This window comes from Narcine bancroftii, chromosome 12 (genome assembly GCF_036971445.1).
Source record: "Narcine bancroftii isolate sNarBan1 chromosome 12, sNarBan1.hap1, whole genome shotgun sequence".
In the NCBI taxonomy this organism is placed as follows: domain Eukaryota; kingdom Metazoa; phylum Chordata; class Chondrichthyes; order Torpediniformes; family Narcinidae; genus Narcine; species Narcine bancroftii.
Genome location: NC_091480.1, coordinates 95467203 through 95539291, shown reverse-complemented (window position 1 = coordinate 95539291; position 72089 = coordinate 95467203). Strand labels below are relative to the sequence as shown.

Genomic DNA, 72089 nt, shown 5'->3' with positions numbered 1-72089 from the left:
AGAAGATCATTCCACACAGCTACCACTCTCTGAGTAAAGAAGTTCCCCCTCATGTTACCTCTAAACCTCTGCCCCTTAATTCTTAACTCATGTCCTCTTGTTTTAATCTTTCCTCCTCTTAACGGCAATAGTCTATCCACATCCATTCTGTCTATCCCTTTCATAATCTTAAATACTTCTATCAAATCCCCTCTCAACCTTCTACGCTCCAAAGAATAAAGACCCAATCTGTTCAATCTCTCCCCATACTCCAGATGCTTAAACCCAGGCAACATTCTGGTAAACCTTCTCTGCACTCTCTCCACTCTGTTTATATCCTTCCTATAATTAGGCGACCAGAACTGCACACAGAACTCCAAATTAGGCCGCACCAACGTCTTATACAATCTCAACATCACCTCCCAACTCCTATATTCCATGCAATGATTGATAAAGGCCAGCATACTAAAAGCCTTCTTCACCACCCTATTCACGTGAGTTTCTACCTTCAGGGAACGATGTACCGTTACTCCTAAATCTTTCTGCTCTTCTGTATTCCTCAATGCTCTCCCATTTACCACATATGTCCTATTCTGATTCTTCTTACCAAAATGAAGCACCTCACACTTATCAGCATTAAATTCCATCTGCCATTTTTCAGCCCACTTTTCTAAGCAGCCCAAATCCCTCTGCAATCCTTGAAAACCTTCTTCATTATCCACTATTCCACCTATCTTAGTATCGTCTGCATATTTACTAATCCAATTCACCACCCCATCATCTAGATCATTAATGTATATAACGAACAACAATGGGCCCATTACAGATCCGTGAGGCACACCACTGGTCACCGGCCTCCAACCTGACAGACAATTATCCACTACCACTCTCTGGCCTCTCCCTTTCAGCCAATGTTCAATCCATTTGACTATCTTAAAATTTATACCTAAAGACTGCACCTTCCTAACTAACCTTCCATGTGGTACCTTATCGAAGGCCTTACTGAAGTCCATATAGACAACATCCACTGCGCTACCCTCATCCACATTCCTAGTCACCTCTTCAAAAAATTCAATCAGATTGGTCAAACATGACCTTCCTCCCACAAATCCATGTTGAGTGCTCCTGATCAGACCCTGTCTATCCAGATGTTTATAAGTACTATCTCTAAGAATTTTCTCCATTAATTTACCTACCACAGACGTCAAACTTACAGGCCGATAGTTGCCAGGCTTCCTCCTTGAACCCTTTTTAAATAACGGAACCACATGCGCAATGCGCCAATCCTCCGGCACTATCCCCATATCTAATGACATTTGGAAAATTACCGCCAGAGCCTCTGCTATTTCCTCCTTCACTTCTCTCAATGTCCTGGGGAAGATCCCGTCTGGTCCCGGAGACTTATCCACCTTTATATTCTTCAAAAGCCTTAAAACTACACCTTTTACATTCAATTAGAGCAGTAATCGAAAACTTGCTTGCAGAGAGATTCAGGCGGCCATACCTAAATCACGTCTGAAGGCCACCACATTTAATCACAGACAAGAGAAGTCTGTCACAGAACATGCATTTGTGTGGTTTTATTTTTTTTTCCAGTTCTGATGTTCGGATCTAATGCCAATTCTTTCCACAGACAGTTTTCTGTTTTGATTTTGTATCTGCATCCTTCTGCGTCTTCAGAATAAATCGACATCGATTCTCTTTGTGTAAAACACAGTACACTATCACTGCTGCATTTATGTTTTTTACACCTTAATTTCATTTTTTTTTTAAAGCCGTTTAAGAAATGGACATTTCTATATGGCAACTACCAACAACTTTGGAAGGATAAGGGTAGATTTTGTAGAAGAGTAATTTTTTGTCTTTTTCAATTAACCATTTTATATTTAAGTGCGCAATTTTTTTTGTTTTTCTTTTCGTACTTTGTTTATGTATTATAGTTTTTCTACATATAATTATTTCACCTGTATATTCCCTTTTCTGTGCTTACTCAGCCTTTCCTTGTTTATCTTTATTCAAAATGTAATTAAAAAAATATTGAAATAGAAATCTAGTATCGACTTCATGAGGATTTTATTACCAACTATAAAATATCCACTGTTTTACCAATTAGGGGCCAGAAAGATCACCACTTATGCATCAGGTTGCTGGTGGAGTTTCACAGATTACGACAGCATGATTGAAATAAAAATTGAAAATGCTGGAGAAACTCAGCAGGTCAGAGTACTTCATCAAGGTAGCTTGATGAAGGGATCAAGCCCGAAACGTCAATTATTTATCTTTGCTATATAAAGTACACAGTTTGACCTGCTGAGTTTCTCCAGCTTTGTGTTTTTAAAACAGATTAATACAGAACAGCCACAGCGAAAAGTCAGATCCGAACGGCAAGAACTAAACCTCACTGGTTGACGACTTGATAAAGAGATAACCTGTTAGATAGGATGGGCTAAATTACTTGGAGAAGAGGCTGGATATTCTGAAAATAAAGTAGAAAATGGTTGGAGAATTGAAACAGTAACGAACAATAACTTGTCAAATGATTTATACAATAAATCCTGCAGGGGTAAATTTCAAAACTACAGGCTGAATTTCTTTTCACGCTCTGCTTCAAGCTATTCTTAAACTCCTCTTTACTGACCATCAATTAACACAATGGCATCTCGCGGATACGTGCTTAGCGACCCGCTCTAGTCTCTACTCTTGATTCATGACTACACAGCAAAACTGAGCTTGATGGCAATCAATAGTCACGTTCTTGGCTGAATAATGCGAAATGATAGAGCCACAGGACATTTCAGTACAGAAAACAGCCCATTTGGCCTTCTAGTCTGTGCCGAACTATTATTCTGTCTAGTCCCACTGATAGCCCTCCCATCCATGTACCTGTCCAAAATTTTCTTAAATGTTAAAATTGAGCCCACACTCACCATTTCAGGTGGCAGCTCATTCCACATTCCCTCTGTGTTAAGAAGATCCCCCTAATGTTCCCCTAAACTTATCCCCTTTCACCCTTATCTTACCTTACCTCAGTGGAAAAAGCCTGGTTGCATTTATTCTGTCGATACCCCTCTTAATTTTGAATGCTATCAAACCTCCCCTCATTCTTCTATGCTCCAGTGAATAAAACCCTAACCCTGTGACTCAGGTCCTGAAATCCTGGCAACATCTAGTAAATTTTCTCTGCAATCTTTTAATGATGAGTAGGAATATGGGATGAAGATTGAGTATCTGGTTGAACCTCCACGTACTCTAAACATAAACTTCTCTGACACAACAAAAAGGGCCAATCTGCGCCATTGAAACACTACACTTTTTCCAGCAACTACTGTAATTACAAATAATTATGATCTATTCTTTATATTTATTATCTCTTTCCATAAGGTAAATTAATGCATCCTGTTTGAGTTTTTTTTAAAAACAAAATATCTGATTGTCTACAGCAAATAAGAATTTCAGGCATATGTACATTGTACTAATGTGTACACAATGAATTCATTATCGTTGTATCCTTTTTAAAAGAACAAGTCGAATTTTCAACCGGGCCCTGCATAGCTGTAGAAAAAGGCCACTCACTGTTAAATTCTAGCCCACTAGTTATAAACGCCAAGCCACACAATATTTCTTCTCCTGACACTTCTGTGATCTGTCCTTAACATTGCCCACACCGTGTAGAAAATTCAAATCCAAATTTCTTTGTTCTAAAACAGATGATTTTATAGTTATCTCCACTGAACTGCATCTAAAACTTTTTGGCCTCTCATTTAATCTATAATCTACCATTTATATTGGGGTCTTTCTTCTTTGGCTTGGCTTCACGAATGAATATTTATGGAGGGGTAATGTCCACGTCAGCTGCAGGCTCGTTGGTGGCTGACAAGTCCGATGCGGGACAGGCAGACACGCTTGCAGCGGTTGCAGGGGAAAATTGGTGGGTTGGGGTTGGGTGTTGGGTTTTTCCTCCTTTGTCTTTTGTCAGTGAGGTGGGCTCTGCGGTCTTCTTCAAAGGAGGTTGCTGCCCGCCGAACTGTGAGGCGCCAAGATGCACGGTTTGAGGCGATATCAGCCAACACTAATCTTAGTGACATTGACAAACAAGTGCATTTGACTAATTATCCAACCCATTTATAATAAAAGTAAATTAATGAGAATCCATCATGGTTCCTGCAGAATGCTTCTTGTTATTCATTTCAAAATTTTGTATTCATTTTTATTCAGTGCTGGGTAACTACACTATCGAAAGCAAGTACAATGTGCTCCATGAAGCAATTGATATTAGACTCTCAGGCGGTGTGTGACTTACTACAAAAAAAAAATCAGCCTGTGAACCGCTCTTGTAGCTAAAGTATTACTGATCCAGTAGATTTTTTTGGATGATTGAATAAAACAAAATGAAATACTTCAATCAAAGGGTGATCGACACATTCATGTTTGTGAAGTGTATCGTCTCCATCCATTCTTTCAGAAATGCCAAGCAAACTTAATTGTTGTGCTTCTCAGTTCCTCAAGGTGGCGATGTTTCATTAACACCAAAGCTTAGGAATTAATTGAATAAAAAAATAATTAATTCCATTTGATTTCCTTTTTCAATCAAATTAGTCTCTTACATTTAGTCAAAGTAAACTCAAGCACTGCAAGGTCATTATGGAATCCACATGGAAGTGAAAAATTAGAAAAATCTCTTCCTCTTGTATAATGGAGACAAGAAAGAATTTTGAACCAGGTTCGAAAAGGTGTGGTTGGTCTTTTCCTTTGGTTGGAAGAAAGGAGCATTTTGTACTTTGAAAATGCCTTGAACAATGTTTTTATTTATTGATACACCTTTAAATGTTTGTAAGATATTATTGAATTTTTTTAGTCCAAGTTTTCATATTTTCCACACATTTCTAATACTAAGAGTCTTGATCTGCTTTTTACCATATAATTTTATTTTCATGGTGGATTAACAGCATGTATTTATAATAATTTACTGAAATTCAGTCCCAATAGCTGGGATCAAAAGAGATTGGGAAAGAGACTTAAATATAATATTTTCAGATGAAGACTGATAATGGTTCCTCATTTTGTGCAAGTCATTGCGTATAACAATTTGTGGTGCACAGAATTCTAAGTCCAAACTTAAATTATCCTGTTTCTTTGCATCCAAATATTGATTATTTTTGTGAGAAATGTAGCTTCTCTGATTCCCAGAGTAAAAACAAGGCATGAGAAACTCTTAAGTGGACTTAAAATAGCTAAAATTATTAAAAATATTCTCCACATGACTCACTCACTGTTTTATCTTCAGACTCTAAAATCTGTTAGATGTGATGTAACTGCAATTCTTTGGTGATTCTTTTTTTGTTGGTTCCTATAAATGTCTTTTAATTGGCTTGAAACGTATTCTATGTTCAGTAAACAATGAGTTGCCATCTGATGAAACAGTGTTTTCCGGTCCTCGTACAAAACACGCAGACATACAATCAGACATTACACACATACATAGACAAACAATACACATACAGGACGAGATTTAATATATACAAATAAATAAATGCATGGACAGATAGATACTTCCGTGCATTGTTCAACAATGAGAACACCATTCGGAGTGGTTACAGAGCTCCAGAGAGAGTTCCAACAGAACAAAGACAATGTTGTTTTGCATCCAAGCCATCCATACTGACTTCAAGAATTTGAGTACTGTTAGGTCTGCTTTGTTCATGAATGAGTGAGTCAGACACCAGACTGAGTCGAAATCAAGGTTCTTTGTTCTTTATTACCGGATTGTAACACTTGCAACTAACAGTGTTAGTTGGAGAAGGCGCATTCTGCCGTTATCAGCAAGTGGTGTTTTTTTTATACCTCAGGATACGTACTTAGTAAATTATCATACCATTACATTGTCCAATGAATAAACTGTTGCTATCCTTCTCTGCTAGCTTGCTGCACATCAATTTGTCATTACCACTCTTATCTTGAGAGTACAAGGTCACAACTGCATCTTGTTACGGCCCAGCACTGGGTGACTCCTTCTTCATTCCCAGCTCATGATGTTTTTACCTAACAGTACCCAGCGCTGGTCCTGTTCGATTAATCTCCCAGAGGCACTCTGGGGGAGAATCTCTTTCTCTGACTATAACAGGCGCTTCAGGCAATTTCTTCCAATGGCGAATTTGTCTGCCTTACAGCAGTCTGAGGCTTTGTGCATTATCCTTTGTTCTTGTTAGATTTAGCGAGGGTTTCTGCAAACTCCACAGGGAACATCTTGCCCAATTATTCTTTTTTGACCAAAATATTTCTTTAATTGGCCTCTATTCTACTGGATAATAAATCATATGTCCTCTCTGTTTGTATCCACCTTATATAAATGCACGTATCCTCACTACATTTTCTCTTGGTCTTTTTATTCGAAAGAATAAAAAGGGAGGGGGTTCAGAGAAGATCTATTAGGGGTCCAGATTTCGTGTGATTTTGCTCCTGTTTTATTACATGATAATCAAGGGATTTTGAAACGGATCAAGATTCAATGCCTGTAGAATGTCTGTGTGGTGCACGTGTAATATCAGTTACCTTTCGCAACCCCGACTCGGGGTCCCGGGCGACAGGATCAACACAACCCAACATCCCCAAAGATTAGAGAGAACCATGTCGCATGAAAAGTCTGAAACGTCCAACAATTTAATGGTCCTTAGTAAACCTCTCACCTGGATTTTCAGAGACCCCTTCAAGGACTGAAGTCTCCTGTATCGGCCGTACCGAATACAAACTACCCACCGTTTGCAATGTTAACACGGAGATTTTCTGCACCTATTCGCTTTTCAAGTGCGAGGAATTTTCCACATCAAACCGCTGTCAGTGGTGTATCCGAAGCCCAGGATTTCGCTTTGAGCCCGGTCGGGAGACTTTAAACAGCGTCGCACAGAACCAGGGAATTACCTTGACCGGTCTGGAGCAAAAGCAAAACTGTACTTGGTTCGTCATTTCTGTAAGGATAAATGTCAAAATCGCAGGTCGCTCATTTTAAACCGTGGTGATGAGATGTTCAGCAAGATTTAACAATGTTCGGATTTTCTAACAAGAGCAGAATGATGAATTCAGATTAAAAACACGGCAGCGAATGGAAATTAATAGTGACCTCCAATGCTTGAAAATATCATCCGAATCCGTTTCGTTGAAAGCCGGAAAACTTTTGCCAGTGGACACTTGTGGGGAACGACGCACTGATCCATCTGGAAATGACTCGTATCGTTGAGGAAAGCCGCCCAGGGAACGATACCCATGCAGGGCCAGTCGTCATGAACTTGACAGAACTGTGGAGTCGAATCCAAGTAGTTTAATCCAACTGCCTATCTTCCTCCTTCCATTCTTGTTGAACTAGCGTACGTATCTTTTGGTTCAAGCCAGACCTCCAGCTTCAGATGAAAATGAAAGATAAATGAAACACAAAGACGGCCGATGCTGGAAAGTTGAGCTAGACACCTACCCTTGGGTAGAAAGAATCACCGTTTCGGGTCGGCAGAAAGAGTTCCACTCCGAAAGGTTAATTTCACTTTCTATGCATGGATGTTATCTGACCAGACAAGGATGTTGGATTGCGTTCCGCATATCGCTGACTCCAATTTGACGTGGAGATGAAATGGATGGAGATGCTTGCCTTGATGTTTACAATGTGAGAACAAGGCAATCAAACTCGGATTACAAGCTGGGGTTCTTAAGTAAAATTTCCACACCACACTAACGGCATAGCACTGGGAGGGGGTTCAGAGAAGATCTATTAGGGCTGGAGAAGTGAAGGTTAGAATTTGGTCGCTTTCTTTCGAATAAAAAGACCAAGAGAAAATGTAGTGAGGATACGTGCATTTATATAAGGTGGATACAAACAGAGAGGACATATGATTTATTATCCAGTAGAACAGAGGCCAATTAAAGAAATATTTTGGTCAAAAGAGAATAGTTGGGCAAGATGTTCCCTGTGGAGTTTGCAGAAACCCTCGCTAAATCTAACAAGAACAAAGGATAATGCACAAAGCCTCAGACTGAATCCTAGGAAGTGGAAGAAATCTATATTGCAATCGTCACTCCATGACTTTGAGAATAATTTCCTTTTTTTTTCACTTTCTGTGGTCCGGATCTTTTGTACACAGAATGAGAATAGTTTTCCTGGTACAGCTATTCATTTTCAGAAAGGTCAAAGTGGAAAAATGTATTATCTGAGTGCTTTAACCACAATAAAGTAATGTCACGGAGAAATAACATGTTCTCTCTCAGGGTATAGGGATGAATTTTCTCCTAGAAGAAAAGACCACGTAAATCTTTTTTTTCAGTTATGTTATAGTAGCATGGGTTAAGTGAGCTGCTGGAAGAACTCTATGGGCCAGACATCATCTGTGGAGATAGATGGGTGATTGGCCACAGAATAAAGGTTAATGGTCAGCTCCCATGATTTCCTCACCCCTCAGGGAGAAATACGGGGATAGGTGAATGAGAATTCCTGCCTTCTACTGAACAAATCAGTGTTGGTGCCATACAAAACATGGTAACTACAACAAAAACATGGATGGCATGGTGGTTAGCACAACCCAGCTACAGCACCAGTGACCCAGGTTGGAATCCGGCGCTATTTGTAAGGAGTTGCACTTTCTCCCCATGGGTTTCCTCAGGGTGCTCTGGTTTCCTCCAACCATTCAAAATGTACAGGAGTTGTTGGTTAATTAGGGTATTTGGGAGGCATGGGTTAGTGGGCCAGAATGGCCTGTCTAAATTTAAAAAAAAAACAATGAAAATTAAAGAGCCAACAATGTAACAAGTAATGATGGAATGAAAACTAAATGCCTCAAAGTAACGAGGGGGAAAATGCCAGAATTTCAATGATGATGGGTTCAACACTAAATGATACAGGAAATTGTGGTTGGGTTTCAGCTTTCTGAATTAATGACGTTTATTTGGAGAACACAGCTGCATCCTTTTCTGTGTCCAAAAACACGTGAAAGATTGAGGAAAAAGAATTGTCTGACTGAAATGCTATTAAACACTGACTTAAAACTTGTATCAATGAAGATTCAGTGCATTATTTATATCAAGATTGAGTAAGTCAGAGTTATTTTTAAAAATGCAGGAGAGGGCAGAGATAAAATAAATTATGAAATGATTTAATGGTGACAATTTAGAGAAAATGTTTCCATTTGCCAGAAGTCAAACATCAGAAGCCATTAAATGAAAATCATTAAGTAGAAAATTAAGGAGAACTCCAGAAAGGGTTTAGAAATTTCCATTTCAATAATTGGTCATGGATTTATTCTTTTGTGTGGAATAAATCATTATTGATTTATTGATTAATCTTTCTTTTATCAATTCAGAGAGCCTGGCAAACAAGAAGGAGATGGCCTTGCTGTTTTTGTATAGTTAGGCTGTGCAGGAGGTGAGTAAATAATGAGAAAAGTGGTGAAAAAAATGTTAGAAACAACTTCATATTACACAAAGGCAGTAAAAAAAAATTAACTATTGGGTAAGGGACATGACCAATCCTAAGAAACATCTAAGGAAACAATTACTAATATGGAAAGGTCTGTTTGAATGTGCTGGGAAAACTGGAAGTTTGCCTGTATAAATATGCAACTTGTGAGCCATGCGGCAGACTCCCTTGTGGTGAGATTAGCTGCTTCTTGCAGTGATTCTTGCTGCACCGAGTTTTCAGGCTTTGCAAAGCAACAATGAAGTATGGTGAAATTTGTAATCATATTTGTGTTTGTTTGTCAATTAAACCCAGGACCACTTTCACAGAGGTAGTAATTGCAATGAAGCCTCCACACTTACTAGGCAGATGCTGCAGGATGTCTCTGGACTGATTGAGGAATAGATCTCTAATAATTGGAAGCTTTTTTTTTACTGTCTCAGTGTTTTTTTTCTTTCTTTTCAATCTTTTTATTAACATTTCATGATATACACAGCATAAGGAGAATAGAAATAACACAATTAAAATGGGATGTCCAAGTCTCCATAGTATAAGTATCATATATAAATTTCAAAGAGTGAAAATGTGACCTATTAGAAATAATTCTCCAAACAAAGAAAACAGAGATAAAGAAATAATTACAATTATAATGGCTCTCCTAGCTAATAGTGTAGAAAAAGCTTTAACTTGATCTGCAGAAGTAGGTAAACAACCTACATCTGTAATTCCAAAGAGAGCAATTAAGGGATTAGGTTATAATTGATTGAGTTTTAAAAATATCTTTCCAAACTTTTTCTAACATAGGACATGTTAGTGAATGAAGTCATATCAGTATTGTATCTATCGCAAGTAGAGTTCATATTAGGAAAGACTATGAACTATTTTAAGAGTGAGGAAGTATTAACTAGTCTAATAATTCTTCCCCATGTTTCAGGAGACAATGTTAGTTGACGTTCCGATTCCCGTGTTTGTTGAATCTTATCCATGGGGACTTATCTCAAATTTAATATAAAAGTATAAATAGTACCAATTATACCATTCTGAAAAGGGTTTAACTGGAATGAAGGGACAAATAAATCTGGTTGTTGTAATGTCAGATCATTAAACTTTACCATATTCAAGAAATTTCTAATCTGTAGATACCTGCATGTATGATAAATTATATTTGGTAGAAAGTTGTTCAAAATACACCAAACCACCATCAGTGAATAAATCTACTAAAGAGATAATTCCTTTAATCTTCCAAATAAGGAAGGCTCCGTGTTTTTTATATCACAAACTTAATGCACAAGTCATTTACCAGTCTTTCAATAGGAATTTATTTTTATTTGAATATCTTAATTCAACCTAAGCTAATCAGGATATTTTCTCATAAACACTATTTCAGCATTTCTTTGAAATGACATTACTATACGTGAATTACTAAATACGAATCCTTAATTTCTTTGCACATTGAATTAGCGTTTGATTCTAACCTGTTTTCTATTTAATTACATTTTGGTTCATTCTCCAGCCCACGTCTTGGCCTTCCATCAAACCAAAGTGTAACCATTTATATTTATAACATTCTCTTCTATAAAGCAAGTCTACAGAGCTGTGCCAAGTTGTGGTTTCTGCTCCATCTATCATTGATTTCTCCTGCACTATATTTTTCTCAGCTACTCTTTGTTGTGTTTTGGAAAACTATCCATTTTATTTGGAAAAATGCAGATGTATTTATTTGTCACATTATACTGAGTACAGGCCAACTCTAATATTCATACAGCAGGCTATAGAAGATCAAGAACTCAATAGCGAAGTACAATTAAAATTAAACAGGTAAATTTAGCCATGTTGTTTCACTTGATAAATACACCCAATCAATTTCATCTGCCTATCCTGTCTTCCCTTACATAGTCTGGCCTCCTGAATTTTGCTATTATCCTGCCCACAATCTTCTAATTCTGGTACGGTTTCCTTAAAACTGCCTTCTGTGGTATTAACCTCATTCAATTCTTTGATGTAGTCAACATAAAGATCTCAGGAATGACCCCTCACTCCACGATCACATTTGATTGTTTATTCCTAATCAGACTTATCATGCCTTTAAACATCCTCTAATATTTTGGGTATTTACTATGAATTTAAGATCCATTTTAGTCAAACGCTGTGACCTTTTGGTCTTTACACCCATTCTCATTAGCCCCTTCACACTTGCATCCCATTAAATTAGCCAGTCAGTTTCCTGGGATTGGAATGGGAATTTGGCTTTTCGCACTTGACCACTCCTAACTGGGACACTGAACACTTTCACATTTGCAAGGAGCCATCCCTGGTTTTGGACTGTTCTACCTTCTACCAGTGATGCCATGACTCATCAAGTGATGGTGAACCTTCCTTACATCCTGATCAATGTATTATGATCTTATATTTGAACAAAATTAATCATGCCTAATTAGAACATAATTAAGCTTTATGTACAGCACAGTTGTTGTGCTGGCCTATACAAACCTTTATAAAGGACTGTAGGAAAGTCCTAGCAATTTTTAAACAGCATGGGAAAGTTGGTAGTACTATCACATACAATTTATAAATACCATGGGAAAAAATGAAGGCTGACCTGCCTTCCCAAAACTCCATGTGGCAGAGAAAGGGCAGTGTGCATGACTGTATGTACAGAGCACCCATAGAGGGGTTTCTTTGCCGCACAGCATTCTGGGAAGTCAAGTCCACCATTGTTATTTTCCCACGATCTTTATAAATTGTGTGTTTTTGCGCTGCCAACTTTCCCACAATTTAAAAATTGTCCGCTATTACTATTTATTATTATTTATTCCCCCCTCCTTCTCTCTCCAGCTGCAATTTTCCCATGACAAAGTTTATACCTTAATTTTAATCTTTTCTTCCTTCATGTTCCTGCACTCACGCAAAAGCTTGGGTCATTTCAATCCCACAATGCAATTTCGTAATCTGCAACAGCGGGGATTGTACTAGGGGTCGAGGGCATCAATCCCCGGAGTGAGATGACATAATCTGAGGCCAGCGCAGAGATTTTCCTTCAACATTGGACCCTTTAAAGGCCAATTGGCCATTAATTCTTGGGACCATTTGCAAGTGTGGAAGGAGCTATTAGATTCCGGTTGAAATCTGTCTATTCACCTTTGAACATAGAATTAAACAACATAGCAGAGGAACAGGCTATTCGGCCCATGATATTTGCACAGAATATGACATCCAAATTAAAATGACTCTTTGCATGATACACATATTTCTAACCCCATATATTCATGTATCCATTTAGAAACCCTTAAATGCTATATTCATATCTGCTACATTCCAGTCCTTGTTTCACTACCATTACCCCACGAGACAACAGTTTTGTAACATTATTTGAAACATTTTTCATATAAAAGGAAACATTTTTTGAATTCTTTGTTAGGTAGCTTTGTTTTCTTTCGCATTCACCTTATTGTTGATTTTTTTCCTTGCACTGCTTTGTGCAGATGTTAGTTGTCCTACCAAGGATCAATTTTGACCACGACTTTAGCAAATGAATTAAGTTTAAAGAACCACTCTATATTTCAAAGAATAAATTGCGGATGTTTTTGTGTGATGTGATTAGTTTTCAATTGTTCAGAGATTTTTTTTAAACTGCAAAAAATGTATTTATGCAAACGTTTTCAAAGCTTTAGAACTTTCCAAAGTAAGTTTCAGTTTGGAAGATTTGTGGGAACAGTACAGTCACAATACAGAGCGAGGTTTGCAGACTGCACAAGAGTATAGATTTGTTGCCTCGTTATGGTGGAATGGAGAATGGATACTGCCTGAACCCCCGAACAAATCTTCTAATTTTCTAATTGTTTCTAGAGTTAATGCAGTTCCGTCTGCACGGATCAAATTGTATTATTTTTGTGTGATTCCCGACATTCAATGAACTATAATGAATAAATTGTTCTCTATTTAATGAGAAGAAAATCTCAAGTATTTCATAGATTCAAGCAAATTCACATTCTAAATTAAGTGGGAAGTGAATGGGTTCAAATCTAGTCAGCTCGAAATGAAATCAAATATTCCCTCAAAATATTTGTGTGGCCTATTTAATGTGCTAAAACATAAGCATGTTAAATGCGGTATCGTTGGGGTAGTGATTAGCACAACATCTTTATAATGAGAGTGATCAGGATTGGGGTTCAAATCCGGTGCTGTCTATAAGGAGTTTGTATGTTCTCCCTATGTCAGTGTGGGTTTTCTCTGGGGGCTCTGGTTTCTGCCCACCCTTCAAAATGTACCTGGGGTTAATGGGGTGTAAATTAGCGGTATGGACTCGAGGGCTGAAACGACCTGTTACCACACTGTATGTCTAAATTATTTTTTTAATCCAGGATTCTTCATGGGAATATCAAACACAATTTGACAAGGGAGATATGTTCAGGTATGTAAAAGTTGCGTCAGAATAGTGCTAAGTAGTGTTCCACGGGGAGGAGAGAAAATCAAAGATCAGACATTTAGAAGACCGAATCTCAGAGATTCTAGGTGAAAATTCATCTGCCTAGAGTGCGCAAATTTCAACACCCACAAACAGAGAAATGCCACAAAGACTTTACTAAAAAAAAATAATGTTTCAAATGAGGTCCAAGTATAAAATATTTATTTTCTGGTTTCAATATCAAACAGCTGTATTAAATAAATAGTCTCTCAGATGATACATTGTTTGCATAAGAAGTACAGAGATGCCTTGTATAATATGGTATTGAACAGTATATGTTTTGACATTATGCAGTTTATCATTTTAATATAGTGTTACAAGCCCAGAGGACCCCAAAACCCAGCAGCAATAGATATTCACCAAGACAAATTGTTAATTAAAGAAAAGTTGCTTTTAATTATCTTTAAACGTGAAAACAGGATCACACTTTAACTTATCACTATTAACTTAACTAACCTAACTTAACCCCCTTTTAATTCTAAGCGCACGTGTTTGTAATGTGTATGTAAGTTATTTGATTCCAATCTCGCTTCTCATTCTTCCAAGTTTACTGGTTGCAGGCAATTCTTATACTGTGCATAGAATTTAATATTTATGAAGTTCACCAGGCTTTGATGCTTGAAAGGTAAATGGTTACTGCTCAGGAAAGTTCTTGTCGGTTTTCAGAGAGAGATTTGTTGTTCCAGGACACCCACAACTGATAAACTTCCATCAGTCACTTCAGCGTCTTGCTGACAAAACTTGCCCCCTCAGGGTTCTCCAGATGATAACCTCTTTCTTTCAGATCATCACAGAGTTCCATTTTGTTTCTCTTATTTCAAGCCAGTCCTTTCCTCTTGTATGAACCACAAGGGCTTTGGCCAGCCTGAACCAAGCACTCACAACCAAATGGGGGTTTTCCACAAGCTTTCCAGCTTGTCCTGTTCCAGTCCCAGCTGCTGCTGCTGACTGTAACACTACAGAACTGAATTCTCTCTCTGAGAAAAATAAGTCTGTTTGGCTCTCTCTTCTTGTAAAACCACATGACCCTCTTAGAACAGCATGCTGCATTCCCAGACAGCCTGCTGCTCCAAACTACTCTTCCGAACTCTTTCATCTGTTGCTTTTCAAACAACAATCCACTAGTGAAGTCTCTTGGGCACTCCCCAAAGTTTTTGCAAAGCCCCCCCACCGGTATTTTAAATGAGATCTGTTTCAAAGTGTTTGTATGCAAGCTACTCTAAAAAAACCTAACCCAATTTATGCCCCCAAAACATATCTATAAACAATACAAACACAGCATAATTGTATCAACCAAAATTTGTTAAATATTATTAATATTTGCAATACTAGTCTGTCAGCAACAAAGTAAACATCTTCACAATAAAATAAAAATCTATTTCAAAATTTAACATTATAAAATTTATCTTAAATTAAAATTGTAAATAAATAACCATCAATCTCTTTAACTGAGTGCAACATCTTCAGTTTTCCTTGCTCATTTTCCCCACTATGCCACGAATCTGTTGAAAAGTCGACGTGACCATGGTGCGGATTATTTCCCAGGCGCAGGCACTGTATTTCTGAAAAAAAGAAATATTGAAGAAAATGAATGAGAGTGAAATTTAAATTGTATGAAATAATTCATCACCAGTACTGTGTAAGAAAACAGCAATGGTAGGTCCTACCTTTTTGAGAAACTTTTTGAGTTGCCTGAAGTATTTATGAATTGCAGACTTCTTTGCTTTCGTCACACATTTCCCCATCACTCTCAGGTGTCCATCCAGGTTGGTTCTGAAGTGTTCTACCTTTTCCAGTGGCCACGTGACGGAGTCCATGTTCATCCTGAAGATCTTGCTGATATGATGCAACGTTTGACTGATCATACTGATCTTCTCCTCGGCCTGCACACAATGCACACCCAGTGAGCTCAGCGCGGACCCCGTCGCAGGTGGAATGAAACAAGAGGGTGGCAGAGCAGCGCACAAAAAAATCAGGTCACGCCACATCCCAAGGCAGGAAAGGACCTGAACCCCGACGACAAGTGAGTTTCTCCAGCGCTGACATTAAGTATTACAGGCATAATAATGAATTTGCACACCGCCGCTCCGGTGTTCCAGCTCTGCAAGGAAACGAGGCTTTTTCCCTCTCGACCCGGCTTACGGATTCATTCAAAGTGGCACAAAACCGGTGCTTCCGCTAGAAAATGGGGCAGCATTTTCGTCATGTCATTAAACTGGGCAGGATGACATGCGAAACACTAGGGTTCGAGATGAGAGCGAGCCTGAAATACATTTATTTCTTGCTCCTGCATGCATTTGCAGAAGGCTGAACAAGGCGCAAAATTGGACACTCACCTGTTTTCCCTCCGTAAGTTTTGACAAGTTGAGAGCCTTGACTTGCAGTGATTTAATTTCTAACGAGCACCGCAGTGTCAGAGGTTTACCCTGCAAAGATAGAAACGGTCAAATCCGGCCCCAAATACATTGGTTCACACTCGCAACAAGATGACCTCCAAAAACATTGATTGCCTTTCTTGCCTGCAACTTAGTAAACTGATCGTTTAAGTTGAACCGACCCTCTTTCCTCCTCCCCCCGGGCCTCCGGAGACCTCATTGCACCTGCAGCCAGGGTTGTCCTTCCCATGCGATGCACGGCAACACAGTGTGCGGGCTCACCAAACGCTCCTTTGGGTGGCCGCTCTGTCGAAACCTCCACTCTGTCGGCAAGGACTCTTCTTCCAGCCCCCACGCTCGCACTCTCCCGCCGGACTCTCTCACTGTTCCGTCGAAGCTTCTATCTCCTCTCTGCAGCCCAGCCTTCATCGAGCTCGAGGAATTTCACTCCCATCTCTCCAATGATCGGGCATCACTCAGGGGTGCGGGGTACCACCATCAGAGGCGGTGACCGACACCAAAATGACTGTCTATCAATTTTTTGGTGGAGTGTTTCAGCAGAAATTCATTATTTTTAAATAAAAAAATCCCTGTAGTTCATTATTACCAAAAAAACCCCATAATGTATCAATACAAGGGTAAAACTCAAATACAATTAACTTTTAGAATCTTCTAATGCGCTCCGGTCTCCCGCTCAGCCCCACCCCGGACTGACAAGGAACACACGGCTGTTTCTTTTAAGCTTGGTACATTCGGTCCATGGGAGGGAGTGGGTGGGAGTGACACCTTGAGTTACCGCACTGGGGACTTATTCACAATACTCTTCCGGAGTATTCATCTTCCCTCTACACCTCCTTCAGACCCCAGCATCTGCAGACTTGTTCGTTGACCGGCTTACATGAACTGACGCCACAATTTCTGCGTCTCTCTCGTCCCCTGTTCTCAACCCTCGTGGTCTCTCCCACTTTCCCTCCCTTTTTCTCTGGAGCATGTCTCAGCTCCGAAGAGACCATGGAGCGGAGCGAGCCGTGCACCACCACCCCCGTTTCCAGTTGTTGCATGGCCTTTCCTACTCATTTCACTTCTACAATGTGGGCTCCATCAAAAATGTTTTTTTTCATAATTACTGTTGCAATTTTAAAACAAATCTCGTTCAATCTCAGTTTAACTCTATGGCCAGATTAACGCTGAAATTTGTCCTCGCCAATGTTTCTGGATCCACTCACCATTTCCTTCAGTAGAATTAGAGATTCGTCATTCATAAATTCTTGGTGGCACAGGCTGCCCAGAGCTAGAATCCCCGACCACAAATCGAGCAAAATGCATAGTCTCCAAGTGTTCAGGAAAGCCATGCTGAACCGATCAAGGAAAATCGACAGTCTGGGCAATCAGCAAAAGCGAGATCGCGGTTCAGGTCGGAGTACAATATCCCTACAAGCTGAATTGGTTCGTTCTTGGATTGAAACGAGATGCATTCTTGAGCTTTTGTCCTCATTTTAAAGATCACTTCAGGATGTTCCTTTGACGTTACAAAGTGAATTTGATTCTAACCGCAATATTTTATGGGAATCTTTAATTTGATTTCAAGCTGATGACAATTGAAACCTTTGTACTTTCTGCTCATTTCGAGAAGCTGAGGAACGAATTCCCCCCACCCCCCCCCCCCCCCCGCCCCAGATTGTGAAAGTAAATGTTCTTGTATCTCAGGTGGGATATTTTTCAGATGCCAGATTCACAACCTCAATGAGAAAAAAATCCATTTTATGGATTGGTAATGCCCTTAAATGCAGGTTTTATTTTGTATAGGGAACCATAAAGATCAGAAAGAGATTTCTTGAAGTGTCTGGCACTATGTAACACGAAAGTCTGCAGACGCTGTGATTATAGTGTTAAATAGTTATGGGCAAAATATGTCTTTAAAAGAGATAGATTGTAGGGGTTTAGTGTAGGTTATACTTCACAAACTGAGTAACCCTTCACAAAAGACATCTCATTTAAAATCCAAGAGCTTTGCTGAAGCTAGATGTTGACTTTGCAAAAGCAATGAAGAATGCTGACCTATTGTGTATGGGCAATAAAATCCAGGTTCAGAGATGCTAATAAGATCTTTCAAAGATGGGTTTGGAGCTCTGTAAGAAATTAAGTGGTTTTTAAAAGCAGAGGGAGATAAAGCAAACAAGTGATTTATCTTTTGGAGAGAGAGAGAGAAGTCAGTTCTACAGCAGTAGTTGAGGCTGCAAAATGGCAAGCCTTATTGATGAAAAACCCCATTTTGAAGATGGGTTGTGAGTTCTGAGTTCAGCCTGTTCAAATCCCTTAGTGTTTCTCCTAAAATAAGGGAAACAAGGAACTCTGTAGTGGCCTGGAAGAAGAAGTTATCATTTGGAACACCCAAGTTTCTTTGGCAAGACATTGGAGAAAATAAGTTTGTGTGTGTCCAACAAGCAACAAATCTCTCTCTGAAATCAACAAAAACCTTCCTGAGTGGTAACAATTTAACTTTAAGCACCAGAGCCTGGTGAAGACCATAAATGTTGGATTCTGTGCACAGTATGAGAATGGCCTGATACTGTTAACTTGGAGAAGTGAAAAGTGAACGATTGGACAGTCAAGCAGAGAACTTTCCTGAACATATACACATTACATATACATGTGCTTAGAATTAGAGGGGGTTAAGTTGTTAATAGTAATAAGTCAATGTTTGATCCTCTTAATATTTTTAAAGAAAATGAAAACCAGCTTTTGTTTAAGTAACAATTTTCTTGGAGAATTTCTATTCCTGCTGGGTTTTAGAGTCCTCTGGGTTTGTAACAGTAGTAAAAACAGAAATACTCTGAATGTATCCTCATTCCAGTACAAGGCAATAAAAATATATAATCTTGCAGTACAAGCTGTGTGCAATGCAACTCCACTGATTCTTCACATAATTATAATATGGTGGACAGCCATTTAAAATGGAAGTGGGTTGGAACTTTTCTCACAAAAGGTGATGAAACTCTACCCCAGAGGTTTGTGGAATTTACATCACAGGGGGTACTTAAAAGTGAAGGAGATCATTTTTTTCAAAGGTCAAGAGTATTGAAGACTCTAACATATTGTGAAACATGGGAAATTGCAAACAATTATGTATTTGAAGGGAAATAATTCATGAGAATCTAGTTAATGGGAAAATTCTGGGAAGAGAAATTACATTACACTACAAATGATGGTGAAGAAGGCAAATGTTGGCATTGAAATCTAGAGGAATAGGATATAAAAGCAGGGATGTGACATTGAGGGTTTATAAGCTACTGATGAGACCTCACTTGGAGTAGGAGGTACAGTTTTAGGCTCCTTATTTAAGAAAGGATGTGCTTGCAATGGAGAGGGTTCAGAGAATATTCATAAGAATGGTTCCTGGACTGTAGGGATTAAAATATGTGGGACATTGGACAGCTCCTGGACTGTACTCCTTAGAGTTCATATAAATGAGGAGGGGGTTGAGGTAGGGGGGGGGAAGCCTCATAGAAGCATTTCAAATGTTGAAAGGCATGAAGAAAATTGTTTCCCATGGTACATGAGTTCAGGACAAGTGGGCTCAATATGGATTTCACAATTTCAGGACACCCATTTAAAACAGAGATGAGGAGGAATTTCTTTAGCCAGATAGTGACAAACCTCTGGAATTTGTTACCACGGATGCCTGTGGAGGCCAAGTTATTGGGTGTACTTAAGACAGAGGTGATGGGGAGTGAGGCTGAATAGGAGAATGGATTGGCTCATGATGGAATGATGGAGTGGACTTGATGGGCCAAGTGGCCACTTCTGCTCCTATATCTTATGGTCTAATGCACTTCCAAAGTCATATCAGGCTCCTGCTCTGTATTGTATTTTGATGTCATGTTTTATTTCTCTATGTGAGAAAATCCACAATACAAAGATAAATGTATTGCTTATCTGAATAAAAACATGAAAATTACTTAAATACTGGCATTTTTAAATGAACACAATGTGAAAGAGCAATGGTTTTGAAAACTTTTCCTGAAACCATGAACCACATTTTTGTTGATGATAGCAGTTGATCTTTGGGACATTTCCAACAGTTTCTGTTTTAATTTCAGGTGTTTTTTTTACAAAACCCTCATCCTTTAACAGCTGTGTCTTTCTTTAATTTTTAATTTTGAGATATAGCATAATGATAGGTCCTTCCAGCTCATTAGTCCACACCATCCAAATGCACCCATGAGACCCATGAACCTGTACATCTTTGGAATGTTGGAGGAAACCAGAGCACCCAGAGGAAACCTATGTGGACATGGGGAGAAGATACAAATATCTGACTCTCAGTTCCAGTTTTGAACCTGGGTCTCTGGCACTGCAATAGAGTTGTGTTAACCACTACACTAATCATGCTTAACTTTCCAATAGTTATGTAATTCTCAATGGCAATAGCTTTTGCTGTCTCAATTGAGTTTCATCTGTTTATATAAGATATATAAACCAATGGGATGGACAAAATGGGTTGAACCTGGGTTAAAATGAACAATCTTATTGGAGGGGAATAGAAGGAATAGGAGGCAGATGATTCCTGGAAATAGGATTTGCTTCCTTTTCAAAACATAGAACAACACAAGAACCTGGGACCAAATAGGAGACACAAGGAAAGGCAGATGTTGAAACCTGGATCAAAAGGGAGCTGCCAGAGTCACCCCACTGATATCAGTCCTAAATGTTGACCATGCCTTTGTCTGCCCAGGTACTACATGACTTCTGCACTAGCTCAATTTTCACTCACAAGGAAGTATCTTAGGTCCGGGTCTCTGAGAACAGAGAGCAACCACAAATCTGAGATTTGTCTCAATGATTGAATGCTGTGCAAGGTCTGAGTGCTTGCACTTGGTCTTTCCAATTAAGAGTCTGAATAAAGACAAATACGCTTTCCACATATTGTTGATGATGCTCCTTTGATGTAAGTGACACAATGGACATGCAACACATTTGGAAGATTCAAATCTAATCACTAAGAGCTAGTGTGTCACAGATGAATGTTACAGATGTATTAGAGCTGTTTCAAAGAAGTCTTAACCAGAATAGATAAAAGGGAAATCAGTCAATGTACGTTGTTTGGGTTTCCAGAAATAATCTTCATAGATGAGGTAGTCCTCAACTTCTGGCCATGTTCTGTTCCGACTGATCAGTTGTATCTCGAAATGGACATACATTTTATTGTTTGTCAAGTACAACATGGGAACCACCAAGCCCAGCTCTCACGAGAGGTTGGCCACCCCTGCTATAGGCACTATTTTCCATAGATAAGCCCCTACTTTCACCCGTAAAAGTGTAATTTTTATATTTTTTCTTTACTTAAGAAAAAACTTGATCATATGTATGGATGGCCATAAGTCGCATAGGTTGTAAGTTAGGGGGACTACCTGTGATGAAATGGATAGAAGATTGTTTTACAGTCAGAAAGCTGCAGATAGAGATAAAGGACTCATTTTCAGGTTGGAAACATGACTATTGGATGGACAATGACTTCTGCTGGGCCACACATGTTTACAATATAACAGCTTGGAGGAAGGGAGCAAATGGATCATAGTCAAATTTGGAGACAATACAAACCTAGGTCGGGGGATAAGCAAACAGTTTGTAGCGAGGTATTCTTTGATTAAGTAAATGGGGGAGAAGTTAGCTAGTGGAATATAATATGGATAATGTGAAGTTCTTCATTTTGGTCAAAAGAACTAAAGAGCAGAGCATTATATAAATGAAAAAGATAACTGCAGAGATTAGAAGTGCCAAAGGTTTTGGAGGTTCTTGTGTATAAACACAGGAAGCTAAAAGAGTAGTACATGTAATGCTAATGGAATGTTTAAGATGAATTTAATTTTTTTTGTCACAAAGTACCTAATACAATGGGAAGGATTCTTCTGCAAAAAGACTTGCAGATTATCTCTAACATTCAAAAGGGCACAATTTACAGAGTTTCAGGTCACAATGAAAGGGAGCGTCTAGGATATTTTCGGACTTATAAGAAGATTTTAAAGAGAATTATTGGTAATGTAGAAAGTGTTTCTGTGCCGGGAGAACAGAATAAAATAGTTTTCGTAACTATGAGCTCTACAGTTTCCTTCCAAATCTCCATTAAAGATCTTGTCAGTATGCTGTTCCCTATTTCATAACAAGAGTTATTTAAATCAGCTATTCTCATACAGTGCTCCCCACCCCAGGGGTCACAGTTTATTGTAGGGAGGGGCCACAAACTGAAATCATAAAATATTTATTTTTTAATGTAGTTAGTAGGAGAGAAGCGCAGAAGAAACCAACTAATTGTCACTGCTTCACAGGGAAGGGGGCCCATAAACTTAGAACAGAGTCCTAAGGGGCCATAGCCAAAACAAAGGTTAAGAATGGCTGATTTAGATAATGAAAGCTTGTTTCTTTTTCTGTTGCTACAGAAAAGGGCAGAACAATCAAGATGCCATTAACTTCGTCGACATTGTTTTGCTGTAGCATATTAATCTGAATGAATAGATTCCTCTCTCTCAACATCTGGCTAATGCTTGTATATAAAAATTGAATAGTATATTACAACAGCCCATGCAATATTTTTCAGGCAAAAATTTTCCAAAATACTAGGTGTGCATGCATGCAACATAGAACAGTGGCAAAAGACTGAGGCAGTAAACAGATGAAAGGTTGCATTTGCATTGTCTGGTACCCTGACAGTCAGCAATAATGAGGGTGGAAGAGTGGCCTGTCTTGGTTGACTTCTGGTGCTCTCTTTGTGGACCTTACATGCTATCTTTGTGACTGTGTGAGTTTCCTCCAGGTGCTCAGGTTTCCTGCCACACACCAAAGTGTAGGCTGGTCACTAATAAATTGTCCCAAGTGTGCAGGACAGTATTATAGTCATGAAGGAGTTGAGAGGAATGTAGGGAGAATAAAATGGGAGAGGTATAAATGGGTGATTGGTGGTCAGTTTGAATATGGTGTGTGGCATCTCTAGCACATGATTCTACGATCTTTTGGGAAAACATCATTCCAGGAAATGATGTTGAGACTGTGATGTTGGGGCGGAGGCTATGGAGGGATCTAATCAAGAATTCTGATCATCTAAGCTTGAACCAACTAGGTTTATGTAAAGGTGTACTGAAGTAGAATTTCTTACTAGGAGTAGAAATGTTTTAAAAAAATTACTTCTTTGGTATATTCATTATTACAAGCAGGAACTCCCAAACCAGGATTTCATAGATCTAGACAAAGATGAGAAATAGATTTAAATATTACAATTGTTGAACGAACATGGGAGAATTTATATAGGGAATGTATGACTATTAATGTAAGATAGAGACTAGTCCAATACAATGTTTAATACTATTAATGTAAGATAGAGACTAGTCCAATACAATGTTTAATACTATTAATGTAAGATATAGACTAGTCCAATACAATGTTTAATACTATTAATGTAAGATGTAGACTAGTTCAATACAACGTTTAATACTATTAATGTAAGATATAGACTAGTCCAATACAACGTTTAATACTATTAATGTAAGATGTAGACTAGTCCAATACAACGTTTAATACTATTAATGTAAGATATACACTAGTCCAATACAATGTTTAATACTATTAATGTAAGATATAGACTAGTCCAATACAACGTTTAATACTATTAATATAAGATATAGACTAGTCCAATACAACATTTAATACTATTAATGTAAGATATAGACTAGTCCAATACAACGTTTAATACTATTAATGTAAGATATAGACTAGGTATTATTCTATTTAGTAGAATCCTAGCGAAGATTTTGCCTGCAATGGAGAGCAACGTGATTCCCCTGTAGTTTGAGCAGTCTGATTTCTCGCCTTTGTTTTTGTACAGGGTGATGATGGTGGCATCACGAAGATCCTGAGGCAGTTTACCTTGGTCTGGATGGGTCACGTCTCCAGAATGGAGGACCATCGCCTTCCCAAGATCGTATTATATGGCGAGCTCTCCACTGGCCACCGTGACAGAGGTGCACCAAAGAAAAGGTACAAGGACTGCCTAAAGAAATCTCTTGGTGCCTGCCACATTGACCACCGCCAGTGGGCTGATAACGCCTCAAACCGTGCATCTTGGCGCCTCACAGTTTGGCGGGCAGCAGCCTCCTTTGAAGAAGACCGCAGAGCCCACCTCACTGACAAAAGGCAAAGGAGGAAAAACCCAACACCCAACCCCAACCAACCAATTTTCCCTTGCAACCGCTGCAATCGTGTCTGCCTGTCCCGCATCGGACTGGTCAGCCACAAACGAGCCTGCAGCTGACGTGGACTTTTTACCCCCTCCATAAATCTTCGTCCGCGAAGCCAAGCCAAAGAAAAGATATAGACTAGTCCAATACAACGTTTTACATCAGCTATATCTTACATCACGGAAATTGAACAGATTGAAATCAGATTTATTGGATCAATGTTTTAGGTGTGTTGAAGATGCAGAGTCTTTTATACATTCAATGTGGTCTTGTCCTACATTAAGGCCTTTTTGGACAGATTTACGTAATTTTTTTGGAACAGGTTACAGGAATTGTCTTTCAACAATGCCATGATTTTTATTAGAAAATAATGAAGGTACAAGACCTAAACTAAAATTATCAATCTATCAATTGGAATTTCTTAAATGAGCATTAGCAGTAGCAAGGAAATATATTGCAATTACTTGGAAATATGATTTATCTCTGGCTAGGCCAAGCTGGCAGGCAGAAATTCAAAGTTGTATCCCTTTGGAAAAATTTGCCTATAATTTGAGGAATAAATACACTTTGTTTTTACAAATTTGGTGCCCGTACACCCAAATAAGGAGATTCAGTTTGTAATAATATTCTTCCTATGCCTCTAGGTGTGAGATTTTCTTCTTGAGTATTTATGATAGATCTGGAGACATCTTTTTCTGCAATCCAAAGACTTGCTTTGTTTTCTTTTAGTTATTTTTTATACCTATAATATTATATATTACTCTATATATTGTTTTTTTTGAGGGGGAGTTGGCAGGGAAGGGGTTTTGAGTTTTGTTTGGGTGAACGAGTGAAAAACATCATATATGTTTTTTAAAATTGTTTTCTTGATAATGTATAATTATGAAAATCACAAGTACTAAATGTTTGGAAACATTTTAAATAAAATATTTTTTAAAAAGAATCCTGATCATCACATACCCTCCCTGGCACTGTAACAAGCCCGTTTCGTGCTGAACGTGGGAATGTTGTGCAGGGAAATGTAAATTTCAACAATGCTCCCACATCGAATTAGATCCGTGGTTGAAGCTACCTCTCTTACAGACACAAGAGACTGTGAGTGTCTCATTACATACATTGAAAAATCCCACTCCCCACATTCAATGAAAATAAGACAAAAGTGATACTCAGACTGAAAGCAACTGTGAAACCTGCAGAAGATTGGGGATGTTCATCAGTAGCTTCCCTCAACAATTTCAAGAAAGAGAAACGAATACAGAGAAAGCAATAGAGGAAACAATTAGAATACTTTGCATTAAAAGTGTTAGGCTCTGGCAAACTCAAACCAATGCTTCATCCCTCCGGTTAACCTGACAAATTGATCCTGGAAGATTGCAGAAATTTTGCTTTTATTGACACCTGAGGCAGACTTTCAGGGTTAAGGATGGCTTAAGTCCACTACAGTGAAGAATGGAAGGTACAGTGCATAACTTCTTATAATTGGAGATGACTATTGCATGCCAGCAAATACACAGTCTTTGCAAAATGTGTTTTTGGTTCAATAAAAAAGAGGTAGTCAACAAACTCAGTCATAAGGCTTGGGATCTCTGGATGTGTGGATTCAGAAATGGCTTAACTGCAGAAAGCATTTGGATGTGACATCGTCTTGCCTCGTCTCTATTTTGTCCCTCATTTAAGAGAAAGTTGGAGGTGTACGTGGAGGAGAGGGGGTTGGAGGGTTATTGGCTGAGAGCGGGAGGTTTGAGCTAGTGGAGTTGTTCTAGTGAACCGGTATGGACTCGAAAGGCCAACATGGCCTGTTTCCGCTCCGTAAATGGTTATATGGTTATACCAGTGCCAACAGTGAGGGTGACCTCAAGTAGTTTATGGGCATCAGACTTGGATTTGTAGTTCCACTGAAATACATATATGGTTTATTGTTCTCAACCTTTTATTTATTCCCACTCACATACCACCTTAAGTAATCCCTTACTAACCTCATATTACCTATAGCTTAGGATGCCATAGGTGCTCTGTGGTTAGTAAGGGATTACTTAAGGTGGTATGTGAGCAAAAAGAAAAAAGGCGGAGAACCTCTGATCTATACTAATCCAATTTAGTAGAATTTAATCTGTAACTTTTTATGTCTTCATGATTCATGTGTTTAACTAGGCATATTTTAAATGCAAGAATACCTGCCTCCATCACCTCCTCAGTCGATGTATTCCAGGTTGCGATGACCCTCTGGGTAAAATTATTTTCCTTGGATCCCCCTCCCAACATCTCACATAAGCCTAGATCTTTGATTTGAGGCATTTCCAATTTGGGGGCAAGTTTCTCACTATCCGTTCTATCCAACCCCCTTAATCAGCCACCTCCATTCTCAGGATAACTATTATATCCATCCCATCTCTCCTTAAAGCTAAGTATCCAGTCAAATCTCCTCAGCGCTCAGTATTCCTATTACTGTACCTGATTACTAGAAATGCTCACAATACTTCAAATAATCTAACTTGAAGTGCCTTTTACAACATCCTCTCTTTCACCCTAATTGCACCTGGAAGTCTATACTCTGAAATTTTGAATTTCCCAATCCTGTTCCTACATCGACCACATCTCTGGGATAACAATGTTATCACATTCCCATGTCCTGATCAATGGTGAAACTTAATATGCCTCATATTAAAATTTAGCCTTACAATCATCTCATCCACCTTCACATGTCCATGTCTGCTCTGCCAACTGGAAAATTTTTTGTTTATATTTGATAGCACCTTTCATCCCCCTCCAACAGTACATTACCCGACCACATTAGTTTAAACCTTCCCCAACAACACGAGCAAAGTTCTTGGCAAGGATGTCATCCCCATCCTGTATCTTGCTTGTACAGTTCCACCTTTATCAAAAATAGAGCAAACATCCAAAATTTTAAATCCATCCCTCCTATTTCACAGGAGAAAAATTCTCAGGGTTGTATGTCATGTCATGTATGTACACTGACAATAAATCTGAAATCTAAATCAACACCATTCCTTTAGCTACGCACTCATCTGAGCTAATTTCCTATTCTTGAATGTTTGGCATTAGAAGAAATCAAGCTCTTTAATATATGATCTATCTCTCTAAATCTATGCTGCAGAAACTCATTCCTATTTTAACCTTTGTCCTAGATATTTGAATATCCATTTTATTCATTGATGATTATTGCCATGAATTTTCCTGTGACTGACCCACCTCACTGACAAAAGGCAAAGGAGGAAAAACCCAACACCCAACCCCAACCCACCAATTTTCCCCTGCAACCGCTGCAATCGTGTCTGCCTGTCCCGCATCGGACTTGTCAGCCACAAACGAGCCTGCAGCTGACGTGGACTTTTTACCCCCTCCATAAATCTTCGTCCGCGAAGCCAAGCCAAGCCAAAGAGATACCAATGTAGACCATGACCTTCAGATGTTTACCCTCCCTTTTTATAATGTCTCACTCAAATACCTCAGCTTTGGAGGTGTATCGTACCATTTAAGAATCTCACGCAGTCACAGAAAGGCCCCTTTACTCCCCTTACATCAAATCCCCTATCATTATAGTTCTCCTAGATGGTATCCCCTCACCTCTCCTCAGGCAACAGAGGCCATTTTGACCCACAAGCCTGCGCCCCCCAAATTACACCCAATTATCCTACACCCCCAGTATGTTTTGAATGGTGGAAGGACACTGGAGCCCCGCCCCCCCCCCCCACCGAGAAAACCTACACAGACACAGGGAGAACTCCTTATAGACAGCGCAGATTTGAAACCCGGTCCCGAATGCTGTCTGTTAGGAGCTTCCACATTCTCCCTATGTCTGCATGGGTTTTCTCTGGGGTTTCCAGTTTCCTCCCACCATTTGAAACATTCTGGGGGTTTAGGATGAAAAATGGGCAGCATGGACACGTGGACTGAAATGGCCTGAAGGTATAAATTTAAAAAGTCAAATTTAATTTATTGAATGAACTCATCAGAAGTATTCAGCTCGCTTGGAAAGGAGGATCAAAAATACTATCAACCACAACAGTGGTTGATGGACTGTGGAAAACTAATGTGTGTGATACGGTGCCCACAGTGAGGCTGAAATGAAACTTCTCTTTGTAACAGCTGCCAGTCTATAAAGGGAAGAGGGAAGTAACATTTCTCCCTAGAAAACCTGTCTGTCACAGGAAAATTCATGGCAATAATCATCAATGAATAAAATGGATATTCAAATATTTAACTGTAAATTTGTCATAAAATACCTAGTTCAGTGAGAAGGGTTCTTCTACAAGCAGACGAGCAGATTATCTCTAACATTCATTCAGTACAATTACAGAGTATTGAATCACAAATGTGTGTCTGTGCATTTGGCACCAAGGACCGGAGTACGCTGTTTCATTGGGTTGTACTTGTACAATCAAGCTAATAATTTCACATTGATTTATCAGATGCATTCTCTCTTTCTCCCCCTTGCAATAATGAACTTTCCTAATGACTTGATTCCCACAAAACTACCTACATCTTGTTATTTTACTGGTCTTCAAACAATGACCACTATCCTGTGGAGTGTCTTCATAATGCTCAGAATTTGTTCGAATGGTGATTGCTTAATCCCTGAGACCCCCTGAAAACCTCCCTTAAACCACAGCCATGACACAAAGTGAGTTTGTGTGCTGACCGTGCATGGAGGCCGACAACCCTGGAGGGATATGGAGACATCAGAGACTCTGTCAAAAAATATTTGATCAGTTCAATACATTTGAAAGTCTGCACTAAAGCTCCCTACTAAGTTGCAACTGGACTCCTCCATTCTTCACATTAAAAATAAGTTCACAGTCTGAAATTACAGAAAGCCTCCTTGAGGAAGCTATACTATTGAGCAAAAACACAAAGCTGGAGAAACTCAGCTGGTCAAACAGTGAAATAAATAAAACAAAAATAAAGACACATGATTCAAATGAGTAATTTAAAAAAATAATTTATTCAGACCCTTGTCTTCAATAAAATTGTCAATTCAATAAATAACAATAAGTTATTCAGCTCCATCAACAATAAATAAAGAATAAATATGACCTGTGGTGCAATGACCACTGAAGGAAATAAACACATCAGGATGAGGTCAAGCATGATTAGTCCACAAACCCACCTCTGACTGAACACAATATTTTTGAAAGGAATAATTGGATGAATGTAAGTTGGGACATTCCTGAAGTATATTCCCTTTGGAATATCAGCAGTTCAAATAAAAAGCTTCAGAAAAATAAATGGAAATTGAAGAAAATGATCTTTGGAAAGACACAAGCAGTTGGAACTCTCCAAGTCAAAGTGTCATCAAATGTACTGTAACTTTCACAACTGCAGGACATACATTTTGAAAATAATAAAATACAATTACAAACATAAAATATAATACATTGTAACTATTCATTAAAATAGCCTATCATAATTCTCAAGCAGCATTCAATGGATCTCTTTTCCTTCCTGCAATTTTTTTTTTACTTTATCACTTGTTCAAAAAATGGTAATGTTTCATCTGTATGAAATATCAAGTAATTATCTAAATGCAGTAGCTTGTCAACCATTACAGAGACTAACCCCAGAAAAACTGGAAGATTGGGATGTGGAATAAGCTTCCAGCAGAGGTGGTTGAAGCAAGGACGTTATTTACATTTAAGGAAAGACTGAATAATTACATGGAGAGGAGAGGATTGGAGGGGTATGGACTAGGTGCTGGTCAGTGGGACTAGGAGGATTGGGATTTGTTCTGGCATGGACTAGTAGGGCCAAACTGGCCTGTTCTGTGCTGTATATGGTGATATGGTTATATAAGACTAGATAATTACATGGAGGGGAGTGGATTGGAGGGGTATGGACCAGGTGCTGGTCAGTGGGATTAGGAGGGTGGGGATTTGTTCTGGCATGGGTGAGTAGGGCCGAACTGGCCTGTTCTGTGCTGTAAGTGGTTATATGGATCACAGGCAACCTTATCTTGAACTAAAACTTTGCATTGTTGCAGTGACAAGGCTGCAAAGAACAAAATAGAAATAGGATCATTCACTGAATTGTTTTAAGTCTTTTACACTTCATTATGCACCTATAATACAATAATAAATATCAATAAATTAAAATAAACTCTCGTCTTCAATAACAAAAAATCTCTATATAAAAAGGACTGTCAGTTGCATATCTTTTCAATAAATAACAATAAATTAACAAAACTTTGAACTTCATTATCACGGACAAAAGTACTTAAAAAAACTTTTTAATAGTCAACATTTCTCAGTCTCCACATCACTGAAGATCCTCAATTTCCTCTTCTGATCTTTGCCATGATGAAAAGGACCTGGTATAACTGTTTTCTGGTCTCAGCGTGGGCTATTTCCCAGGCACAGTCACTGAATCTCTGAAGGAGAGAAAAATTCAGGGATGTATATTAAATAACCAACTGATAAACAAATTGGATATGCAAATCTGCTGTTGGTAATATCTGGGTGTCGTATCAAGTGAACCCCCCCTTCTGTTTCAGAAACCTTCTTAGTTTCCAAAAGTATTTAAGGATTGTGACATTCTTCCTTGGTCTGGACTCCGCACTGGAATCCTGAAGTTTTCTACTGTGCTCTGGGCCCATACAACTGAGTTCAGGTTCATATTGTAGATCCTGCAGAGTTTGATAGATGATCTGGATCTTGTCCTGAGCCTGTGCAAAACACACATTGGGATATTAGAGGGCCCTGGTCCCATACGAGATCACACTTAGCATAAAGTGCTTCTGAAGTTCAGTATCAAACATCAGCACCAAATAATGATCACTCAAATGGAGCACTGGTGATTTCAGTAAACGAGAATTTCAGATCTAGGTGAATTGTGTTTTAAAACAGTGAATAATTAACTTCTTCTTTTCTTTGGCTTGGCTTCGCGGACGAAGATTTATGGATTTATGGAGGGGGTATAACTAATAACTAGCTAAGATGTAAGCTGCAACATGGTATTCAAATTGACAACCACAAGTTCAAAGAATGGCAAGAAACTAGACATGTATGAAACAGATTTGCAAGTTATACAGGTCTCTTTGGCTGCAAAGAGAGAGATTTGGGTCATTTTGAGCCCATAGAAGATAAGGAGAGGATTTATAGATTTGTTGAGTTGCATATTGCAGGATAAGGATGTTTAAAAGGTCAAAGCTGACTGAAGATGTACTGGGAAAAGGTTCAATAGGAACGTACGAAAGGCATTAATCTAAACAGCTGTATAGTAAATATGTATAACTGTGGAAATGTGACAGAGCAAGGAATTTATTTGCTTTCGCAAGCCTAGCACCCTCCTTCAATGCTGTATAGTTTCAGTAATATGGGGCTTTGCTAACAACAGTGAGACTTCAGATTCTCTACGGAAGCAGCAGAGAATCTTAAAGCATTTTGCAGTTGGGTTGGACTTTTGAATGGATTTGCTGGCAGAGCAAAGTTTGCTGCATTATGAGATTTCAGAACACATTTGTCACATGTGGACTTTTGAGGAGTTCATTTCGCAGCAGTTTGGAACTTTAGGGGATTTAGCAATACAGAGCTGGTATGGAAGCAAATTATTCTTGATCCCGTGTAGCTGCTTAAAAGGAAGTAAAATCCAGAGGAACTTGCGATGGAAAACAAGAATCATGCCTGCAACACAGGTGACTCCCAGTGAAAGGAGTGCAGATACTTATGTGACTGGTAATGGATGCAGATTACATTGTGTGATCTACGGATACTGTCTACAACCATGTGGGACTTTGTAGCATATTTTGCAACAGTTTGGAAAAAGTTCTTGAGCAATGATACTTGGTAAATGAGGTGCCTTTTGTATTGCAGGTTGAATCTGCCTCCATTGGTTGGAGCATGGAACTGTTGGAGGAACTCAGAAGGTCTAACAGCTTTCATAGGAGGTAAATATATAAAACTGATATTTTGGGCCTGAGGCAGATATGAGTAAAAGGTAGACAGGCACCTGAATTAAAAGGCTGTTGAGAAGTAAAGGAAGGCAAGGGAGGAGCACAAACCAACAGACAAAAGGTGTAAATTGGATATGGAGAGGAGGGTAGGAGAACGGAAATATGAGAATTGACTGGAGGAGTGGGTGGTTCCTTTGTGAAAAATGGGGTGTTGGGAAGAGAGATGGTGGAAAGGAGACAGAGGGGCAAGGGAAAGAGAGAGAGAGAGAGACGAACAGAGCTAGATGAGAGAATAAGGATAGATGGGGAGAGAGGTGTTAACAGAACTGAAGAAGTTGATGTTAATTCCACCTGGTTGAAAGCACCAAGATGGAATACAAGCTGTGACTCCTCCAATTTGTGGGTGATTTCTGTCTGGTAGAGCATGAGGGCATGGACAGACAACCCGGAAAGGGAATGGGGCAGGGAATTGAAATGGATGGTCACTGGGTTATCCCCGCTATTGCAGTGGACAGAGCTGAAGTGCTTAACAAAGCAATCACCCACTTTACATCCAGTCTCTTGACGTAGAAGAGATCATACTGGGAACATTGGTTACAGCAAGTGTCCTTTGCAGATTCAAAAATCTGCAGACATTTGTGTTTTACAAATGAGACGAGTTCCCATTAATCTATCGGCAGAAGAATCTGCTGATATAAAGCTGAAGATTTTCCCAATATTTTTTTTGGGTGAGATGGAATGGCTCCAATTTAGACTGGAGGAGGTGTGACGTTTATTTTCAGAGAATGGCACAGGCAGATGGCTGGCAGAGAGAAGTGGCCCTGACAAGGACCATCAGTGGAAATGTGTGGGCAGCCTTGCTTTTGAAAAGAGCAAGCAGTCTGCAGTTGAAGGGTGGGGGAGACGAGGTCGGGAACAAAGAAGGAAGTGACTGAAGGGGGAGGGAAGGGGATCAAGTGATGTGGCAATTTATACAGCTTGCTGCAAAACAGACCAAGAAGCAGTGTCTTTAAACCAACATCAGAATTGTGAACAGTAATAAATTTGTTGCTCTTGCATGAATTTAAAATCAATGTTTTGGGATCATTTTTAAAATGCATCAGTGTCAGGCAAAGGGAGCAGATATAGGAAGAGGCCTTCCTGATGGAGCCTCACCTTTGGACCAGGACTTCCTGCTGTGAAGACTCTCTGGTAGCTGATGTGCAACAACCAGCCAACATTAAAAAATATTCAACCACAGGTATCATCCACCTGACCAAAGTTAAGTCCTACTCATGACAGGCGACTATCCAGGAACAACGAGTGAAACTATTGCCTCAGGTCCAAGATGCCTCTAAGAGTTGAGAGGTAAAAATGACCACAGGAAGAAGACACAGGATGTTTGATGACAAGAGGCTTAACAAATTCACAGAAGACTGATAGGGTATAAGTTACTAGATGAAACCAGTGAGACACTGAAACCAGTATGTGTGTGCAGAGTTAAAACACAATGCTGGTGAAGTTCAGCAGGTCAAACAGTGTCCTTTATGTTTTTTTTCTTCTTCTTTGGCTTGGCTTCGCGGACGAAGATTTATGGAGGGGGTAAAAGTCCACGTCAGCTGCAGGCTCGTTTGTGGCTGACCAGTCCGATGCGGGACAGACAGACACGATTGCAGCGGTTGCAGGGGAAAATTGGTGGGTTGGGGTTGGGTGTTGGGTTTTTCCTCCTTTGCCTTTTGTCAGTGAGGTGGGCTCTGTGGTCTTCTTCAAAGGAGGTTGCTGCCCGCCGAACTGTGAGGCGCCAAGATGCACACATTATGTAGCACACATTAAAATACATAACCAACGTTTCAGGCTTGAGCACTTCATCAAGGTATGGCAAAATGTCAGTAGGCACCCGAACATGTTACGAATCCAGAGGACTCCAAAATCCAGCAGCAATAGAGATTCACCAAGACAATGGTTACTGAACAAAAGTTGCTTTTAATTTTCTTTAATCATACTAACAAGATCAAACTTTAACATTACTATTTCTGCAGATTTTCATGTTTTACTTCTGTATGTGAGTTTATTGTGTGTGTGTGTGAGAGAGAGAGAGAGAGAGAGAGAGAGAGATTGTGTGTGAGTTTGTGAGAGAGAGAAAAATAGGAAGGCAGGTATTTTGCAGGGCGTTGGGTGCAGGGATAAAGAGAGAAAGGTGAGGAACAGGTTCCTCAGTCAGTGACAGAATGGAAAAAAAGACACCAAGTTAGAGCGAAAGAATTGATATTCTGCAATTCTCATATTATCTGCTTAAAATGCAGCCATATTTAGAAAAAAATTACTTAACACAAAGATATGGAATAAAATACATTAAAATAAAATCCAGAGTTTACTCACAGGAACCCCCGTGGAAAGTTTCACCAGATCCAAGGACTTGGTTTTCAACGACAGCCTCTCAATCCTACACTGTCGGGGTAGGTGGCCTCCCTGAGACAGACAACGACAATGTTACTGACCAGCCCAGAAAGAGAAGCGCCGCTCAGCAGGTTCCCTCCCTAAATGTGAACAGCAAACAATCCCGCAGTGTCCTGGGGGGCGGCTTCCACTCACCATTTCATTCAGTTTGCCCAGAGTCTCTATGTTGAGGACCTGCAGTAACTGCAGCCTCTCGCAGCCCGGGCTCAGGGGTCCCAGGACCAGCACCACCGCGACGCCAACTCTCCAGACGCTGCCCAATGCCATCTTCACCCAACGGCGAAGCAAGTCCGGATCGGAGCGAGACCTGTTGCGCTCTCTGAGCTTCGGGATCTTGTGGATGGAAGTGTCAGCCGCCTCGGCCATGCTGCCGGTTTTATGGGTCAAACCCCGACGAGACGTGACATTCGCCCTGCGGGAGATTTGGTTGGAGAGGCGAGAGGGAGAGCGATCTCGGGCCCCGCGTACGGAATCTGAAAGCGGGAGAGTCCGCGGGGCGACTGGAAAGTCCGCGGCTGGAAGAGCGGAGGAAGGGTCCGTCTTGGCAGGGGACGGGCTGGGCGAGGGGACGTGGCCGTGTCCGTGCAGGAGTGGGGGGGGGGAAGGGGGGATGGTCCGTGCAGGAGTTGGGGGGGCATGGTCCGTGCAGAAGTTGGGGGGGGGGAGGCATGGTCCGTGCAGGAGTTGGGGGGGGGAATAGTCCGTGCAGGAGTTGGGGGGGGAGGCATGGTCCGTGCAGGAGTTGGGGGGGGGGAGGCATGGTCCGTGCAGGAGTTGGGGGGGAGGGGGAGGCATGGTCCGTGCAGGAGTTGGGGGGGCATGGTCCGTGCAGGAGTTGGGGGGGGGGAATAGTCCGTGCAGGAGTTGGGGGGGGAGGCATGGTCCGTGCAGGAGTTGGGGGGGGGGAGGCATGGTCCGTACAGGAGTTGGGGGGGCATGGTCCGTGCAGGAGTTGGGGGGGGGAATAGTCCGTGCAGGAGTTGGGGGGGGAGGCATGGTCCGTGCAGGAGTTGGGGGGGGGAGGCATGGTCCGTGCAGGAGTTGGGGGGGGGGGGAGGCATGGTCCGTACAGGAGTTGGGGGGGCATGGTCCGTGCAGGAGTTGGGGGGGGGGAATAGTCCGTGCAGGAGTTGGGGGGGGAGGCATGGTCCGTGCAGGAGTTGGGGGGGGGAGGCATGGTCCGTGCAGGAGTTGGGGGGGCATGGTCCGTGCAGGAGTTGGGGGGGGGGGAATAGTCCGTGCAGGAGTGGGGGTTTGGGGCAGCGTTCTATCAGCGGTACATCTGTCCGAAGCTGCTCTCCAAGTCCGAGGTGTTGTTTCCTTTCTGATCATTTGAGACCCGTTCACTTTCCGGCCGGAAGGCGAATCCGATTCTTGATGCCTCCCCTCTGCTGCTGGAAACGGTCTCGGTCCCGTCTGCGGTGGGAGGCGGTCACCGAAAGCGAAAGTGTTTTGGAGACAGCGTCCGTCACGTCACTTCCAAAAATGAAGCTGTTGGTAAAGCGAGATGCAAACCAGGGAAACTACAGATCGTTGTCCAGCCATTTGCCAACGCAAGGAGGCAAGTCGGGAGCGAGCTGGAGTCTTGAACTGACACTGGCCACCCCTCCTCCCAATGAGGCGAAACCAGGCAGCGCCATGAACTCGGGGTGAGCTCAGTGACTTCTCTCATCAAAGGGGAAAGCAATGAAGAACCCTTGCGATTTCCCCCCACAGTCCTGTGCTCTCGGTCCCCAAGGCTGAAGTCAACAGATGGTTGGAAAAGGAAATCAAACCATGAAGTATATCGACATTTAAATTTATTTTAAGAGCATCTACGCCAACCAAACTAAGCGATCTGGGACTTTCTTCATCTCAAGACAACTGGATCTTCGACTTACTCATCAGCAAATCTCATTTAGAACTGATTGGCCACACGACCTCCTTCTCAGTGCCCATCAACACAGAGACCACCCCAAGACGGGGCTTAATCCGCCGCTCCATCCTTTCTGCACTCCTGGCTGCGTAGCCAAGTCCAGTTGGAAATGAAGCTATAAATGTATAAATTCTTCTCCACGGTTGCTGGCTCCACGTCAGGATACAGGACGGAGATTGATATCTGGCTGGCTGGTGTTGGTCTTGCTATCAACAGAATTAAAAGTGATTTTTAAGAAAGGAGACGGGGGTGGGGGGGGATTCACTTCTTCTCATTGTTGCGATAGGGGTGGAGAGAGTTAGAACCTTCAGGTTCCTGCGAATCCATAGTTCACACTGCCTCTCTCCTGGAATTAGTGCATCGAGCCAAGGACGAAGAAGACACGCCTCTGGCACGGTTAGCGCAACGCCTTGACACCGATAGCGTTCGAATCCTGCGCCGTCTGAAAGGAGCTTGTACGTTCCCTCCTTGTCTGCCTGGGGTTTCCTCCCACTGACAGTGTACGTTAATGAGGTGTGAATTGATTGGGCGGCACGGACTCGTGAGCCGAAATGGCCTGTTACCGTGCTACATGTCTAAATTTAATTTTAAAAAAATTAAATGCATTTATTTTCAAAAAGATTTGGCATATCATTGAGCACGTCATCAAACTTTCATAGGTGTACTGAGAAATAAATGCGCTGATTGTGTGTCACAGCGTGGTTGGAAAATTGAGGGCCCAGGAATGTAGAAGGTAACAAACATAGCCAGGCTCCGACCTCCAATCCACTGGAGATGTCCGTGAGGTGCTGCTGACCACAAACCTTTCTCACTGCTGCCTTTGGGTGCAGAAGGGACAGAACCCTGAAGACTGGGAACTCTACGTTCAAGAACAGTATCTTTCCAACCGCTATCAGGCTCTTGAACCTCCCCTTGTTCCATTTGTCATGGAGCGCTCCAACACGATGGTTATGTTCTTTGATCTCCGCTGAATTCTTCATATTATGTGTGTGTGTTTCCCCGTAAAAGGAATGAGCGCTGTAGTAACTCCACTTTTCACCTGCACAATTGTAACTGTGAATATTTATTATCAATCTTTTGCATTTATCTCCCTTTTAATTTAATGTCCTCTAGTGTAGTTTTAGCAAGTCTGGCTGCAGCAAATAAGAATTTTAGGGTATCTGTACTTTGTATGTGACAACAAACTCCTTATTATTATCACCTAAAGTATCAACCCCATTCCATACCTGACCCACCTCTCGTCTTCTGCACCTGCTAAAGTGAGGCCCAACACCAACTAGAATATCCTCTAGGTATTATTGCACGTGGGTCGGGCTGTTAAGCTTGTCAGCTTGTGTTCCATCTTCAATTCAGGCACATCCGTTCCGCATTCAAATGGAGAATATGAAGATAAAAACTGAGTGATTTGTTGCCTTATCAAATTGCAAAATCATGCCCCTTGAATATGTCTTAAACATTCTTCAAGTTCAAGTTGACGTTCATTATCATCCAATTGCATAAGTACAGTCCAACGAAGCAGTTCACCCGTTCCTGGTGCACAACACAGCACGAACATACAGACAAATAGGACTTATACGCGTAAATAAAACATATTCTTCAGTCAATATTAGAGTATCCAATGGTTAGTGTGAGCAGTTCCTTTGGAACAATTCTTCGTGTACAAAAATGTATTCAATGTATACATTGTATATAAAATGTATTAAATACAAGATCCTTGAAAAGCTTTCGACGTTAACGAAATTAAAATGATCCCGCCTGTCACGTAAAATAGAACTACGGGAGGTGGGGGGGACATAGAAAAGCCATGTAAAGTGAGTGACCAGGGAGAAATGAGCAAAGAGGCGTAAATGAACGTCGGAAATGCAGTAGATCTGAGTCAGTCGGTGCTCAGCTGACCAATGTGGAAAAGAACAATGATTTATTTTCCATTTCACCACGGAGACAGAAGATTGAGTAAAATCACAGAGAGCAGAGAATAATTTATAGACTCCAGTGAAAGGAATCCGGGCCATACATAGTCCTATATATTTTTTTAAAAACTGGAAACTATAAACAGTTCATTGTTTCAGGATAATTTATTCACAGTAAAAAATGAAACTTCAGTGTAAAATATTCCAGTGTGCAAAAATATTGTTCTTCGTAATAAATATCATCTTAATTTATCAAGGTCCGTTGAATTTATACAATTTAGTCGACATAACGTCTACCGCATTAGAAACAGAAGTTCACAGCATAATAAATAAACGTTCAATAAATAAACACGATAATAAATAGATTCATGTAAGTGGTGGGGCTGAGGGGATTTCACGCTGACCACGGAATTGAAAGTTAGTTTAGATCTTGATATACTGGTCAGCAAAACTACCCCCCACCCCCACCACCAGAGCATGGAGTCTCTGGATGAAGCTTAGTGTCCCGAATCAGAAACTAGAACAAGCCACCTTATAGAGCCATATGGAGAAGGGCTGGGACCCTTAATTTACCACAAGCAGGACTCATTGATATCACGTTGTTCCATGCGGTGTGATATTCTACAAGTGGCCATTTTTCGAAAGAAAATATCGTTGTATTCAATTTTTTGATGACGACTTTACAAGAACCTCCTTGGAAGTAAACAGTAGACGTGCATATAGAATAGAGTCGCTCTGTCAAATAACCGGCCACGTTTCCATCCCCGTTCCGTCCACGCCTATGAAAGGGTTCGCTTTTTACTAATTTTTGCAGTAATGAGAAGGATCTGCTGTAAATGTGCTCTTGTCTCGGCCCGAATTATTTCCCAAGCACAGTCGGCAAATTTCTGCGGGGGAAAAAAAAGAGACGTTCAGCAAAAAAATATAAGGAAAGGAACAGATCGAAATTGGGTGAAATTCAAGAACACCGATCGGTTAACCATCCCACCTTCAGTTTAAGAAAGTTCCGCAGTTTCCTGAAGTATTTATCGATTGCAGCGTTTCTCTTGAGCCGAGTCCCCGGCGCTGGTTTCCACACACATTCTTCCAGCACTCGGAGCTGCCGAAGCAGGAGAAGCCTGAAACTGTCCATCTCATTGAGGGACCACGCGGTTGAGCCCAAATCCATGCTGTAGATTTCACTGGTTTTCCACAGTGTCTGATGGACCACGTGAATCACATCGTGGATCTAAGGGGGACATCAGAGCGCTCTTAATCGGGAACTGAGCTGGGGAAGGTTTCGTTCCAGAAAGGTGTGAATTGGGATCAGCCCCCCACCAGGGTGAAGGACCTATATTTCTGCGGAAATACGGGAGGCTTTTAAAGTCGTGGCAGGTATTCTGGATGCAGAATCGGCATGTGTGGGTGAAGAAGGATAAAAATCACACCGAAATCGCAGAGGAACTCAGCCGGTCTGTGGAAGAAGGGCTCAGGCCCGAAACGACGGCAGTCTCCTATGGCAGCTGAAAAGACGGGCCGAGTTCCTCCGCGATTTCGGTGTGTTTTTACGCCTGCAGCCCAGGGGCATCCTGGTGATCACTCGAGACATAAATGATGAAGAGAAACAACGTGCCATCAAAATAACTAAAACTGCCCATAGAAAGGTAAATTTGACTTTCACAGATATTATCCACATATAATGTGTGTGTGTGAAGTTCAAATTTCCATTTTTATATATATATATGGGAAAATACTATTGAAGCATGAAGAAGAAAGTCATCTTCATGAAGTGAAGCCTCCGACAGAGGAATCAAACTAGACATATTCTTCTCTAAACGAAAACGCGAACCTCACTTTACTGGGCGGTGATACGAGCAAAAATGAAATGACACCCAATGGACCTACAACCGCTCTTCCGAACGATTGGGACTATCCCTCCCACATTCCAGAAAACAGTTAAGGGCCTGCACATAATGAGTCAATTAGGTCGTGGTTTTCAAACCTTTTTCTTTCCACCTTAATCAATCGAGAACCACCGACCTAATCCTTCAGTCCACCCATTGGTTCAGAGTTGGAGAATGGCAAAGATCCCCTGACTGGTGATTTCACGTTGAAACTTCACGCTAATAATTGAGGATCCAATTTCTTCAGCGACTTTTGAAACTCTCAACCCTGCTTCCTTTCGCCTGCTATTCATAACCCCAATTAAAGCTGCGTTCGAGTGAGAAGCAGTTTTCTCATTCTTGGCCCCACATCCGCGTGGGGCCAACATTAATTCACAGTAACCAGGCGAGAGCTGGGACGGAATGGAATAAAAAAGACGAACGCTCACTCACCATCAATCCCTCCGCCAGATGCACCAGTTTCAGGGGCTGGGTTTTCAGCGAGAGCCGCTCTCTGACACACAACCATGGGAAGGGGCCGCCCTGCGAGGAGAGAGTGAATTGTTACAGAGAACCCAGGAAGGGAGACACCAGGCAGGTAGAGTGGCAAACCCCTCAAACTATCACCGGGCGCGGGTTCAACTCACCATTGAATTCAATTTGCCCAGAGTCTGTGTGTTGAGATTTTGCAGTAACTGCAGCTTCTCACAGCCCAGGCTCAGTGTCCCGAATAACAACAGCGACACAATCGAAACTCCCCAAACTCTGCTCAGTGCCATCTTCACCGGTCCTGTGGCTGCGACTTGTGATGTGAGCCATGCTTTAAGGTGCTGAATTTCATTACATTCCAAAAGTGAAAGTAGGCGACAGGTATGCCAATGGAATTCGCAGAGGTTGGATCGATGATCTCTGCCCTGAGAGAACGAATCCAAAAGCGGGAGATTCCGGAAGCGGCGACAGTGAAATTTCCCATTTCACGGGTAGCGCGGCCCCGGGGGGGAGATTCATCTACCTGTGGACAGGTCGGTGCAGAGAAAGGGATTGTGCGCTACAAGTTACAATCTGGGTTCTGGCCACAGGGACTGCGGATGAGCAGAGGAACCCTTCGAAACCCTGTCCAGCCGCGGCCGGTCACCTCATCACCCGCTCCTATTCCCCGACCAGCAGCTCGATTTGGGTGAACTCACATGGCATGGTGGACATGCAGAGACCCCGGACCACGGTTGGTTGGCGCCGACACTCTCGGCTCCTATTCTTCTTCAGGAGACGACCCTTTCGGTGTCTGACCACAGTCACATCGGCTACACCAGGGGTCCTCTGTCCCCCTTGGGCATTTTTATAGGTTCCCGTGTATCCCTAAAAATTAGGTTTAAAAAAACCACGACATTGTGCAATCTGACTGCAACACCACGTATTGTACAGTAGTGGCTAATGCACCCCCTGAAAAGTGCAAATGGACCACTGGGAGTACATGGACCCCAGGTTAGGAACCCGTGGGCTATACCCTTTCCGAACCGGAGGATTCTAATCTTTTCATTTCATCAGTCTCTACCCTGTTCCCAACGTGAGGTCTTCCATTCTACAACATCTGAGATGTCTTCCTCCTTCAAACAACGTGGTCTCCCCTCTACTGCCACCCACTCAACCCTTCCCCCATCTCCTCTATCTCCCATAGATCTGCCCTGCCCCCTCCCCCACATCGAAAAGGACAGGACCTGCTAATTCACCTCAATGGGACCTGAATGGGATCCTACCACAGATTCGTCATTCCCTCTGCTCTCTCTGGGACAGCACTTCGCACCAATCACCTCCTTGTTGTCCACCTACTTGAGGTGGCACCTCCTCCCTCACGAACATTTGCAAACAGCAAAAGTGATTCTGCAGTGTCTCTCACCCGTTAATCTGCGGTCCTCCCTCTCTCTCCCCCCTCTCCTCCTCCCCTCCCTCTTAACGAAAGGTCCAGGTCCAAAACGTTATTTATCACTTCCTTCTGAATACTGCGTGACCTGCAGTTTCTCCACTACTTGGTGTATTGCACGACCCCAGCTCTTGCAGTTTTTCTTGTTGAAGTCCCTTGCAAAGTGACGGGTTGGTCATTTCCACACATGGGACGTCTTTAACTGACCCCACGGGTGTTCCTGACATCTCAAGGCGCTGGATTCTTGTTCACAGTTGGAACTCCGGCTGATTTCACGACCTTCTCCGTGCAACCGCGGTGTCTCCTTCCCTTCACCCCGCGACGGGGCTGAGGGTCATGATCCGGGGTCTCTGCAGTTCATCGCAGTCGGGCTGTTAGTCGGTCCCGGATTTCAAAGGGTTTCTCTGCACGTCTGCAGTGTGGGGGTGGGGGGGGGGGGGGGGGGGTCCCTGTCGCCAGAACCCTGATTGCAACATCGGTGGAGGGAAGGGGACAGCCCTGACTCTGCACCGAACTCGTCCACAGGTGGATGAACCCAACCCGCTGCCTGTGATCTCTGAACGGGAATTCCGTTCCGGAATCTCCCACTTTTGGATTCGCTACCTCAGAATGGAAACGACCAACAAGAAGAAAAAAAAATCAGTATTCTCTCACAACTTCTGTCATCTGTTTTCAGTTTGGAATGATCGCAATCTTCAGCCACAGGACGAGTTGCTGCTTTTCCGGATCCCACAATCTCAACCAGCGAACAATCAACGGGGTTCGAGCTGATTCTGGTCTCGTATTGGTTGAAGATGCCACTGGGACTTTGGATCGTGACCGCATTATTACTCGGGATGCCGAGCCTGGGCTGCGAGAGGCTGCAGTTACTGCAGGTCCTCAACATAGAGACTCTGGGCAAACTGAATGAAATGGTGAGTGGAAGCCGCCCCCCAGGACACTGCGGGATTGTTTGCTGTTCACATTTAGGGAGGGAACCTGCTGAGCGGCGCTTCTCTTTCTGGGCTGGTCAGTAACATTGTCGTTGTCTGTCTCAGGGAGGCCACCTACCCCGACAGTGTAGGATTGAGAGGCTGTCGTTGAAAACCAAGTCCTTGGATCTGGTGAAACTTTCCACGGGGGTTCCTGTGAGTAAACTCCGCTCTTCACTTTTATCTCGTTTATTTCAAGATCTTTATGTTAAGTAACTTTAAGATTCCCAGCTGAACTTTAACTGGAGACCATGATAATGGGGCGGCACAGTTCGCGTAGCGATAAGCTCAACTCCTTTACAGCGCCAGCGACCGGAATACAGGTTCGAATCCCGCGCTGTCTCTAAGCTCTCCCCGTGTCTGCGTCGGTTTTCCCTCGGGGGGCTCCCACCCTTCAAAAACAAACGTACCGAGGGTGAGGGTCATTTGGGTGACACGGGCTCGTGGGCTGAAAGGACCTGTTATCGTCCTGAATGCCTCTAAATTAAAATAGAAATAGACGAATGCCAGCTCTCACTCCACCTCATTCACTTTGTCTGACTAAGGAACCCGTTCGCGCGGAATATTTTCTTCTCATCTCTACCTCTCCCCACCTACACTTGTAGCTTCTTTTCTGGATCTTACACCCTCTTATCATCGCACTTTACACCCTGCATTCATGCCACCCTCTGATACCTTCGGCTTCACATCCCCCCCCACCTCTTCTCTCTGTACCCCTGCCGTCCTTGTTGTTCATTTCTTTCTCATTATCTCATCCCCCCTGCTACATTTCTGTTGATCAACTAGAAATCGTTCACATCCCCTTCATCGTCGCCAACCTGTGACTTCCAGGGGTGATGTAACCATTTTACACCCGCCCGGCTTCTCAGTGATAGATCGAGGTTTCCTCCTCCTGTCTGGCTTAATTAATGCAGATCTGCTGGAAGACTTACTGGTCTTTCAACACACGGTGAGGGGCTGTTACCGACGGGCATATTCCAGACTGCAGGAATATGTGCTGAAGGATGTATTCGTGCGAGGACGCTGTGGGGAAGGACCATAGTCCCATCACCGGACATTGAGGGGCTGAGACTCAGGGGAAGTCCCTCAAGCAACAGAAGGGGCAGAAGGACAAAGCCACAGTGGTGGCAATGGTGTCAATAGAATCGAATGTAACAATGTACAGTGACGGGAATGTATGGATATGAAAGCAAAGGAAATGACAGATTCTAAATGGTTATGAACAAAGTCTATTTTTGGTCAAAAATTTAATTAATCCAATTTAGTTTTTTTTTAGATCAAGAATGCTGAGGGAAGGCTTGATAGGTGTGTGCAAAGTAATGGGAGGCTAAGGATAAACTTTCCCTGGGGTGGAGGTCGTGGTCAAGAAATGAGGTTTAGAGGAGACATATGAAAAAAATACTTTTGAGCAGGGTTGGTTGGAATTCAGACGGCACTAAGTGAGAGGATAGTGGATGTGAAAACATTTAGGAAGAATTTGATGAGCAGTTCAGTTTTCAAGGCTATTACCAGCCCCTGTGACGATACATTGCCTTTACTCATGTTTACCTATAGTGGATGTCCAAAGCATAACAAGAACTGTGAGGTCTTGTCAGATCAGACCATTGGCTATGTTGGAAGACTCTCTTTTCATTAGCCCCTTTCACACTTGCGTCCCTCTAAATCAGCCGTTTGGTGTCCTGGGATAGGAAGGGGAGTTTGGCTTTTCAGATTTGACCACTCCTAACTGGGACACTGAACATTTTCACACTTGCAAGGAGCCATCCCCGGGGTAAGGACAGTTTTACCTTATACCAGGGGTGTCATGACGCATCGAGTGATGGTGGACCTGCCCTAAATCCTGATCAATGTATTATGATCTTATATTTGAACAAAATTAATCATGTCTAATTATAACATAATTAAGCTTTATGTACAGCACAGTATGAGCCCTTCAGCCCCTGTTGTTGTTGTGCCAACCTATATAAACCTTTAAAAGGGACCGTGGGAAAGTACTACCAATAAATAGCAATAGAGGAAAAATTTTAAACAGTGTGAGAAAGTTGGTAACGCTATCACATACAATTTATAAATACTATGGAAAAAAGCGATGGAAGGCCTGTCCTCCTAGAAGTTCGTGTGGCAGAAAAAGCGCTGTGTGCACAGCTGCAAGCATGGAGCACTCATGGATGGGTTTCTCTGCCACGTGGCATTCTGGGAAGTCAGCTCCGCCCTCACTTGTTCCCCATGGTCTTTATAAATGGTGTGCTATAGCGTTACCAACTATCCCACCCTGTTTAAAATGGTCTGTTATGCTCTTTAAATCCTCATGCTCTGTTCTCATTCAAAATCACTAATCTCACCATGTATATTGTGCACAGGCCCAAGGCAAGATCCAGATGATCTATCAAACTCTGCGTCATCTCCGCAGAATCTACAGCATGAACCTGAGCTCAGTAGCAGGGGTCCAGGACACAGTGGAACACTTCAGGATTCTCTTGGATCGGCAACTCAGAGAACTGGAAGTCTGCGTCAGGAAACCAAGAACAGAGTCCAAACCAAGAAATAATGCCAAAATCCTTAAATACTTCTGGAAACTGAGAAAGTTTCTGAAACAGAAGGTGAGCTGGTTATAGATGTATTCTGCCTTTTTGTATCTGTTTATTATCTAAGATATTTCCTTGAATTTATTTTTCTGAGGAGTCAAGAGATGGAGTAGTGGCTGGTTGGGAAAACCAGCCCTCTCCAGGAAAATAGGAAAAAAGTTAGGAAAAAGCAAAGCACAACAAAAATAGAGTACAAGAAATAGAAGGTAAAGATACAGAGAAGAGAGAGAAGATGGCTTCCAAGAAGGAGAAAGTAAGAACAACTGGAAAAAAAAGTTAAAAAGTCACCAGAGAAGAAAGAAGAAGGCCTTACCTGCAGGAAGGAACAGGACACTATGGTGGCGAGGAGCGCCCGACCCTCGAGGTCAGTGCCTGCCCTACAGAGTCATGACCCACCAGCCGGTGCAGTACAAAAATGGCTCTTGGAGCCAAACAAAAGTGTGCAATCAAAGGAGAAAGAGGGCTCTCAGCTGGAGGATAAGGAAGACAGCAGAAGAGGGAGCGACGAAACAGACGTGGAAGACAAATGGAGGGAAGATCGACAAGAAGACCAATGTTAGGAAGCACAACAGCTGAGCAGCCCAGGAGGGGAGGAACAGTAAGAAGAGGTCTGACAAAGAGATACAAGCAGGAAAAACAGAAGAGACACAGACCCAAAGAAGACACAAACACAGGTACAGATACAGAAGAAGAGGAAGAAGAAGACCAAGATCTTCACAGAGAAATAGAAGGTAAAACTGATGAACAGAATATAGATAAAGGTTTTTTTGAAGAACAAATGAAATCACTAAAAGAATGGTTGTCATTAGTGTTATTAGAGTTTAATGCAATTAAATTAAATTAAGGCAATAAAGTATATATAAAGATGTAAAAACAATGTATATGTAAAGAATCAAAGAGGAAAAAGAGAAGGAAGGGAGTAAGGGGAAAAAAGAAGAGAGAGAGCTTTGTTATATGTGTTTTAAGAAAAGTGTTTTCTGGAGAGGGCTGTGTAGAGGGGGAATAACTGTCACTGCAAAATCAGTTGACGCTGTGAACAAGATCACAATCCAAATGAAAAGGGGAGTAGTGGTTGCCCAGCAAGGGGTATGGGGCAACTCAGAGAGGGAGGGAACTTTTGGGGTTAAGGTATTAGTGGATGTGGGGGTACTTTAGGTCTTAAATGTGTTGTCGTACATTAAGTGTAATAAGAAAAATCTAAGAGATGAAAATGGGGAAAAGGGGGATGGAGGTGACGAAGAGGTGTATGCAAGATATAAGATGGCCATGTTGAACTAAAAGACTATTAACATTAATGGAATACATAACCAAATTAAAAGGAAGAGGCTACTAAAATTATTGAAAAAGGAAAAAATAGATATAGCATTTGTGCAGGAAATGCATTTAACTGAAGCGGAATGTAACAAATTAAGAGAGACTGGGTAGGACACATAACGGCAGCATCATATAATTCAAAAGCTAGAGGTGTAGCCATACTAGTTAACAAAAATGTACCAATCAAAACGGAGGAGGAAATAATAGATCCGGCAGGGAGGTATGCAATGATAAAGTGTCAGATATACTTAGAATTTTGGAATTTGCTTAATATATATGCATCTAATGAGGAGGATCAAAAGTTTATGCAGGATTTTTTTTGAAGATTGCAGACACACAAGGAAATATATTGATAGGAGGGGATTTTAACCTTAATTTGGACCCAATGTTAGATAAAACTGGACAAAAAAACAAGTAAAAAGAATAAAGTAGCCAAAGTTATGGTTAAATCAATGCAGGAAATGAAACTTATGGATATAATGGAGGAGGAAACACCAAGAGAGAAGGAATTTTCATATTATTCGAGTAGGCACAAAACTTACTCAAGGATTGATAATTGATAAGCAATAATTACAGTAATACCAAAGATGGGGAAGGATCCATTAACAACAGCACCAGATAGACCAATATCTCTACTTAATTCAGACTATAAGATAATAGCGAAATTATTAGTATACAGATGGCCGATTGTGTAAATAGTAAAACAAGATCAAACTGGATTTATTAAGAAAAGGCGAACAGCGGACAATGTCTGCAAATAATTGGTTACACAGGGTATATATCAATCACTCCTCAAAAATTAAAAAAATGGGATTCAACATTATCAGATAGATGTTTTCACTGTAAGAAGGAAATGGGAACAACATTACATGCAACTTGGGCATGTACGAAAGTAAATACGTTTTGGGAAGAATTAAATCAGATACTAAATAAAATTACAAAAAAAATAACATACCAAAAAAAACCAGAGACATTTCTTTTAAGTAACATAAGAAGTAGAGAATTAGGCCTCAAATTGGATAAAGTGGGAAAAAAAATTCATTATGATGGCTTTAGCAATAGCAAAAAAAATGTATAATGTCAACTTGGAAAATGGAAAAGAGCCTGAGAGTACAGCAATGTTACATGGAAATGAATAAATGTATTGCATTGGAAAAAATAACATATAATTTAAAAAATAAAGTCACAATGTTTGAACAAATTTGGAAACCGTACATGGAACAGATCAGAGAGGGCTTGCCTATGACCTCCGTCCCCTGAAATGAGAATGAAAAAGATAAGAAGACAAAACGACTAGATTCAGGGTGTAATAAATAGATGACGCATTTTTCTTGTTTATTTTCCTTTGTGTGAAATATTGTTTTATGGTTTTATTGTATTGTATATGTTGAATATTTATGGGTTTTGGAGGGGGGGGGGGGTTGGTCGAGGGGAGGGAGGGAAATGGGTGGAATAAAAGACCACTGTGTAAATTTAATGAGTTACATTTGTACATATTTTGGTTGATAGGGTTCACAGTGTGAAAAATAAAAAAATTATAAAAAATAATTTATTTTTCTCTCCTTCAGAAATTCAGCCGCTGTGCCTGGGAAATAACCCGCGTTGAGACCAGGAGACAATTACAGCACTTCCTTCGCATTATGGCAAAGTTCAGCAGAGAACACTGATGACCTTCCAGGGACATTTTCACAGCAGATTGAGATTAATGACCAACTACTTAAAATAATGTTTTAACATAAAGTAGCATTTTACTAGACCAATATTACATTCTGAATGAAAAATTCTGGAAATTGGAACATGTAGAGACAAAACAAAAACTCAAGCCAAGTAAACTACCAATACGATGCAGACTGACCGAAAACATTCATTATCCTTCACCTCCTGCCGATGCTGCCTGAACTGTGGAGGATTTTCAACCTTATTTTTGTTTTACTCTGGACTACATTGTCACATTGATGCAATTTCCATTTGATGAGTGATGGAGAACATGAGATGTCTTGATCTTTCTCCATATTTAAGTGATTGTTTAATTTATTGCCATTTATTATTTTATTATTATCCTGTGATGAAATATGAATTTGTGGTGGAATGATCCCGCTTCTGTTCCTTTCTCAAAACTCGGTAGCTACCAACACAGGGATCCATATCTGGATCAGGTGCCCTGTGGTCAATTTGTCATTCTCATGGGCTTTCTGCAGCTTGACTGTTTCTGGTTGCCACCGTGTTAGTTCTCACTTTAAAGTGAACTGGATAACATTTTGTTTTCCACAAGTTCATGCACATGAAGCGTTACATTTTTGCGTCCAGTTTTTTATTTATTGTGGTAACACGTTAAGCCGGAGAATTGTAGGATTTTTCCCCTTTCCCAGTGCAATCTATTTAATTTCCATTCATTTTCCTGAAATAATTCTTCCAAAGTAGGTCCAATGAGGATATGCATTATAGTCTCAACTGACAATGAGACCCCATGCAGCGTGGTTGGATTTCAAATCCTTTCTCCTTGACTGATGCAGAGTAATGATTGTGTGTTCGTTTTCCCTGTGTTCAGACGATAAATGTGCTTTTATTTATTATTATTTATTTTGAAACTATTTTAAGTATGTCTATATTCATCTTTTAAAATGTTGTTAATTCATTGTTACTGAGAGATATGCTTGGAAATATTTTTCTAAATAAAAAAAATCAGTAATGATGTGGAATAAAGTATTTTCAATCACACATTTTGATCAAAATATTTCCCTTTCTCCCATTATTAAATATCCTCAGGTCTACTCCGCACGTCTCTCCCTCCTTCCTCTCCCCTTCACCTCCTCCGTGCTAAATGTGAATGTTTTAATTGAATTGCATTAATTTTCCATTTGTGGACAATATAAAGACACATTATCTTGATTTTATCATCATATTATCCAGCTGAATGATTCAGCTGAAGTGAGTTGAGAATTTTAGGCTTTAAAAAATTCCAGTGCTGCCATTTGCTTGGAAGTAAAACACGAAAGTCTCCAGACACCGTGATTGAAGTAAAAGCATAGTGCTGGAGAAATTCATCAGCTCAGTGTACCTTGATATAGCAAAGATATAGATACATAACCAATGAGCCCTTCATCGAAGTATGAAAAAATGTAGGCAGTCTGGTGATTGGGAGCTGGTTATCCTCCTGACCACTAGAGGGAGTCTGAGATAAATGCTCCACCTCAAATTAGATGGAAAATGGATGCCCCACGAGGTTGTGAGTTGTTAATAAAATACAATTAATACAAAAGATCCCAATTTTAAAAAAATCACATGTACAAGGAGTTGGTATCAGCAGGAGACAGGTGTGGGAGTTTGGAAAACTGATCTAAAATTATGAACATGAAGGAAACTAAAATTCATACATCAGTTAATGGCTGTAACCAGTACAAACAGGATGAACTTGGGGATTAGGATGCAGGAAAGCAGAGTCAGCACCATTAACATAAGAATCTTCTAGTCTTTGTGACAAGACCATAAGACTAAGATAAGGAGTGGTCCATCGGGCACACAAAACTCAAAACGGTCAACCAGTTTACCTATCTCGGCTGCACCATTTCATCGGATGCAAGGATCGACAATGAGATAGACAACAGACTCGCCAAGGCAAATAGCGCTTTGGAAGACTACACAAAAGAGTCTGGAAAAACAACCAACTGAAAAACCTCACAAAGATAAGCGTATACAGAGCCGTTGTCATACCCACACTCCTGTTCGGCTCCGAATCTACCGGCACCACCTACGGCTCCTAGAACGCTTCCACCAGCGTTGTCTCCGCTCCATCCTCAACATCCATTGGAGCGCTTACATCCCTAACGTCGAAGTACTCGAGATGGCAGAGGTCGACAGCATCGAGTCCACGCTGCTGAAGATCCAGCTGCGCTGGATGGGTCACGTCTCCAGAATGGAGGACCATCGCCTTCCCAAGATCGTGTTATATGGCGAGCTCTCCACTGGCCACCGTGACAGAGGTGCACCAAAGAAAAGGTACAAGGACTGCCTAAAGAAATCTCTTGGTGCCTGCCACATTGATCACCGCCAGTGGGCTGATAACGCCTCAAATCGTGCATCTTGGCGCCTCACAGTTTGGCGGGCAGCAACCTCCTTTGAAGAAGACCGCAGAGCCCACCTCACTGACAAAAGGCAAAGGAGGAAAAACCCAACACCCAACCCCAACCAACCAATTTTCCCCTGCAACCGCTGCAATCGTGTCTGCCTGTCCCGCATCGGACTTGTCAGCCACAAACGAGCCTGCAGCTGACGTGGACTTTTTACCCCCTCCATAAATCTTCGTCCGCGAAGCCAAGCCAAAGAGAAGAAAGAAGGTAAGGAACAATAGAATGTAGGAAGTTGAGGTAGTCTGGATCAGATAAGGGTCTCCTAGCCCTGGACAGAAGTACCAAGTCCTACATATCTAATTAGCTAACCTTACACAGATTTATACATATTAAATTAGCCAACCCTAGACAGGATGAGCCAACTCTGCATATCAAGAGACTGTAGCCCCGAGAATCAGGAAGGTGTGAATAAGGACAATAACATGAAGGGACACCGACAGGATACCCCCTGGTCCTCCAAGTCTACTGAAATTGCACGTAGGCAGGCAGGATTGCCTAATGCCAAACCTCTCCAGCAGGAGGCAGAAGAATGTAAGGGGGAGGGTATTCCTATACTGAAATCAACTGTATAAAAGTTGGGTGAGCCCCAGTATATGTGTGTATTCCCAGGGTAAGGGGAAGCACCCAACTTTGCATTGTTGTAAAATAAATGTTCTTTGTTCTCAATTTTTGTCTCGAGCAATTTCTTTAAAGGTACTTCTATTTCTAACACAGGGAAAGTATGAAAACTCCAGATGCTGTGACAGACAGACACAAGCTATTAATAGCCATAATCAAGAAAAACCTCTGAGATGTCCCCATGAATCCAAAGACTGATGATGAAGCTACAAAGTTATGAGTTTGAATTGGTGTACATGTACTGACAATGACCACACCAGCAGTGCCAGTAGAAGACAGCTTTAATAAACTAATATGGACACTAAGAGGTCTTGTCTCTGCAAGATGAACCTGGAAGGCTAGACTGGAGCTCTGGACTGCTTTATAGACAAGGTCACCGGGATGACCCCTGGTGACCTAGTGGTGTCATTACATCTCACCACAGTACACACCAAGGAAACGAATGGTGCTCCGTGATGCATTGTCCAGGGCATGAACACAGAGTGAAGCACACAATGAGAGATCCACAGAGACATGAACCTGATCACTGAATCTCTTCTTGTATCCAACATGAAGTCCAAGCAGATTGTAGCTGAAACAGAAAAGGACATATTTCTACAGAAGGTCATCAAGAATTTGAATGAAGATCAGCCTAGGGTGAAGGTCAGCAATACTGCAACATCAGAGCAGAGCTGAGTCTTCTCAATGGGCTTCGACTCAGACTGAGCAGAATTATCATTCCTCAATCACTGCAATAAGAGATGCTGAAAAGGATGCAGCCGTCCGCCCATGACCCAGGAGCGCGAATTTTACAAAACCCATAGGGTTAATAGAGGCGATGACATGGTGCAGATCTGCCCGAGTCCTGATTTCCACTCGCACTCGTACCTGCTCCATGGTCACCGTTTATGAGTAGAGGCCCCTTGCCCTTCCCCCTGCGTATTTTAGATGTCACGGTGGTGGGCAGCGCGACTGCACCACTTACCCCACCTCCCTTAGCTCTGGAACCTGGCTCCCAACTCATCTCTGCACAAAGGGACCATGAGATCCGCCTTATAGGTCAATTCGACTTTTTTTTAAATACAATGTGGTGTTTCCCCATACAGACCTAGAGATGGGAACAGAGCAAGGTTCTCCCCCTCTCCTATGTTAAGGCCACGGCGGGAGCAGGGGATGCAGTAGATTTCTCTGGCGGAGACACGGGTGAAGCGCTGCTTCGCTTGATTGGACTGTTTGGGGCCCCGAATGGTGGTAAGGGAGGAGATGTATGACCAGGTGTGGCACTTCAGGGGAAGGTGCCTGATAGGCTCTATCAATAACCCCAGAGTCATAGCCTGCAGGAACAATAGGCTTTAATGCACACAAGACTTTGGCTGGTCCAGATCCAGGTACAGGACTGCTAGAAAGGGGGATCTTTATGGCCAGGGCATAGTGGGCGGGCCAGCCTTTATATATATAATATATATATACTGTAACTGGTAGAGGGTACACTTTGTGCCAAAGGGGCGTTTGTGTGGAGGGCCGAGGGGGTCATGGAGGAATTGGCTCTGACTGAAGGCGGAGACCGTTTACACAAACTCGCACTTTCAGAAACAAGGAGCCCGTCACTTTCGCTTTGGGTGAAGGGGCTGGAGTCAGAGAGTTCGGGCACCGCGTTCCGTGGTCGAAATCCAAGTGGTCATTTTAAAAGAAAAAACAAAAGCCTTCTGGAAGGAACAAAATCCAGAAAGTCTCCCCAGTTGGAGAGCAGGGGTATCTGGGCAGAGAGAGAGAGGGCGTCGCGTCCAGCCGGCTGCGCCCGGGCTCTCTGCACCCGCCTGTCTCCCCCGGGGCTGAGCGGGAGGGTTGAGCAGAGTCTCTGCCCGTGGACGGAGCCCTGTCCCAACTCCTGCACGGACCATTCCCCCCCCCACTCCTGCACGAACCATCCCCCCCCCACTCCTGCACGGACCATCCCCCCCCCCACTCCTGCACGAACCATCCACCCCCCCACTCCTGCACGAACCATCCCCCCCCCCACTCCTGCACGAACCATCCCCCCCCCCACTCCTGCACGGACCACCCCCCCCACTCCTGCACGAACCATCCCCCCCCCCCACTCCTGCACGAACCATCCCCCCCCCACTCCTGCACGAACCATCCCCCCCCCACCCCACTCCTGCACGGACCATGCCCCCCCACTCCTGCACGGACCATCCCCCCCCCACTCCTGCACGAACCATCCCCCCCCCCACTCCTGCACGGACCACCCCCCCCCCACTCCTGCACGAACCATCCCCCCCCCCACTCCTGCACGGACCACCCCCCCCCACTCCTGCACGAACCATCCCCCCCCCCACTCCTGCACGAACCATCCCCCCCCCCCACTCCTGCACGAACCATCCCCCCCCCACTCCTGCACGAACCATCCCCCCCCCCCCACTCCTGCACGAACCATCCCCCCCCCCCCACTCCTGCACGAACCATCCCCCCCCCCCACTCCTGCACGAACCATCCCCCCCCCACCCCACTCCTGCACGGACCATGCCCCGTCCCCTGCCCAGACCCAGCTTGGTCTGGATCAATTGGGTTCTGAGCCGCAGCTGCGCTTGTTCTTCCAGCCGCGGACTTTCCAGTCGCCCCGCGGACTCTCCCGCTTTCAGATTCCGTACGCGGGGCCCGAGATCGCTCTCCCTCTCGCCTCTCCAACCAAATCTCCCGCAGGGCGAATGTCACGTCTCGTCGGGGTTTGACCCATAAAACCGGCAGCATGGCCGAGGCGGCTGACACTTCCATCCACAAGATCCCGAAGCTCAGAGAGCGCAACAGGTCTCGCTCCGATCCGGACTTGCTTCGCCGTTGGGTGAAGATGGCATTGGGCAGCGTCTGGAGAGTTGGCGTCGCGGTGGTGCTGGTCCTGGGACCCCTGAGCCTGGGCTGCGAGAGGCTGCAGTTACTGCAGGTCCTCAACATAGAGACTCTGGGCAAACTGAATGAAATGGTGAGTGGAAGCCGCCCCCCAGGACACTGCGGGATTGTTTGCTGTTCACATTTAGGGAGGGAACCTGCTGAGCGGCGCTTCTCTTTCTGGGCTGGTCAGTAACATTGTCGTTGTCTGTCTCAGGGAGGCCACCTACCCCGACAGTGTAGGATTGAGAGGCTGTCGTTGAAAACCAAGTCCTTGGATCTGGTGAAACTTTCCACGGGGGTTCCTGTGAGTAAACTCCGCTCTTCACTTTTATCTCGTTTATTTCAAGATCTTTATGTGAAATACTTCTAAAAAAATCTATTTTGAACGTGATCCATGATGTAAAAATAGTTCTGAGCAACAGATTCCCACTGAATATAGTGTATCCCTTCCTCCATCTCTCGTTCACAAGTCGCCTCTCTCCTGTATCGAAAACTCCTCCACTCCTTATAATCACGCCACTCACCGCCGATTACATCTGAGTTACCCCGCCAATATCGCGGCTCCAATCGCGCAGTGTGAAATGGCGTAACCGGACAGGGCGAGTAGATTCAAACCGGACTCTTGTGACCCAAGTGTGTCAGAGTCCGGCCGAGTTAACTCACTTTTTCGAGGTGTAAAAGCACGACCTGCTCTCCCATCAGGATTATTTCCAAATAACAATGCAGTGTGAAAAGCTCCTGTGGTCAACCTGCCCTGCAAATTTTCCCATTTCCTATGAGGGTTGGCAGTGAGAAAGGGGCTTCTGTGATCACCAGCATTACTCCTCTCTCTCTCTATTTCTAGTTAACTTATTGCCTGCTGAATTTATATTTTTTGTTGATCTGCTGGGATACCTCACTGCCTTCATCTTGTTTCAACTATAGGTAACCACCGAGACCCTACTCGCTTCCCAAGTCCTGAGTTACAGTGATAGATTGTGAGGTTTCCTGCTCCTGCTACCAAATTAATCCACATCTTATCTCGTCTTTACCTTAGTATTCTATGGTAGAATCAAAGCCTGGTATAAATAGCAGGAAACTTTTCTGTTGCTGTGTTCTTTCTAATCAGAAGTCACTGCTAAGGCAAGAAAGAAGTTTAAATGGGTAATGAGGAAAAATAATAGCTTGACTAATATTTTGGGCAGCATGTTATAGAGCCAGTGACCCTGTTATTGTTCTGTATGTCAACATTTATTTTTTAAAAACGAGCTTTTGAATCAATAAAGGACAGAATGCTACTCATCTTGTGTTGCTAAATGGGATTGGTTTAGATAAATACTTGAGCAAAGGAGGCTAATGTGCCTTTGACATTGACCCTTCTCATGTTGTTTAGGCCCAAGACTGGACCCAGATCATTCATCAAACACTGCATCAGATTCGTAGGATCTACCACATGAACCTGAACTCAGCGGCATGGGACCAGAGAACAGTGGAGCAGTTCAGGCTTCTTTTAAATCAACAGATCAGAGAGCTGGAACACTGTGCCTGGGAACCAAGCAGAGAGACGAGGCCGGGGAAGAACTCCGCTATCCTTAAATATTTCCAGAAACTGGGGAAGTTTCTAAAACAGAAGGTGAGTTTGGTCGCCTTGAAACGCTGCGATTTCAAACAGATTTCTGTGGCTCGTTTTGCCTGTCCATTATCTAACAAATTTTCTGAAATTTTTCCCTCTCTCAGAAATTCAGCCCCTGTGCCTGGGAAATAACCCGTGCAGAGACCAGGGCATATTTGCAACAGCTCCTTCTCATTATGGCAAGAATCAGTAGAGAACACTGAAGATTTTTTGGAGACAAGTTCACGACAGATGTAGATGCCTGATAATTATGGGTTGAAAAAAAGAACTTTTATTCATTGGAAAAAGGATATCATAGAGCATAACATTTCCTTATGGGGGAAAAAATACTGGAATATTGAAAGAAAACAGAAAGTGATAGATATACTTAATACTATACGTGTGGAGAGAAAGACTAAGTTAATATTTTGGATCACATAAACTTCCTCCATGGATGCTCACTGACCTGAAACATTACTTACTTATCTCTCCCCACACCCACTGTCTGAACAAGGTGGCTTTTTAAATACTTACAGTTTTGCATTGTTATATTACTGTAATTTTCACCTGGAAAATGGTGGAGACAAAGCAGGTCTGCTCCATATTTAAGTGCCGATTTAACTTATTGCTATTTATTTTTATATTATTATCCTGTGATGAAATGTGAATTTTGTGAATGATACTGTTCCTTCTTTCAAAGACAGGCAGCTACAGCAGTGCAGGTTTTATTTCTGGATCAGGTGCTCTGCGATCAGCGTATCACCCTCACTGCCTTTCTGCAGCTTCTTGGCACTATTTCAGTCCATCATCTAAGGTGAACTGGGTGACACTTCATAGTGCACAGTTGAATGGACTTGAAATGTTACCATTTTTGTAAAAGCGTGTTTTTGTGGTCACATATTGAGCCAGAGAGTGACAGGTTTTTGCCATTTTCCCCCAAAGATAAATGGTTTAATTTCCATTTATTTCATTGTTGCAACAGTGGTGGGTTTGCAGAACCATTCTACTCGACTTCATTGTTGCAACAGTGGTGGGTTTGCAGAACCATTCTACTCGACTTCATTGCTGCAACAGTGGTGGGTTTGCAGAACCATTCTACTTGACTTCATTGTTGCAACAATGGTGGGTTTGCAGAACCATTCTACTCGACTTCATTGTTGCAACAGTGGTGGGTTTGCAGAACCATTCTACTCGACTTCATTGTTGCAACAGTGGTGGGTTTGCAGAACCATTCTACTCGACTTCATTGCTGCAACAGTGGTGGGTTTGCAGAACCATTCTACTCGACTTCATTGTTGCAACAATGGTGGGTTTGCAGAACCATTCTACTCGACTTCATTGTTGCAACAATGATGATTTTGTGTTTGTTCTCCCAGGGTTAGGGTTATCTTAATTTATTTATATTTATTGTAAAATCTATTTAAAATGTCCAAAACAAGTTTCACAACTTTTAAAAATATATTGCTATATGTAATGGATTATATTTTTCTGAATAAAAAATAAATTTATAATGCAGACATGGTGTAAATTGATTATTTCCAATTTTGGAGCAATATCTTCTTGTGAATTCCAACCACTGAATATAAATACACACTTAATCACTTGACTTTCAGCTTCCTGAGTGAGGAAGAGTGGAGTCAGGAGTGAAGATACAACACTGGCCCACAAGCTCAACAACCGGTGGTACATGTAATAGCACCTAGATGGTAGATGTTGTTGCTCTTCGAGTTTACACGATTGGGCCTCACTGTAGCAATGGAGATGAACTTGGTGGGAATGTGAGTGGAAAAGAGATCCAGTATCTGCAGTTTTCCTTCACCTCTACTTTGCTTTACAAACGCACCCAATTTTCAGAAAGGACGAACCCATCACTTTCCCTGGGAATCTTTCGCCTTGAGAAAACTTGCCATGAGGCATATGGAGCCACACCCACACAGGAGTTCTGGCAACATAACTATTCTCTGCACTCTCTCCAGTATGACAACATCATTCCTACTGCACAGTAACCAAAACTGAATACTCCAAACAGGGCCTCACCATCATCTTGTACAGCTGCAACATGTCCTCTGAACTTCTATACTCAATTCTCTGACGGATAAAGGCCAATGTGCTGAAAGCTTTTTTGACCAACTATGACACCACTTTCAAAGGTAAAGAATTAAAGACAATCATGTTAATAAACCTCCCAGTAGCCAACCATATTAAAACCACCATACGAGGCGCAAAACCGCCCCAAATGAAATCATTTACTGCACCTGATGTTCTTATGTGAACCTCTACATCAGGGAGACTGGATACAGAGTTAGAGATTGTTTCATTGAGCATCCTTACACTGTGCTGCAATTGCAAAGACCTTTCAGTGGCCAACCATTTTAATTAAATGCACCAACATGTTTATCTATGGCCTCATGCACTGCCAAACCGAGGCTACCCGATAATTGGAGAAACAACACCTTGTTTTCCTTCTGGGAACATTCCAACCAGCCAGCACTGACATTAATGTCTCCAATTTCCGTTAAACCCATTCAGAGTTTCTCTCCTCTCGATCTCATTTTCTTCAGCTCCCCCCAACTTCTTTACTCCCTCTCCACTGGCACTTGTTTTTTTTTTCTCTCTTCTACCCTCCCACCTCCATCCAGCTATGACCTCTTACCTGTTAACCTGTGCTCCTCACCCTGTCCCTTCCTCCCTCTGCTTCTCTTCCCCTCCACCCACCTGTTGATTGAGGCACCTATTTTTGCTTATACCTTGATGAAGAGCCCAGGCCTGAAATGTTGGTTAGTCTTTACTTCCTATGGATCCTGCTTGACCTGCTGAGTTTGATGTATTGCACCTCTTTAAGGTACTATGTACCTGGTCTCCTAGATCCCTCTGCTCTGAAATACTCCCCATATTATGATTCACTGTGTAGATCTTACCCATGTTAGACCTCTTAAATTACAGCACCTCATGTTTCTCTGTATTAAATTCCACCCAACATTCCTCTGTCCACCCGATCAAGATCCTGCTGCTGCAGGTCTTTGGCAACTGTCTTCACTATGCACAATACCAGAAACTTTAGTGTCATCTGCAAACTTGCTGATCTTTCCATATGTGCTTTAATCTAAATCATTGAAAAAAGATAACAAACCATAATGGGCCCAACACTGGCACACTGCTGGTCACACACCTCCAGCCCAAAAAGCAACCTTCCACTATCACCCTCCACCATGAAGTTGATTTTCTATCCATTCTACCATCTCATTTTGGATCCCATGTGACCTAACCTTGCAGAACAGCCTAACAGGTGGAACTATATGAAATGGCTTACTGAAATATATATCTACAATGTCTATAGGTCTTCCCTCATCAACCTGCTTGGTCTCATCTTCAAAACTCTCTATTAGATAGGTGGGGCAGGTCTTTTCATGTTGACTATCCCTAGTCAGCCCTTGTCCATCCACATGCAATATACAGTCAGCCCTCTAGCAACTTACCAACCTCAGAAGTTAGGTGTACTGGCCTGTAGTTCCCAGGCTTTTCCCTGCAGCCTTTCTGAAACAAAGGAACAACATTTGCCACCCTTCAGTCGCCTGGCATCTCACCCGTTCTTAACGACAACTCGCAAATCTTAGCCAATTTCCTTTCTGGCTTCCCCCAGTGTCCTTGGATGTATCTGATCAGACTCAGATTTGCCTACCTTCATAAAGTCCTAGGTTTATTAAAAAACTGACAACTACAAAAAATAAACATCAGTTCAGTAAAAATGAGGGTCAGAACAATTTATTCACAGTAAAATTATATGCTTCAGTGAAAAATATTCCAGTGTACAAAAACATTTTCTGTTTCTCATCTCTTAATAAAATGAACGTTTATTTACATTTGAATAAAAAAATAACAATTTAATCAAAATAACAATCACATTAGAATGAAAATTACACAAATAAATAAAAATAAAATAGATAAATAGACAAATAGATAAATATACATGATATGCTTGAAGGAATTTCAAATGCTGGCTACGAGAGTGGACTTGTCGAAGTTGGCAGATATGACGATTTACTGGTCAGCAAACTAGAGTGGTTGGAAGGATTCTCCAAACATTGCACGAAACTCAGCATCCTGAACACTCAACATTAGGAACTAGAACACCCTTGGCAGGGTTGGGGGGGGGGGGGGGGGCGTGTGGGGAGAGAAAGTCTTGTAGAGCCCATGGAAAATATAGGCAACCTTTGAAATACTGCTGAAATCCTTCACCAAAAGACACAATGCACCTTATTTTGCCAATGTTACGTGCTACATGATATTCTGTAATTTCCCGTTTTTGAAGGAAAATGTCATTGTATTCAATTGCATTATGATGGCAACTTGACAAAAATCGCATTGAAATAAACAGTAAATATGGAAGTATATCAAGGACATAATTTCCATTCCAGCAACTCCAAACTGAAGGCATTTGCATGTCAAATAAGGTTACACCATGTTTTCATCCCTGTTCTGTCCACGCCTATCATGGCACCTTTTTTGAAATAACTCTCACTCCCCCTAACATCAAAGCCTGATGCCACTGAGTGCTGGAGGCAAATCCACAGACACTCAGTGACTAACTGTAAAAGGTGCCCAGCAATTTCAATTGATGACGAATCGGTTTACCTTACGGCAGACTAATTTCATGTAATATCACACCTGTTTTATTACATAACCATAAAGGAATCTTGACATTCTTCCAGCTCTCTGAGCTGCTGAAGTAGGAGAAGCCTGAAGCTTTGCACCTCTGAGGGGCCATGCTGTAGATTTTGCTAGTTTGCCCCAGTGTCTGATGGGCAACTTGCATCAGCTCATGGATGTGTGCAAAGTGGACATTGGAGAGGTCTTGTCAAGCAATTAGCAAATGCAGCAGTTATGGAAAAAACAATTGTTAAGTAATATTTACAAGAAGTGAGGGATTAAGTGCTGGTAAAAGAGAAAATCATCTTCTGGATGCAAAGTACATGGCAGAGGAATTAAAGGAACAACAAAAACACGACTCTCACATTACTGGGAGGTGTTAGAGACAGTGAAAACTGAAATGTTTCTAAAAAGGTTTGCCAGAATGCAAAATAGAACAAAATACATTTGCCTAATCTATTTACAGGGGTTGAAAGGGGTAATAACGTTTCAGTGAATAGAGTGGCTGGTGTCATTAGAGAGAGTAAAAGTGTGAGTGGGAATTGGTCAGAAAATTACAGAGGAAACAGTAATTCTAACCCCCCGCCCCCCACTACCATTTAATCATTTTTGGACCTCCCCAGAGTCATTTTCCGCTTCGTATGGCAAAGATCCCCAGTCCCCTGACTGGTGATTTCACCTTGAAACTTCATGCTGATAACTGAGAATCTAGCCTCTGTACTTCCATCTCCCTGCGGTTACCTTTCACTCACTCGCTAATCAAAAATATCACCCACCTTTACACTCACCAAGCTGTCAGAAAGTGTTCAAAGGTCACAGGCAGGTCTGGATTAACCATTAAGCAAGATCTGCACGTGCTGAGGACACCAAGAGAAGGGGGAACCATAGAGTTCTTTTTTTCCCAGCGCTGGATTTACCATGATAGAGCTGAATTAGGGCCCCACAATAAATTGGAAAAAAAAACATTTTTATTTAATATAGTGGTGGGATCTGACCGGGGGGAAAATTGAATTTTTAATCTATTATTTGACATTCATCACTTACTGAGTCTTAATGTCTTGTCAGTTAAACAATAGACAATTGAGGGGGAACGATTGTTGGTTGGGCCGTGTGCTTAGGGCATCAGTTGGCCTTAATCCAGCCCTGATTCATGGGATCATCAAAATTGCCCCCTCCCTGTCTCTCGGGTGATCACATCTCTTCAAAAGTGACCCTCGAGTCACAGGTTCAAAAGTGGAATCGCAATCCCCCACCCTGTTGTTCAAATGCTGTGAGGATTCGAGGGGAAATGGAGCAGCCAAATCTGACCACATCTAGCGGTGAACTTGGGAGCTATCGCTGCTCTTATCTTTCATCAAACATTCTCCTGATGTAATTCAACAATAAATTCTCTGTTTTATTGGTATCAATAACATAATGGGTCCATCGTTTGCCACATCAAAAGCCTACACCTATTACAGCAGGGCTTCCCCACTTTTACATTCCAGCCTCCTTGATCATTTGCATTTTGATGGAAGCTTCATGTCTTTCAGTAAAACAGCACACCAAGAACACTCTGTATCTATGTATTTTTCTGTTTCTGGCCTTAAGCGATGTTTTGTGCAACTGATTCACACCTTAAATGTACAATCACAGAGCATTTCACGTTATTCTGCCGCTCTGTTCCTTCTCGGTGCCAAACTGATCCAATGCTTGAGTAACCCAGTGCTTATCCATCTGCCGACATTTTGGGCAGTTCACTCTTTTTTTTTTTTTTGTTTTTTTTTTTTTTTTTTTTTTTTTTTTTTTTTTTTTTTTGTCCACTCCGCATTTAATAAACAAACCTTCTTCCCCATTACCAACTGCAGTTAACAGCATCATGGATTACAAACTGCTAATAAAAAAAATCCTTCATTAGACAAATCAAAACTGTTAAGATTAGGCAAATATTACAAAATCACCAAAGTGTCAAAGCATCTTTTTTTTTTTTTTTTTTTTTTTTTTTTTTTTTTAAATTTTTTTTATTTTTCACACCATAAATCACATTAGCCATGATATACACAATTTCTTTTTCACACATATACAGTGACTTTTTCTCCCCCCCCCCTTTCCTCCCAAACCACCCCCCCACCCCCCCTCTCATCCATTTTAGGTATACAATCTAGGTTGCATTAATCCAGTCAGACAATGTTGTCATTCAACAAAATTACACCAGAAATTCTACTGAGTCCATTCTTTTCTTTCCTTCTCCTTCCATCAACTTAGGTAATGTTTGTCCCCGGTAGGTTTTCGCTATTGTATTTAATGTAAGGCTCCTATACTTGTTCGAATATTTCAATATTATTTCTTAACCAATATGTTATTTTTTCTAATGGAATACATTTATTCATTTAAATTTGGTAGTTTATTCCTTTTAATTTGGTTATGTATTCCATTAATATTTAAAGACATATAGTTCCGCGTAGCCCTTTTATATTTTGTTTATCTTCTCTTTCCGTTTTTCCATCATTACCTTTCCTCCTTTTCCATTTCTGTTTTCTTATTTTCAACTCTTTATAAGACAACATTCCTACAACATCCAACATTTTCCTTATTCTCCTATTTCTATCTTATTTATTCCCAATCTCCCATTCACCTCCTGAGTTGTCCTTTATCCCTTGTCGGACAACCACATCTCCCCTCTCCATTTGGATTTGCGAATCCACTCGCAAGCGTCAACTGATTTTGCAGTGACCGCTATTTCCCCCCTCCCCGCCTCCCCCAGAAAAGATTTCACTTTTCATATGTCACAAAGGTCACTCTTTTAATTCCCTCCTTATTCTCTCTATTCCATTACCTTCCCTTATTAATTCTTGTCTATACTATCTATATTTTCCTCTAAGTACAGATACATTCACGTATGCTCCTTGTCTCTATTCACTCTTATACCTCTTCACCCGCATACATATCAATCGTGATCATTTTTACTCTCATTACCCGTCTTCATCCCTCAGTCTATTTTTGTCTTTACCCACATACATATCAATTGTGATCATCTTAACTCTCATTACCCGTCTTCCTCCCTCAGTCTATTTTTGTAATTGTTCTGCAAATTTTCGTGCTTCTTCTGGATCCGAGAATAGTCTGTTTTGTTGTCCTGGAATAAATATTTTCAATACCGCTGGATGCTTTAGTATGAATTTATACCCTTTCTTCCATAAAATCGCCTTTGCTGTATTGAACTCTTTTCTCTTCTTTAGGAGTTCAAAACTTATATCTGGATAAATGAAGATTTTTTGCCCTTTATACTCCAGTGGTTTGTTGCCCTCTCTTACTTTTTCCATTGTCTTCTCCAGTACCTTTTCTCTTGTAGTATATCTTAGGAATTTTACTACAATCGATCTTGGTTTTTGTTGTGGTTGTGGTTTAGAGGCCAATACTCTATGTGCCCTTTCTATTTCCAATTCTTGCTGTAGTTCTGGACATCCTAGGGTCTTAGGGATCCACTCTTTTATAAACTCCCTCATATTCTTGCCTTCTTCATCTTCCTTAAGGCCCACTATCTTTATGTTATTTCTTCTGTTATGGTTTTCCATTGTATCTATTTTTTGAGCTAGTAGTTCTTGTGTCTCTTTAGTTTTTTTATTAGATTTCTCCAATTTCTTTTTTAAGTCTTCTACCTCCATTTCTGCTGCTACTGCCCGCTCTTCCATCTTGTCCATTTTCTTTCCCATTTCTGTTAAGGTCATCTCCATTTTATTTATTTTCTCTTCTGTGTTGTTTATTCTTTTTCTTAAATCCTTAAATTCCTGTGTTTGCCATTCTTTAAATGATTCCATGTATCCTCTAATAAGAGCAAGTATATCCTTTACCTTGCCTCTCTTTTCTTCTTCTATTTCACCATACTCTTCCTCTTCTTCTTCCTCTGGGTTGGCCATCTGTTGTTTCTTTGTTGCCCTTTCCTCCTCTTCTATCTTGTTTCTGTTGTCTTCTGTGGTCTCTTCTTGCTGCAGGTGTTCTGCAGCTGTCGTTGCCGGCTGTGGAGATCGACTCCCCAGCTGGTCCCCCCTCCCGTCGGTGTGTTTTTTTTCATTCGCATCGCGCATGCGCGAAGTTTCGCGCATGCGCGGTTGCGCACTTTTACTCGGCTCTGCGAGCCATTTTTGTAGTCCATTATTTACCGACCTGAGGGAGCGGGTTTCTCTCTCCGCAGCGGGCCTCTTCGGACAGGTAAGGCCTTCACCTTTTTCCTCCTTTGTCTTCTCTTCCTCTCTTCTTACCGTTGCTTTCGACTTTTCTTTTTTTGTCGCCATCTTCTTTCCACCTTTATACTCACTTTTCTGTAACTTTTATTTCTGTGCCTTTGTGTTTTCTCTCGTTTTTCCCGACTTTTCTGGAGAGGGCTGGAGTTCACCGTCCGGCCACTACTCCATCGCGTGACTCCTCCGGGCAGTTCACTCTCACGTGTAACTTGGGAGTAGCAACCAGCCTGGATATATTACACAAGGCGTAAAGGGTACTGGAGGAACTCAGCAGGTCCTGCAGCGTCCATGGAAAACAATGGGCACCCGGCACAGACCACCGTCAGTATATTTTGTGCATTGTTCCAGCATTTGTGGACTTCTTGTTTCACCTGGATATATTAACTCCTTCCATTTCGTCTAATCAGCCAATAAAATTGCCAATGGCTCTCTGTACCCGTACTCAGGAAAGCGGCACCCCACCATCAATCTGCCACTGTTACAGTGCCAGCAATGCAGGCTTGAATCCGCCGCTGTCTGTAAGGAGTTTGTATTGTCTCCCCATGTCTGCACAGGTTTTCCCAGGGGGAAACCAGGGGGCTCTGGTTTCCTCCCACCCTTCAGAAAACAGAGGTTGTAGGGTAATTGGGCAGCATGGACTCATGGCCCAGAAGAGCTGTGTTGTAGCCAGTTCTCTGACCTTGTCCATATCCAATCTCGTGATTTAATATTTCATGGAAAATCCATTTCTTCAGCCAATTATGAAACTTGAAACAGTTTCCCTTTCATTTGCTGGGTCATAACTACAATCTGTTAGAGTTTGCCAGTGCGCATAAGAAAGTTTTCTCAGTCGATGGGATTTGAGGACAGAGCTTGACAATAGTTTTCACATCCACATGGGGCCAACACCAATTCACAGTAACAGAAGTGGAAGAGTTTACATACCGCACTCTACCAGGTGAGGGCTGGGTCAGAATGGAATAAAAAGACAAATACTCACCATCAACCCCTCAGCAAGATGCACCAGTTTCAGGGGCTGGGTTTTCAGCGTCAGCCGCTCTCTGACACACCGCCATGGAAAGGGGCCGCTCTGCGAGGAGAGAGTGAATTGTTACAGAAAACCCAGGAAGGAAAACACCAGCAAAGAAGTACGAAAAGAAGCTACACTATCGAAAATTCTATACTACGTTAAATGGGTGGCCCAAGGCTGAAGCTATCTCTGCAGAACTGAAACCTTATTACAAACGAGGTCATGAGATATCTATTGAAGAAGGGTGTTTATTGTGGAGGACCAGGACGATCATTCCTGCCAAATGGCATTCAGCCATGTGATCAGATCTCGACGATAATCACCCAGGGATGGTTATGATGTAGGCATTGGCACATATGCATGTCTGGTGGCCCTCAATAGACATGGATATTGAACAGACTGTGAGAAGATGTGGCACTTTTCAGGTTATGCAACCCAAAGCTCTTCATGGAAATGGCCTTTAACAACCAGGGCATAGGTTTCACATCGATCTCGCTGGTCCTTTTATGGGAGAAAAGTTCCTCATTGTTGTCGATGCATTCTCTAAATTGCAAGTAGTGACACACGAGACAAACAACAACAGACCAGACCATTGAAAAACTACAAACCTATTGAACTTGTTTCCGATAATGATCCATGGTTTGTATCTTATGCCTTTATTCCTACGCAATAACAATATTCAACACGTCTTGTCAGCACCCTACCACCCAAGCAGTAACAGGGAAGTGGAAAATTTTGTACAGACTTTTTATTTTTAAAAGGAGCCCATGAAAACTAAGACACTCCTAAACACATCATGGAATCACAAAAGTGCAGATTTTCTGTTAGAACATCAAAACACACTGCACTCTACAACCAAACGAATTAATGATTGGGCATAACTTAAGAACAAGGCTTTCCACAGTGCACCCAATCATGGGTCTTTGCCTCGAACAATCTACACCTCCAAATAAATCTACCAGATCTATCTATGGAAGTGGGAGAACGAGTACTGGCACGGGACTACTGGGACAATAAGGTTATTGGCGTTATTCTTAAAAAAAAACTGTTCTTATTCTATACTGGTGGAAACTAAACTATGGAAATGGCTCATCCACCAGTTGAGAGCGGTTGATGTTCCAGACATACCTTTGGGAAGCGAGTCCCCTTCAATGTTGACTGCTGAACCAAGCAACCCTGTGGCTCCACAGAGCAGACCTACACCATGTCCTGCCCAACAGCGCAGCCCCATGCAAAGTCCCAGTGGGGTTCGCCAGAGACAAAGTTCACAGTCCTGACCACCAACTGAGGTACTACCCCAGAAGGCAAAGAGCTGGGTAAAGTCAGAAAGTATCCCAACAGATTCTACCTCTCTGAGATGATCCAAAAGGGAGAAACGTCCTCCAGAATGATTGAAGGACTAGGTCCAGTGAGCTGATGGTTTATTAAAGCTCATATTACAATCCTCACCATTAGTCTGGGGGCATCACGTAGTTAGTATAGTTTCGTTTAAGTGCTGCCCATATGTTATTTTCACAAAGGGGGTGGGGGTGGGGAAGAAGAGTGTTATCTATATATGTCTGTGTGCATTTGATGTCATCAGACCCTGTTGTCATTCATATTCAGAGAGAACCATCTTCGACTTGTATTAAACCATGAAAGCCCCTTTCACACTTGCAAGCATGTGGTGCGCAGTTGGCCAGAATCAGACACACAGAAGGTAAAGACCGTACAACAGGCTTTAATCCACAGAGCCAGGCCGGTTGCGGCTGCAGCAACTCAGTGTGAGGCCTCGGGAGGCCGGCGCAGGCTTATATCCCGGAGGGTGATTGACACCCGACCGGGTGGGGTTTGATCCCTTCAGGCCAACTGATTGGCAGCCGGCCAGGTGCTGTCCTGTCCCCTAACACTCCTGCAGGTACAGGGGTTGCCCCCTGAAGTAGGCCGGTGGTGTACCATCACAAAGTGATCCTGGGAAATAATGGCCAATCGACCTTTAAAGTGTCTGGTGCAAAAGGAAAATCAGCTCAACGCCGGCGTCATCTCACTTTGGGGATTGACGGCCTCGACCCCTCGAACAATCCCGGGTATCTGCAGGCGCCGGCGATGCAACCAGGCAAGGTAGAACAGTCCTAACCCCGGGGATGGCTCCTTGCAAGTGTGAAAGCGTTCAGTGTCCCAGTGAGGAGTGGTCAAGTGTGAAAGGCCAAACCCCCATTCCTATCCCAGGTCAATGAGCGGCTGATTTAGTGGGATGCAAGTGTGAAAGGGGCTGAAAATTGGCTCAAATTTATGCTTCTCAGCGGCCGCCCTGTCATTAACCCTTTCCTAACGTGCACTCCGGACTGGCTTCATGGGTGAACACCGGTGGTGGTTGGGGATAAAACCAGTCCCGGTAACAGCACATGCGCTTGTTGGTGGCCCCTGACGACAGGGACACGGAGTCCAAGGGGTTAACATTTTGCAAAATGAAAATAGGCGGGCAGGAGTTGTGGGAAGTTACGTTCTTTCCATTCTGAGGTAGCGAATCCAAAAGGGGGGTGGGGGAATTCCCGAGCAGTGACAGCGAGGATGCCCCGTCCAGGGATCGATCACAGGCTGCGATCCCTGCGCTGTGAGTGCGGGCTCAGGGCAGAGTCACGGGCTCCCTTCCCGCAAGGACCGGGCTCACAGCCAGGGGAGGTGGGGGGGGTGGAACCCTGTCTCGTGTCTGCGAGACCCGTGAAGCCCCCTCCTCTCTGTCCCTGCCCGTCCCGTCTGCCTCGCCGCCCAAAGCGAAAGTGAGCGGGCGCGTCATTGGCGAATGGGAAAGGCAGCGGCGTGTTTGGGGTTCGCGGGGTGGGGGAACAAGGGAATAAAGGGGAACAGGCGGAGACTGGGAGGTGAAGATACACGTGGACATATCCTATATCTCAGATATTGGAGGAGAAGATGAGAGGTGAAAGATATTTTTCTGCAAATATAATAAAATGCCATCTAGTCCATGGGCTGAACTCAACTGGAGACCTCGGGAAGCTCAAATTTAACAGCAGCTGATCATGAGAAAGGAAACCTTGTTCTCTATATCTACTCAATTAAAGAAGAAGATTCCTGACATTTTAGCCTTGATGATTTTGTAGCGGGCTGCCCTGATCCACAAGGGAACCGGGTCACGGAAGCGCAGGCTGGCATCACAATGTTATGCCCTTTCAAACTGCCATGGGGTTAAACCGGGCAAGTTGCCCGGTGAGCGCCCCAGGTCCATGGCAATTCGAAAGGGTCCAACCCGGTCAGAACTCAACCGGGTCACTGACCTACCTCCGAGGTGGTCAGGGGAACCCAGTAGAACTGACCCGGGCGCCCTGCTCCGGCGGTTGAAAGGGGAAACAGCCGACCCGGTTACACGGAGGACATCAGCACTGGCGTGGTGTCACAGGGAAACCCATGCCAGTGCCACGGGGTGGGGAAGGGAGAGAGGTTACTTCCGGGGGGGGGGGGGGGGGGTGGGCACTGTTGTGGGGAGAAAGGTCGCTTCCGCAGGAGGGAGAAAGGTTTCTGCCGCTGGGGGAGAGACGGGGAGGGTGACTGATGGCGGTGAAGAGATTGACTGCCTATAGTTCCTGTGAATGTGTGACGCATCTCTTGCCGAATCCCCCTTAAATCACTGGGCCGGCGATTTAACGGGCCAATCTCCCCTGCGATTTGACCCTGTAATCGCACCCAGGTCCCAGGAGGGCTACCCAGGTGCTGTTTCTAACTGCTGTGTAACTGGGCAAATTGTCCGGTTAACCCCATTTTACACGGCAGTTTGAATGGGCCTAGTGTCTTAAAGCTAATTAAGACAACAGGAACAAATCCAAAATCTTGTGTACAACTCCTTCTGCTGGAGGGTGCAGACCTTGCAATGTAGGGTCATCAGGATAAGACTTTCGAGGGATGGAAGGTTTGTCTTTGTGGTTTCACAAGCAGACATCAAAGAGAGTGGTGTAAGTGGGTAGCAAGAAAGATTATCTTAGGCTTCAATAGGATGCACTGTATATTAAAAGTCAGCTGGATCACTGGGAGATTGAACTTAAACTTAACAGGTACAACGTGATGAATTTTGAGAGTAGTACAGTATACGCATAGTCGAGTGCTGTTGACAGAAAGACATTCTTCTGTTTGCTGAAATTAGTCGATAGGGTGGTGAAGAAACCATGGTGGTTTTCATCATCAGGGCATAGTATAGAAAAATGAGGTTTCTTTGCAACTGGTTAGACCAAACTTGGAGTATTCAGTGCAATTTTGTGCATGTAATACCAAGGATGGATGAAAGGGCGGATGAACCCTCTTGTAGGGTCAACAGCCCTCTAGCAAACCCATGCCATGAAGGGCGGAAAAGGCATCCCTTGCATCAAAGTTTGATCTGGCAATTCACTGTAACAGAACTCACCCCCCCCCCCCTCCCCCCGGGCCATCTTGGACCTCACCATGCCACTGGTCCCAGGAAGGGACGGCGAGAGGGTGGGGTCTGGAGCTGTGCAACCCCTACTCACCTAAATCCATTCACGCACATGCCGCTCCTTTCTGACGCGTGGGATATTCTCATATTAAACCCCACAAACCGACTGAAAGGAACCATCATCATATCCTATGGGATATTAAGGATAACATTATGCTGGAACAAGTGCAGAGACATCAGGATGTTGCTTGAACTCATTATAGAAGGAGATTTAAATGACAGAACTTGGTTTCCTTGCAGTGAGGGAGGTCGAGGGGTGACCTGATAAGAAATATAAAATTATAAGAAAGAGTAGATCATCATGATCTTTCTCTCAAAGTGTAGACATCAAAAATTTAAAAAGCACAAGTTTAAGGTGAGTAAAAAGGACTGAGGTGTGATTTGAGGGGAGAGAAGCACCAAGTTCCTTGGCATGCAGACAAGGAATAGAAACATAGAAACAGAAAATAGATGCAGGAGTAAGTCATTTGGCCCCTCAAGCCTACCCCACCATTCAATACAATCATAGCTGATCAGTACCTGGTTCCTGCCTTCTCCCCATATCCCTTGATCCCCAAGGGCCAAATCTAACCTACTCTTAAATATTGACAAAGAACCAGTCTCAACTACTTCCTGTGGCAAAGAATTCCACAGATCACCACCCTCAGAGAAGAAATTTTTCCTCGTCTCGGTCCTAACAAACTTTCCCCCCTTATCCTTAAACTGTGACCCCTGGTTCTAGTTTTTCCCCAGCATTGGAAACAACCTTCCTGCATCTAGTCTGTCTAAACCCTTAAGAATTTTATATGTTTCTCCAAGATCCCCCCATAATCTTCTAAATTCCAGAGAATACAAGCCTAGTCTATCTAACCTTTCTTCATATGCAAGTCTTTCCATCCCTGGTATCAGTCTAGCGAATCTTCTCTGCACCCCCTCCATGGCGAGGATGTCCTTCCTCAGATAAAGAGACCACAATTGCATGCAGTACTCCAGATGTAGTCTCACCAAGGTCCTGTACAGCTGCAGCAGGATCTCCCTACTCCTGGACCCAAATCCTCTTGCTCGGATGACCTATCCTCGACTGACAACACACTTCCGAAGGAGGTTGAGGAGGGGCAAGGCTACTGGCCACAATCTTGACATCCTTGAGAGTGTCCTATCTGGCTACATCATTGTGGGATGCAAAGCATCAGGCTATGTCTATTGAGATGATCATTAAAACAGATGAGATGATCTCTGGGCCTCCCTTTAGAGATGAGTAAATATTCGAGAAA

At 42.4% G+C, this 72089-nt stretch overlaps 2 protein-coding genes across 2 annotated transcripts; both read left to right on the top strand.

The window, feature by feature from the left end:
- The first annotated feature begins 43263 nt into the window (after positions 1-43263).
- On the top strand, positions 43264-48964 carry LOC138746682 (interferon alpha-1/13-like). The gene is made up of 4 exons (XM_069904972.1): positions 43264-43341; positions 43465-43554; positions 45759-45998; positions 48866-48964. The coding sequence occupies exons 1-4, from the start codon at positions 43264-43266 to the stop codon at positions 48962-48964; spliced, it is 507 nt and encodes a 168-aa protein (XP_069761073.1).
- Positions 48965-54752: 5788 nt separating this feature from the next.
- On the top strand, positions 54753-56725 carry LOC138747327 (interferon alpha-21-like). Its single transcript, XM_069906441.1, has 4 exons — positions 54753-55001; positions 55125-55214; positions 56283-56522; positions 56627-56725. The coding sequence occupies exons 1-4, from the start codon at positions 54771-54773 to the stop codon at positions 56723-56725; spliced, it is 660 nt and encodes a 219-aa protein (XP_069762542.1). The 5' UTR covers positions 54753-54770.
- Positions 56726-72089: the final 15364 nt, after the last annotated feature.

Bases quoted from the DNA above. Each gene is read 5' to 3' on its own strand.
- LOC138747327 (XM_069906441.1), top strand. From the start codon at position 54,771: ATGGCCGAGGCGGCTGACACTTCCATCCACAAGATCCCGAAGCTCAGA. The intron at 55,002-55,124 runs GTGAGTGGAAGC...TGTCTGTCTCAG, and splicing joins TGGGCAAACTGAATGAAATG to GGAGGCCACCTACCCCGACA. The intron at 55,215-56,282 runs GTGAGTAAACTC...CATGTTGTTTAG, and splicing joins AACTTTCCACGGGGGTTCCT to GCCCAAGACTGGACCCAGAT.
- LOC138746682 (XM_069904972.1), top strand. From the start codon at position 43,264: ATGCCGAGCCTGGGCTGCGAGAGGCTGCAGTTACTGCAGGTCCTCAAC. The intron at 43,342-43,464 runs GTGAGTGGAAGC...TGTCTGTCTCAG, and splicing joins TGGGCAAACTGAATGAAATG to GGAGGCCACCTACCCCGACA. The intron at 43,555-45,758 runs GTGAGTAAACTC...TATTGTGCACAG, and splicing joins AACTTTCCACGGGGGTTCCT to GCCCAAGGCAAGATCCAGAT.